This window comes from Olea europaea, unplaced genomic scaffold, assembly GCF_002742605.1.
Source record: "Olea europaea var. sylvestris unplaced genomic scaffold, O_europaea_v1 scaffold138, whole genome shotgun sequence".
NCBI classification, from domain to species: domain Eukaryota; kingdom Viridiplantae; phylum Streptophyta; class Magnoliopsida; order Lamiales; family Oleaceae; genus Olea; species Olea europaea.
In genome coordinates this window covers 647754-709447 of record NW_019231313.1, presented here as the reverse complement: position 1 = coordinate 709447, position 61694 = coordinate 647754, and the positions used below count along the sequence as shown (strand labels likewise).

The following is a 61694-nucleotide window of genomic DNA, read 5'->3' as shown; positions in this document are numbered from 1 at the left end:
AAGTAACCCAAATTCTTATAAATTAGTCTATATTTTTATTTTTATTCAATTTGGTATAAGCAAATCAATCTTGAAATCCGCTTATTTATTTTTTGAATCTTAATCAGATCGAATTACTTGTTGGAGTTTAAAGACTTGGGGCTCCATCTTAGAATATCAACCTTATTGAGAGAAGTAACCAAAATCCTTATAAATTAGTCTATATTTTCATCTTTATCCAATGTAAAATTTTTATCTCTTAACATGTTCCCACAAGATGGTTGTTTGTTTGAGCAAACCAATCTTGAAATTCACGTACTCATTTTTTAAGTCTTAATCAAATCGAATTACTCGTTGGAGTTTAATAAACTTTGATACTATGTAAATATTTGGGGTTCAATCTTAAAATGTTAACCTTATTAAGAGAAATAACCTAAATCTTTATAAATTGGTCTATATTTTTATTTTTATTCGATATGAGATTTTTATCCTTTTAACATTATATTCAATAAAATAGGATTATGTGAGATAAAACTAGGAAGGAACTACTAGGAAATATTGTTATAATAAAGCATTTATACACATGCTAACCTAAAAAATATGCATACCTTACTATCAACATATCTCCTACAACATTCCTGTATGTGTGTATGTTACCTGCAAGTTCAGACATAAATCATTAAACACCAAGATTACTGTATGACCACTTCAACAATCAAGTCAACTATTGAAAATAGTAACCTGAAAAAATTGAGCATGCGAGAGACAGACATAGATTCGAATAGAGTGTTTGTATTTTGCAGCCATAATCCCATGTCACACTTTCATTTGCTTCCAGAGACCCGATTATTATGGTAAAATTTCCTTCACCAATATGTTTCCTTTTGGGACTAAGTTACCTTGTGAGGATTAATTCCCTTGAATTTTCCTTATTCACTGAGGATTTTATGTGGATAAGTTAAATTTTTTGGGGAACATATCTTCTCAAAATATGTCAGCCGGTCTATAACTTGTGAAGTAATTGACATTGGCATTGCGCCTCGCTTGAAGACACTCGTCCGTCGAAAGCATTATTCGATGGACGAATGATGCTTGATTATGAGGACAATTGTGTGAAGACAATATAGGATGACGTGGTATTGTCGAATGGGATGCTCATGTGAAGGGGGCAACTAGCTAACTACCCTCATTCCAACTAGGCAAAGAGAGTAGCAAATGTGGAGTTTTTCCACTATGAAAATTTGGAAACATTAGTGGATGGGATTTGTTGGATATCACAGTTCGTTCCAACGTCTAACTTATAGTGTACGCTCTCATAGAGAAACAAGTATGATAAGGCCTTTTAACATAAGTCTCTTTAATCTAAACATAACAATATTTCTCCAAGTCTTAGAATAATACTTAATATCAGGCTACTGACCAAGGTGAAATTTTGAACAGTCGAAGTAGAAGGGAGAGTTAGAGTCCTCAATCTATGTTTTCATACATTTTAACCATACATTTTTCCAAAAAATCACTTTATTCTAAAAAATTAATGTCAAATAGGCCCTTCAACTGCAATATATTTGAAGTAGGGTAAAGCTGGACTTCATGCATGTTGTGCTGGGCTAGCTTGGCCAAGTCCGCTTGGTGATACAGATTGTATTAGGCCAATAAAGCTTCTCTTATGGGAAAGGGAAATTTAAACATCTAGCCCAGTAGAAAGGGGATTTCCAAAAATACTATTACCACCTCTTTTTCCCCAAATTACTAATATATTCTAACTAATTTCCAGAAAAACTGGGATCCCATAATGACTATTTTATATCAAAATTATATGTATGAAACTTGAAGCAACCGAAATGCTAGATCTGATATATGACATTAGTAGAAATAGAATAGCTCGCAATTGAAAATAATCGATTGACACAAGCATAAAAAAACTTAAAAAGCCATTGTAAGATAAATAAAAAAGGGAGCAACTGTAATAACATAACCTTGATTTCAAGAATCTCATTTTACACAATTTGGAATTCGAAAAATATCAAGAAACTTGTACAATTGTGTTGACTTATTTTTCTTGATCCATCCTGTGATCTTCATTGCTTCAATAAAAGAAGAAAGAAAATAAATTGATGAAGATTTCTTCAAACCCTCACATTCAAGTAATGTTTCAAGCTTCCTACGTGAAGAACATGTTGTCCTAATGCGACCTTTCGATTACCTTGTTCATCCACCATACTCAAATGCTTGCAAACATCTATATTGAATCTAACCAGTCCTTCTGCCATTGGTGTCAAATGGACCTTCTCAAATTCCAATAAGTGTTTTTGAGGCGCATTGTGTACTCGGGGAGGACTAGAAAACAAGAAAACAGTGTGACTTCCAGCCATTTTCCCAACATTTTTAACTCTCAGATGAATATTAAAGGCTATATTTTTGCAGGTATCTTCTACGGCATCAATGGACTTGCACTCTGATGAGCGACAAACATGGCCCTCATCTAAGGGGACTGAGACGAGCTTCGGGGCTTGAACGAGTTTGTGATTGAATTGAGAGTAGCTAAGTCCATCCCCAAATGCAAAAACGGTTGGGCCAGTGTAGAAACGGTATGTTCGACCGGGGTATCCCGTAGCGGGGTCCGGTCTCATGTTCATGTTAGTCATATTAACTTTGTCTACATATGACTGGGGATACCATGTCATTGGTAGCCTTCCACCTGCACCAAATTGGACACAATCAATACAAGAAAGATAACGTTCAATGCTTTTTAATTTACCTTACCAAACATATTTTTCCAAAACTTATGAGAAAAGGAAAGCATACTTGGATTGTAATTTCCAAAGATCACATCAGCAATTGCGGCTCCACCGGCTTCGCCAGGGAAACCGACCCAGAGGATGCTAGTTACTTTAGGATCATCTTTCGCAAATTGTACGTCCATTCCACCTCCAGACATAATAACAAGAATTACAGGCCCCTTGGATACATTTGCAACAGCTGAAACTAAGATAGATTGCTGTCCTGGAAGTGTAATATCGACCCTGTCCTTGCTTTCTGTCTCGATAGATTGGTCTGAACCCATTATTAAAACTACAGCATCAGCTGCAGCTGCTACTTTCTTAGCTTCATCTACTTGAGCGGTACCGCATGATATATCAGCACAGCCCGGTTGATAAACTGTTGCAACCGAGGCCGTTAGACCTTGCAAAGGAGTTGTGTATTTACATGGCACACCTGCAAGATAGTCCATTATAAGTAATCCCTGATGAAGATCAGGTCGAGCTATGCTCTGAATATGCTCAGCCAAATCTTAGCATGTCCATTTCAACAACATTAGTACTACTTTTTCTTTCCAATTATGTTGCAAAAAATAAAAATAAAAGAGTTCATGCAGGATCACATTATTTGCTATAAATCGTGCTACATTTAAAAAATAAAAAGATACCTTCATAATTGCCAATCATGGTTTTGGTTACATTAGCATTGGGCCCTATTACTGCCAAGGATTTGATGGCAGTGGGAGAGAGAGGCAGTGATCCTTTAGTATTTTTGAGTAAAACAATCCCTTGTTGTGCAACTTCACGGGCAAACTCCTGATTTTCAGAGGTGCACACATCTTTCGGCCCAAGATTTCCATATAGTTGTTTACTCGGGTCACCATCAAAGAATCCCAGTCTCATCAGCATGGCAAAATTATTCGAAATTGCTTTGTTGACGTCTGTTTCGTTCAGTAGTCCACCATCTATTGCAGCTTGCGTGTGATCACTCAGGAAAGATCCACAGTTGAGATCCAACCCTGTATAATAAGAGAAGTAATTGGTTACGAATTGTCATCAACTATTTTTCAGATTAAAATAGAACAAAATGGCATATAATTTCTAAAAGAATGGGTCAATCTGCGGTCAAGGGAAAATATAAGATACAATTAGGCTACCCGCAGTTTAACACTGAGGCTAACAATTACAACTCAGTCAAATATTACACACCTGACTTTATAGCCAAAGCAGCAGTCTCCTCTGGTGTTTTTGTGTACTTCTGGGAATTAAACATCTCTTTCAAAGAATCGCAGTCAGAAGAAATGTACCTGCACCAAACAACGAGCAATTATATTGATCAGTGTTATTTTCCCCCCCAAATTGAATGTAATTAAGTTGAACATTGACAGTTAGGTGAAAGTTAAATACCCATTCAACTTCCACTGGCCCCGAATCACACCAGCTAAGAGGTCGGGATCACCACATGTTGGCTTGCCATTAACTTGGTTATACGAACACATCACACTAGCCACATTTCCATCAATAACACAACTCTTGAATGGGGGTTGGTAGGTATCATCCAAATCTTGTTGTGTTACCTAACTCACACATCATGAATCAAACAACTTATTATGATAATCAGAATTCGGGAAATAAGCATGAATCAACTCAAATTTGATCGATTATAGAGTAGTACCACAGCATTGAAAGTGTATCTCTGAATTCCTTTCCAGTTATCCACATCATAGGCCGTATAGTGTTTACAGCAAGCACCAACTTTCAGTTTATCTTTGTCACCGTCGTCTCTCTGTTGCAGGCCTCTTACGTATGCTGCACCGTATTTACTTGAAAGTACAGGGTCTTCTCCTGGAGTTTCCTGTCCCCGTCCCCATCTGGGATCGCGGAAAATGTTGACATTTGGGGACCAAAATGTCAATCCAGCTAATCCAACATTGTACATTGCTCTAGCCTCAGTAGAAACCACCTACAGACATAATTTTGCTGTGAGTCTATGGATTAGGTATGAATTTTCACCAATCCCTCATCCATTTAGACTTCAGATCACTATCAGATTACCTAACAAAATAGCTAAAACAAAATTAAGTGAACCAATTAAATTAAATTCATGTTTACTTAAGTAAAGTTAGCAAGCTGGAATCATATTCAAGATCCTCATAATTCACTGCTGGCTAGCAATGACTCTGATTACCAACTTCTGCTTGCAAGTCATAATCAGATCCACCTTAGTTATTTAAATAACTAAACTAATCTTCTTAGTTAATTAAAAATCATATCAAAGAATTAATTTTGACAATTGACACGCCAATAATTAGGGGCCCTCCACTTTCTAAAGAAACCTGGTCCTTCAAATCAGCAACATGATTGTTTCTAAGACTTTCTGATTTGCATTAATCCTCTTTTTCTTTTTGTCTATAAAATCAGACAACGTGTCCAATAAAACAAATACCTTGCTGGATTTACGAAAGAACGTGATCTATGCTTATGAAAAAGGGTTAAGAAAATAAAGTGATGGTGACACATTGCAGCTAATGCTATTGTCTTTGATGTTAATTTGTCCCATATAGAAGAAAGCGCGTCTTAATGTCTTATTCCCAGTAAATTTCGTCCCACATTTTGGTTCATGGACTATTGTATTTACAGAACATGGGAAAAAAAAAAATAGAGTTGAAAATGCTAATGAGAATTATACATAAATGCAGGAAGCAAAAATTCAACAAATAACCACTGTATTAAATCCAGTGAATTGTACATAAAGGACTTTTTGCATGTGACAAAAGATATTTGATGCTGGACGGAATTAAATCTGTACTTTATCAATAAGCACTGAAAGAAAGAAGAAAAAAATGAAGAACCCCACTGAATATGAAAAAGGTTGAAATAAGATTGTAAAAATCCTAAAAGGGCAAAGAATATCAGGGAAAAGTAGATATGCATTACTTTTCCAATCGATTTAAACAGGGATTCATTGAAAGTTGCACCGGTAAGAAGGACCTGAGGGAAGCTGGTGGCGCTGGGAATCGGGCTCGCAAATTTGGTACCTGGCCCGGTATTTGAGACTCCATGTAAAGCCTCAGACCACCACTCATAATTCGGAATTCCAAGTCTACTCACTCCCTTTGAACCATCAACCAAGAACCCAATTTTTTCTTGCAATGTTAGCCTATTTACCAGATCATCCACGCGGGTTTTCACATCCAAAGAAGCATCGCAGAAACTGAAATTCTTCAGCCCGGGATTGCCAGAGACATCACAAGCAAAAACAGGCTTCTGGGCCAAAACAGGCCGAAAATTCAATGCAAAATTGGTTAACGTGAAGCAAAGAATGTAACAAAAGAGGAAAATAGAATGTTTTCCTGAGGCCATTGAATTGATATGACCTCCCTAAGAGAAGGGAAAAAAAAATGGTTAACAATGTAAATATATAACAAATGCCTGGTGGGTTGAGCAGACTTATAGTGATCAAGAACAAGAGAGTATTAAATTCATGTTGTTTTTTAGCAGCCCGTGATGGATAAACGTAATAGACACTCGGGGTCCATTTTTAAAATGACTTTTACAGCTTACACAAGAGAATCTTCTCTCTCTACTATCCCAAGATGATTTTCTTGAAAAACAGGCTTATGTGAGTCCGTGAAAGATTTTTTCCTGTCTAATTTACGGGTTTCTAAGTAACTTTTTGTTTGGCTATTTTAGACAGACATAGCTGTTTTTTCAGCATTTTCTTGGGTTAAATAATTGCTCCAAGAAATAGAAAAATAGGCTGGTGTTACATACAGTAATCATGTGTCTCTCTCTATAAACGCCATTAGGGCGGCTGTCTTTTCGGCTTCACAGTTCACCTCAGCCAAGCCATAGCAGATATAAAAGATGGTCAAAACACATGGAAAAAATGTTATAAAGAATAAAACTTTTTATGAACTAAAAATCCTATTGGAGTCAATGGCTCAATATCAACCAGGCCTGATAACCGATTTCTTGGATAGATTACGATAGTCAGGCAACTGACTATGAAAAAAGGATGGAGTGCCACAAACACTTCTAAACAAGGACCAATCGAAAGAATATATATTAGCAAAACCAGATTAATCTCTGAGCAAAAAACTCGTCTAAACGTATATCGATTTCAATAATAAAAGAGAAATATCTAAAAAAATTGCATAAAAATTGAAAAAGTAGCAACTACAATAATCTGCCTCTATTTCACTTCAAAATATTCTTTCCTAAAATTAACATACTTCATCAAGATGAGATTTTGACACACATAAATAATTTCCAATTTCTATTGATAATTGATGATTCCCATTTCATACACACCCTCTAAACTTAGTACATGCAAAATGTGTCAGGTTTAAGCACCGACTTGTTAGGTGATTGTTGTGTTTTGACAAACTGATCAACAAGAAACGTTTGACGACTTAATCGGAGAAGTTTGTTCGTCACGTTATTGGAAATAAGATCAAATAAATAATTAATTCACATATTTTGTACCTAACATCTATAGTTGTAAATTTGTTATAGTCCTATTAACAACTACTTGCTTAAATTTTTCGAGTGTTTCGAAATTCAAATTAATTTTACTTAGCCCCGTGTATTACAGTTAGAAGATAGCTCAGCTGGAACTCTGGAAGGAAGCAGGGTCGAAGATGGCTCAGCTGAAATATTGGCAAGAAGGAAACCACGTGGACTTGCTGTGCAGCTGGAAAAATAATCATATGGAATTGATGACAGAGCAATGGCAGAATAATCTAGAAAGAAATTGGTTAGGAAAGTTAGATTTGTTGACAACCTCTCTCTCTCTCTCTCTCTCTCTCTCTCTCTGTGTAAATCTGTTAGGAAAGATTCCTTTTAGTTGTATATATACACATTCCCATTGTATATGAAATGTATGGTTGAATGAATAAAATTCTTAACATTATTTCAACTAAATTGTGTTAAAGTATTTTTCATTCTCCAAAATTAATATGGTATCAGAGCATGAGATAGAGGGATCCAATTCTGAAAATACAGATCCTTCCCCAAATACAAATCAAAATCAAAACCAAAACCAACAGCAAACAGGTGGAAGCAACACGTCAATTTTCCATGATCCAGTCCATCCTAGCAGTCCCTACTTCATTGGCAGTAATGATGGAAGTGCTACTGCACTGGTCAGCCATGTTTTAGACTCTACCAACTACTATTCCTGGGCTAGATCGATGAAAAGAGCCTTGAGGATCAAAAACAAGCTTGGCTTTATCGATGGTACCCTCTGCGAGCCCAAAGATCAGAATGACCCATTAATGGAACATTGGTTAAGATGTAATGATATTGTCATAAGCTGGATGCAAAATGCCATGGCAACAGACATCAAAAGCAGCACCATCTATGCTGAAACTGCTCACCTCCTTTGGCTGGATCTGGAGCAACGATTCTCACAACAAAATGCTCCACGAATTTTCGAAGTTAAAAAGGACATCACCACCTTGATGCAACACCAAGATTCTGTAAGTGTTTACTTCTCCAAACTCAAAATTCTGCTTGATGAATTGATGAATTATGAGAGCATACCTAACTGCACATGTGGGGGATTGAATGTTGTAGTTCAAAATCAGCAAAGAGACTGTGTTATGAAGTTTTTGATGGGGTTGAATGATACTTATAAGGATATTAAGGCTCAAATTCTGCTAATCAAACCTTTTCCTAACTTAAATGAGGTATATTCCTTAGTCCAGCAAGAAGAGAAAAGAAGGGAAATATCTAATCCAACTCCTACAAATGCTGATTCCATGGCACTTCTCAGTAGAAGGAATTTCAGAGAAAGAAATGGCCAGAACCCTTCACCACACAGAAAGGATAAGTATTACTGCACTTACTGCAAAACTGCTGGGCACTCACTTGAACGGTGTTTTAAAGCAAATCCAAATAGGCCTATCTGCAACTACTGTCAAATGCCAGGACATGGAACAGATAAATGCTACAAGCTTCATGGGTTCCCACCAGGACATAGTCTCAGTGATAAGGGAAAATTGGCTGCCAATGTAGCCACTGCAAGTGTAGGCTCGAACAAGGAGGTGGTAAAAGACAGAGGCCAAGTATCTTTAAGTCTTGAGCAATACTCTCAGCTGCTAGCACTCCTCAAACCAACAGACAATTCCCAGAACTTCACTCCAACACCATCCAATGCCCAAATCCTCACTTCAACCCTTTCTGAGGAAAGCAACAATAAAATGTCTGGTATATCTCTATCACTAACTGCTTTTCATCACAACCAAAGAGGTACACCTGATATCCCATGGATACTTGATACTGGAGCAACAGACCACATGGTCTGCTCCATCTCATATTTTACATCTATTCAAGCATGTGCATCTTACTTTGTAAGTTTACCAAATGGAGAAAAAGTCCCAGTCACACACATAGGAACCATCAAATTTTCAGACTCCATCATCCTCTACAATGTCCTTTGCATACCCAGTTTTACTTTTAATTTGATTTCTATAAAGAAGCTTACTCAAACTTTGAATTGCTGCCTTACTTTCTTCTCTGATTTCTGCTGTATTCAGGACCTTTTGACTTGGAAAATGATTGGAATGGGTGAGGTGAAGGATGGACTATACCATATGCTGAGAAAACCGGTCACTTCCTCAACTCTATCAGAAATCCTCAATCAAATCAAGTGTTCTCTCTCTGCCACTACTACAAATAAACATGAGGACATCGATCTATGGCATTACAGACTAGGTCATTCCTCATATTCCAATTTTAGTCCTGATAGTAATGTTCACCTAACACCATCATCTAATCCCTGCGCCATCTGCCCTCTAGCCAAACAGCACAAGTTACCTTTCAATGTAAGCAACAGCAAAACTAGAAAATGTTTTGAGCTAATTCACTGTGATATCTGGGGTCCTTGTAAGGAATTGAGCAGAGATGGTTCTAAATATTTTCTGTCTATTGTAGATGATTTCAGTAAGTGCACATGGATTTATATGTTAAGGCTAAAGTCTGATGCTACTACTGCTCTACAAAATTTTTGTGCCATGATAGAAACCCAATTTGAAGCCAAAATAAAGACAATTCGAACAGATAATGGAGGGGAGTTCAATATGACCCAATTTTATTTAACAAAAGGCATAATACATCAAAGAAGTTGTGTTGAAACACCTGAGCAAAATGCAGTGGTTGAGAGAAAGCACCAACACATTTTAAACATAGCACGAGCCTTAAAATTCCAAAGTGGGCTGCCTCTAAAATACTGGAATGATTTTGTCCTTACAGCAGTTTATCTAATTAACAGGACACCAACTCCCAATTTAAATCATAAAAGTCCCTTTGAGATACTCTTTCAAATTAAGCCCAACTATACCCACCTAAGAGTTTTTGGTTGTCTAGCCTTCGCAACCACTCTCACCAATGGCAGACATAAGTTTGATGCTAGGTCTAGAAGATGTGTATTCATTGGCTACCCTTTTGGTGTGAAAGGTTATAGATTGTTGGACCTAGAATCAGATAAAATTTTCATCTCAAGGAATGTAATATTCCATGAAGATGTTTTTCCTTACAAGAACTTTAACCCCAACAGCAACAGACAACTGTCTAATCTCCCTCACCTCAGCTTCACACAAAACCTCAATATCTCCAATGATCCTGTCATCACCGAGCTCTATAACGATAACCATGTCGATCATACTAATACCAATCAAATAAGATCTTCCCTTCCTGATATTCTAGATACTCCAGCTCACACACAAACTCCTAACTCCAATACAGATGTCAGTCATGATGGAGCACAACACCCTATTGATACTTTGGAACCAGAACATCTTGTCACAACACATTTACCTCGTAAGTCTGGAAGAATTCGAAAGACTCCTGCTTATCTACAGAACTTCATATGTCAGCAGGTCTCCTCACCTCATACATCCCAACAATTGACCAAGCCAAAGGAAATAAATACAGCAGGTACTATCTTTCCCATTAGTGACAGAATTTCCTATGATAAATTATCTACACCTCATCGTGCTTTTGTGACCTTAATTACCAGTCATTCAGAGCCCAGAAATTATCAGGAAGCCATGACCTCACCTGAATGGTGTGCTGCAATGGAAGCTGAGATTGAGGCTTTAGAACTTAATAATACTTGGGTTTTGGTCGATTTACCACCAGGAAAGGAAGCCATAGGATGCAAGTGGGTGTATAAAATCAAATTCAATTCCAATGGGAGCATTGAAAGATTCAAAGCGCGTCTAGTGGCGAAAGGATTCACGCAACAAGAAGGGATTGACTATCATGAAACGTTTTCCCCCGTTGCCAAGGTAGTTACCATCAGAACCTTGTTGGCAGTAGCATCAATCAAGGGATGGAATCTGTGCCAATTTGATGTAAATAACGCATTTTTGCATGGAGATTTGGATGAAGATGTTTACATGGAACTACCTCTTGGATATTCAGATGGCTATGGGAACAAAGTTTGCAAGCTACGGAAGAGCCTATATGGATTGAAACAGGCCTCACGACAATGGTATTCCAAGCTTTCAAATTTCATTATTGGACAGGGGTTCGTTCAGTCCAAAGCAGACTATAGCTTATTCACTAAAATCACTGGCAATTCCATCACAATCATTCTAATTTATGTGGATGATATAATTATGGCAGGAAGTTGCATCAACACCATTAACAATCTCAAAGTTTGTCTCAACAATAAGTTCAGAATTAAGGATCTTGGGAATTTGAAATTCTTTCTAGGTATTGAAGTGGCAAGAACCAAACAAGGGATATATATATGTCAAAGAAAATATGCTCTAGACATCTTGGCAGACTCAGGTTCTTTTGGTTCAGCTCCTGCAAGAATCCCCCTTGACCAGAACTTGAGACTCAGCAGGGATGAGGGAGAATTACTTCCAGATCCTTCACTCTACAGAAGGTTAATAGGGAGATTACTCTATTTAACAATTACCAGGCCTGACCTTGCATATTCGATCCAATTGTTGAGCCAATACATGGACAGTCCAAGAACTCCACATTTAAATGCTGCTCATAAAGTCCTCAGGTATATCAAGAGAGCACCTGGACAAGGATTGTTTTATCCCGCAAGTTCAAAGCTGCAATTGGAAGGATACTGTGATTCGGACTGGGGAGCTTGTCCGGACACCAGAAGATCTACAACGGGTTATTGTGTATTCATTGGGACAGCATTAATATCGTGGAAGTCAAAGAAACAACATGTCATATCTCGATCTTCAGCAGAAGCGGAATATAGGGCAATGGCAAATCTTTGCTGTGAATTTGCCTGGCTCAGATACTTGCTCAAGGATTTACAAGTTGATCATCCTCAGGCAGCAGTCTTAAATTGTGACAACAAGGCTGCAATCCACATTGCAACAAACCCGGTGTTCCATGAAAGAACCAAACACATAGAACTAGATTGCCATCTTATTCGAGACAAGGTACAAGATGGCAGCATTGTTACCCAACACGTTACTAGCGCACTACAAATTGCAGACATCTTGACTAAAGCTTTGAGTTCTCAAAGTTTTTACTTTTGCATGTCCAAGATGGGAATAATGGATATATACTCTCCATCTTGCGGGAGGCTATTAAAGTTAGAAGATAGCTCAGCTGGAACTTTGGAAGGAAGCAGGGTCGAAGATGGCTCAGCTGAAATATTGGCAAGAAGGAAACCACGTGGACTTGCTGTGCAGCTGGAAAAATAATCATATGGAATTGATGACAGAGCAATGGCAGAATAATCTAGAAAGAAATTGGTTAGGAAAGTTAGATTTGTTGACAACCTCTCTCTCTCTCTCTCTGTGTGTAAATCTGTTAGGAAAGATTCCTTTTAGTTGTATATATACACATTCCCATTGTATATGAAATGTATGGTTGAATGAATAAAATTCTTAACATTATTTCAACTAAATTGTGTTAAAGTATTTTTCATTCTCCAAAATTAATACCGTGTTGGTTTAGATAAAAATTAATTTTTAGTAGAATTTGATAAAAATTAATGGAATATGTGATTGAAAAATTGTGATTCCTATGAAATATCTAGTTTAAATTCATTATTAACTTTAATTTATATTTTAATTCATATTTGTTGTTGAACCAAACATGGACTTAGTATGTTGGCAATTGTGATGAAGCCCAACGTATATTTGACACTAAGGGCGTGTTTGATACAAACCAATTCCATGGATTTTCCATCCAAATATGTTGTTTGATAGGTAAAATTTTTCATGGAATTCGTTTTCCACTCTACGCCATGTGACCCAAATTCTTGGTTTTTAAGGAAATTGTTTTCCAACTTCTTCTTCTTCATTTTTTAAAATAAAAAAATTTTGGCAATGGAAACAAATTTTATCTATAATTGTAACAAATTCTATCACTTTAATTGACAATTTTCATGAAAAATAAAACCAAACAAACATAAAAAAAAAAAAAAATCAAGAATTTCATCATTTTTCAAGTGAAAAATTATATTAATCAAATACATTTAATCGACAATTTTTAGTAAAACAAGTTCTAAAAAATTCAATTCCTTAAATTCCGTTTTCATTCCACCCAAATTTCATTCTTACAATCAAACAAACCCTAAGTAATAAGTAACATATTGTGGGATATAACCGAACTTGTAGTTATTGATTAAAGGAAAACATAAGTTGGAGTCGAGTTGAGCCGAGCCGGAATTGAGTTGAAAACTCTGGAATATAAAATTATATCTCTTATAATCTCTCTCTTATCATACGAGTGCTGCGTGTCAGTGAGCATGGAATCTATTGCGCTTGTTTTCGTGAAGGATTCGGGAGGCCCGTGATTGGTCGGTGACCTAAATATGGGCGATTTTTGAATGATTGAGCCTTAACCAAATCGGCTGACTGGCTGGCTGGCTTCCACTTTCACCACCAAGTTGATATACCAACTGTCATTTTTTGGCCTTGGGAGAGGATTGTGGGTCCTACTGCATTGGAATGGGCAGGTGCGTCATACTCATATGCTTTGGCCATTTCGAATGATTTTCATACCATTTTCGTCCAAGAATGCGATAACTATTGATGGATGATGACCCCCGTCTCACATCTATTCTTCTGAATGCTCGAACAAAGAAAAATGCAGCGGTGCGGACCACGAGCACAAGTGGCCTCGGACATGGTCCCTAGGATTTGAGGTCGACCCGGATAGTTAGTTAACCTCTCTTTGCAATCGAGATGAAATGGATACATCATTAAGAGGGGCTCATCGTTTCAAACTTGGCACTATAGTATATGATTTTTCACAAGACAAAATAAATATTAAATGAAATTTGAATACGTTTTAAGGTCAAGAAAGTTCATATGCAGAGGAATGTGATAAGCCAAGTCCCGAGTTAATTCGGACCCATATGTTCGAAACCTCTTTATGTGCAGTTGAGCCGAACAAGTATGCACGAAATTATTTAAGGGATTTTGAACTCGAAAAAAAATGGTCGGAATTGCTATGAACACATATTTTATGGGACACATTGTCGGTCCATACACACTCCATCATTTAGGATACTTTAATTTTATCTTGCTAGTGCATGTATCTTATCAAAAGTGGGGATTTAACAGAATTTTTTAATACCCTTTTGGATTATCCAAAATTTAATTTAATAATTATCTTTATAGTTGATTATATTTCTTTATCGAGATAGCATGGACGGTAAGATGTCAATATAATTGATTGATGGTTCATGCTTATAGTAATAAATTTTTTGGATCGATCTAAATATTAAGAATTTGAAAGTGAATCGACTTGATCTTGTGTTATGACGGTAGAAAACATTGGAATTATCATTACAAATTTAATAATGAGTTAAACTAGAAATGAAAAGAATATTTTACCCAATATCTTAATTATTATTTAATTCAATTGGACAATCTTAAACGTCTTTTTGTATGCATTTACCCACTAACATGGAATTATTTGCAACCATATATAATGATTATTAGGAAGTACTTAAACAAACGTTGGGTCCCATAAGATTATAGTAATGTAATCATAAATTAAATCCCATATTATGATAGTTTAGCATTTTAGAACCTTTCCAATATAATAACGATGAATGTGACCACGTTTTACCATGGTCACCTAACTTCTTTTCACTAATTTTAAAAATGGGTAAGATGGTAACTTTGCATTACATATAATAAAATAAATTTTAAAAATAAAAAATATTTTAAAAAAACTTATTTAAAGAAAAACGATTTTAAAATTAAAAAAATCTCTATTTTGTCTTTTAATTTATTTTATATATAAAATGTAAGGTTTTTATTTTTCCCCTTTTAAAATTAGTTAAAATGATAAAAAGAAGTTGATTGGCCATGTTGAAATATTATATGCAATTGGGTGATCATGATGAAATAAAATTAAATTAAGTGGCCAAGATAATACTAAATATAAAGTTGAGTGATCATATTAAAAATAAAATCAAACTGGGTACCATGACGCTAATATAACCCAAAAAATATCTGTAGAGAGAGAGAGGAACAGGGAGGCAAATATACACCCAAATATCATTGTCCTTTTTTCTGCCTCCAACTAAATTCCAACAACAATTAATTATAGATTAATCCAAAATATTAGTTATTATACAAAAACAATTTTGGAAGGTGATAAGGAAGGAGCGTGAAATTAGTAATTGGATTTAAAAGTTTTAGAGGAACGTGATTTGAGATGGCAAAATTGTATGTTCAGGCGGTGCCGCCGACGGATCTGAATCGGAACACGGAGTGGTTCACGTACCCCGGTGTGTGGACCACCTACATCCTAATATTGTTCTTCTCGTGGTTGATTGTGCTCTCTGTTTTCGGTTGTTCCCCTGGCATGGCGTGGACAATTGTTCATCTCTCCCATTTCCTCGTACGTTCTAAATTATGTACATATATAAATTTCGATTTAGTGATTATGTTTATCTGTGATGTTAAAGGAGCGGGGATTTTGTTTTTATTTCTTTGTTGTTAGGGTTTGGTTTAATTAATTTTGTGCGTGCTGGAAGGTTTTTTTTGTGTTACTGAGTAACGATAAATAGGTTCTATGATCAGATTTTAGTATTTTTGACGTTATATGTGGGTATCTTCTAAGGAGAATGATTTACCAACTGAGAATTAAGTTAAAAAATTAACCTGTTATATTATAATTTGGTATTTGTAGAATCTATAATTTGATTGAACATTTATATTACACTTTTCTATCGATATTAACTGCAAAATATTGTTTTTGATGTTTAGTGGGGATAAGGTCCCAGGATGAGAATGATTTACCAGCTTGGAATTACTTAGAAAACCATTGAGGCAATCATCGTTGTTCTTGTGGAATTATAATTTGCTAAAGTATCTATATATCATTTGTATTACGTTTTCAATGGTACTTCAAAATATTGTTTTTCATGTTTAATTAGGGGGGTGGGGGTTAGGTATGTATCGTCCAAGGAGAATGGTATACCAGCCAATGATTAAGAAGCAAAATAAATTATTTAAGCAATAATTTTGGTTCTTGTGGAATCTATGATTTGATTAAACATTTAGATAAAAAAAAAATGTTTGCGGTGTTGAATATGTACAATTATGTGCGCAATCATTCTGGCCTATATTTTTTGTTAAATTAAGATATAGCTTATATTTGAGTTAATAATGGAATCTTTCTGTTGTCATGGATGCTAGTGGAATTATGCAACAACACAGAACCACAGGTTTCACTCAATTGAGTCTCCATGAGCGCATACAAACAACCTTATCAGCATGACCTCATCATATAATGATGTGAACACTGCTTATGTGTCCCAAGTAGTTCCTTTATTGATTTCATTATAGACAAACTTTTACGGACAGTTTACTTTATCTAGGTCTTTGTAACTGCTAGGATAGAGCTTGTATTTTGTATGAAAATGTGGTGAATTTTCTCATCTGTGGTCTAGGTTACTTATCACTTCTTTCACTGGAAGAAGGGAACACCATTTTCAGAAGATCAGGGTATCTACAATAGGTTGACTTGGTGGGAGCAAATAGAAAATGGCAAGCAGCTGACTCGTAATAGGAAGTTTTTGACAGTCGTACCTGTGGTGCTGTAAGTTTTCTCTCAATCTTGATTGTATGTTTGTTCTTCATTAGTTATCAAAGTGATTTTTGTCTTATTTAGAGGTATTAATTTTAAAACATGGTAGTAAATTATATTGAACTTCGCACATTGTTAAAGAGTGTTGCAGCAGGCCTTATCTTGTAAGGTGTCAAATCCTCCATGATTTTGGATTTAGTGCTCCATTGACCTCGAAGATTGCATTAGCCCATAGAGAAATATTTAGACAACAAGCAATATGCCCATGCTTTAATGTTTCTTACGCTTTAATATATAAGCCTCTGTCCATTCAAAATAGTTGGCCTTATAAGTGAATTTTTCAGTAGGTATTGCAATTGTTAGTGTATGTGAACTTCCACGAGGTAAAGCAGAAAAAATACATAATTGGATAAGCTTCTTCTAAGCTCAACTCGAAAGGCACTGCAAGCACAATAGAAGAATACATAACGTGCATTGAATAAGCCACAAGGTTTCCTTTTTCCATTCAACTACGTGAATGTGATTTTCCCATAATAAAGCAAAAGACTGTTCTGGCTCCTAATTCACCACTCTGTTAATGCTATATGAAATTCAAGGTAGCTTGCTTGCTTAGTGCTTTCGGTAAGGAGTATAGAACAATCCTTTTCCCTTTCAATATCATTTTATAATAATATAAATAAAATTCACGACTGGTGACACCCTGTGTATTGTAAGCAAGATATGTTCATTGTCACTATGGTAAATTGTAATAATTAATCAATAACATTGCACTCATAATTGAGTCAATCTAAGATTGTTATTTCGGATTTTAGTTATATAGAAGAGTTAAGCTGTGAAATGAAAGTGTTTCAATTGTTTGTCTTGTGCCACTGCAAAATGAAAAAGGACATATTGACTAAGATTGCAGCACCACCACCATTGGTGGTGCAGCAGTCAACAACCATATCATCATAAGCTTCTCCAATTAGGAGATAATGGAAACTGACTATTTGTAGCCTTCATATAATCCATGAAAAAAGGTTCAAATGTACTTGTCTGGTTGTGCACTGTTGTCAAGTTTGGTCTTGAAGTAGAAGCCATTTGATAAATTGCAGAACACATGGTGAAAAAAGGGCAAATGTATGTTGCGGTTGATTAGAAAAGATTTAGCTCTGAGGTTTTGTGAGCTATTTGTTGAATTATGGAGATAGGAACTGTTATACCTGGGTGAAACCGAGTTTAAAATTCCTTGCTTCTATCCCCACTGAGATTTAAGACATCATTCTCCATTTTCTAAGCTCAACGAAACGTACTGAACACTCAAATCTTTTCTGTAATCTGTTGCAATCAAACTACCTTCCTGGATGCCATTCCTTGCCTACCTTATGGGCTTTAGATATAGTTTGATCGGCAAAAAGATGTTTATTTAGCTTCACCATTTTTTTCCTTTCGCTGGGAACTTTGGTTGAAGAGCTGTTCATTATTTGGCAATTTGATAATTCAATGTATACTGATATTACACACTTGGGGTTATATATGTGCTGTTTAAATGGTTTTAAATTTTATTTTAGCTTGATGTTCCTTTTGTTTAGAGTATTTTTCTTTCAAATATTGTATTGCAGCATTGTCTTTGTAGTTTTGGAGATGATAATGATTTAGAATGGTCAATGCCTGGAACTTCTTGATCTATATAGATTATATGTAATATCTGACTCCGACTATTTCTCATGATAATTATGCTAGATAATAGATATTACTAGACATGCTGTGGTTGGGTTGACAATTGCAAGTTTGGCCTTTGCAATCTAGAAATTCTTTTATAAAATTACATTTGTTGCCTTTGATTTTATATTCACCAGGCGTCATAGTTCCGTAGGTTGAAGTCTGAAAGGATATCAACTTATTTGAAGCTTTGATACTATGTACTTTTATTTTATGATTACCTTAGACACATTGATCACGACTATACCACTGGAATTTACTAGTTTGAAGATATATTTTAAGACCAACAACAATCCATTGAAAATTCTCCTATTATTATACCTTTTTTGTTTCATCGTGGTAGAATCCCTTCTCTGATTAATTAAAGAGGAATATACTTTTCTTTTGTGCTTCCTATCATCCTCTCACGACAAGTAATTTTTGGGTCGAAGATATCTTCTTTTGACTGGAACAAGTTTGTGCTTATCCTCGTTTCCTCTGCAGGTACTTAATAGCCTCTCACACAACGGATTATCAACATCCTATGCTCTTCTTCAACACGCTAGCTGTTTTCATTCTGGTAGTTGCCAAGTTCCCACATATGCACAAGGTTCGCATCTTTGGCATTAATGCCGATCAATGAGCTGAGATCCATTCAGTCCAGGCTTACCACTGTTATTGGCATTAATATTTGCAGCATTTTGGTGTGTTTGCAATACTGCTACGTTGGAACAGGGAACCGAACTATACATCACTCTGTACAAGTTGAACTTATAAATTCGAATGTTTTTTCTTACTTTGTGAAAGTTGCAGAAAGAAAGTAATCCCTTTTTGTTCTGATGGAGTTGATGCTATAAATGTCATTTTCTATATGAAAACAGTTTTTGCCTTGTCAAGAAAAATAGAATCACATATCCCTTATTTCATGTAAATCATTTAATAAACCAATAATATATATATATTTAATATAAAATATTATTATTGAGAGAAGATACTTTAGAGTCAATTGAAATTAATGAAATAATCCAACTCATCTGATGAATCACCTAAGTCGAATAGTAGCCTCATTGTGAAAGATTATGGAAAATTAATTGAGGTAAAGGCGATGACAAAAATGAAATTAACAGGAAGGTAAACGGTCGTGATGGGTGGTCAATGGTTGACTTAGTCAAAGTCTTTGTTGACTAGGGCGCCTTCCCACCCCTCCAAATCAAGCCCCACACGGCGAAACCCTAAACATCTTCATCAAGACTTTAGAATTATGTGCGTATAATTCAACGGAAAGATGAGGTTGGTGAGAATCGAATGAATAGAGATTAATACCCTCGAATATATTAAAATATAATAAATTTGAATGGCCTAAAATTAATTCAAAGGTAAATCGAAAAATCTAAAATATTAGTGAGGATATTATAGTTCATAGGATATATGTTTTCTCCAACTTGTAAACTTTTATACACGTTGTTGTTATCATGATTATGACTTAAATAAGAAATACTTTTTAAATAAAGCATTTATAGCAATTCTTCCTTGAAAATGCTGATGCAATTAGTGGTGTAAACACAAGATAACTAATTCATTACTTTTATGATTACTCCAAAATTTGAAAATAATACTAGTTGATTCAATAAAAAATTGAAAACTGATTGAAGTCAAAATTTCAATGATTCTAAGGTATATCGATGATTGAGTTTTGATCAACTGATTTGGACTTCATCGAATACTACATTGTTTTTTATTTTAATTTTTTTTTCAGGTCAATTGATATAATATTGGTACGACCAAGTTAATAATTTTATGTATACTATTCCATCAATAAATGGTAAAATAATTAGGCAAAATAATCTTGAATTTCAATTGCCTCTAATTCGTTATGATAGAATTTTATTTTATATTATTTTTGGGGTATGTAGCCTCATATGCACGCCAAGTACCTTTTAATTCGAACTTTTCGTGCCTCACATTTGCAAAAGTCTATACATTTTTTATTTTCTTACCATTTTCACCTCTCTTTTTCCCCCAACATTAGACATGGATTGAAGGACAAGTAAATATATAATAAGTCGTTAATACTGCGTAATATCCTGAGACATATTTTTTTTGGTACACGAAATCAGCCAAATTAACATAAGATTTTAAACTATTTTTCTCCGATAATATATAATGCATATTAGCATTAGATGGTTAAAATTTTAATCATTATAGGATTAACATTTACCACTCTTTTATGCTTTGTTTACGAAAAGAATTTTTTTATTTCGGGAATTTGGGTAACAAAATTAGATAAAGAAAATCATTAATTTCATTTTATTTATTTTTTATTGTACATAAGATTTAGCTCATGTTTGGTACCACTAATTTTTTTTAATTAAAATTTAAATCAAAGTTAATAATTAATTTTAATCACATATATTATAGGATCCATAACTTTTCAATTACACATCCCATCGACTTTTATTAAAATTTGATAAAATTAAATTTCAATTTCTACCAAGAGGGCTTAAAATAAAAAAATGGAAGCCCATTGTATATTTGGGTAAATAACACAAAACATTTCCACATTTCAACGTCATTGTGAAAAACGTCCTTACTTTTCATTTTTTGACATTTTTATCTTTATTTCCACATTTCATTGCACAGAAGGTCATTTTCATCTATTTTTGATGATTTTACCCCCTACTCAAATAAACAAAAAAATAAATAAATAAATTAAGAACTAATTGCAATCATAGTCTCAAATTTTCAAAAAATTACAAATCAATCATAATATTATTATCTTGACCTCCAGCTTTCTGTCCACACCCAAAAACAAACATACTTTCAAATTTTGAATCTTTAATATTTTTAGTGAAATTTTCACACGTAGTTGCATATTCAAAACCCTAAATCTATAAAACTTGACTTCCAATTTATAGCTTTTTTTAATTATTAAAAAAAAAAAAAAAAACCTTCCTTTTGGTAGTGCAATCCTCAAACACCGATCTGTAGATCTTGTTCAAAACCCCCCAAAAAATTAGATTAAAAAAAAATAGAATTCTGAACCAATCATACTTGGTGAAAAACATGCCAAGGAAGAAGAAATAGAGAGAGAAAATTGGGACCCCATTTTGCAAACACTTTTCCATAGCTTCTATTCTTTATAATTTACTTCCTTTCGCTGCCAATATAAAAACCAAATTTCAGTTATATAAAAGTGTATTTGTATACAATCGTGTAAAGTAGAAAAGATATAGATGTGAAATGGGGCGATGATGGAGCTAGACTATGAATTTTTCTTCACTTTTCCCCCTTTCTTGTGGTAGGGTGGGTCAAACTTGTCGATGACTAAAAAGACTTATAAATTGGAAGTCAAGTTTTACAAATTTAGGGTTTTGAATATATATTTATATGTGAAAGTCTCACTTAAAATGTTAAAGTCTGGGTGTGGATAAAAAAAGGAGGTTAAGATAAGAATATAACGACTGATCTGTAATTTTTTGAAAATTTGGGATTATGATTACAATTAGTTCTTTATTTTTTTTATTTCATTAGATTTTATTTGAATAAGATGGTAAAATCATCAAAAACGGTGAAAAAGGACTTTCTGTGCAATAAAATGTGAGAATAGAGGTGAAATACTAAAAAATGAAAGATAAGAACTTTTTTTCACAATGGGATTAAAAGGTACGAATGTTTCGTCACCTCAATTCATGGTCGTAACCGTTAGTTGAACGGATGCACCAAATTGAAGGGTCAAAACTGTCATATAAATCTAACAAATGAAACCAAAGTGAAAAGGAGACAATTTACAGAGAATCCATACAATCTTTCCACCTTATGACCTTACCTTTTCTTCGAAGTCTCGTCACATAATTGTAAGCATCTTACTATTCAATTTGTTCCTAGAATATTTTTTGTTCATTCACAGTTTTACATTTCGTAATCTATTTATTGACTAATTCTAGTTTCAAGACTTTTTTTTAGCAATTTCATTCACAATCATAAAGTGATTGATGTAATTGAAAAACAAAAAGTCATATGAAAATGCATTTTTCTGGGGTCCCATCTCATATATTTGACAGTCCAGGTGAGGAATTTGTTAATATTTGCTGAGTTATCTCTTGCAGTTCGATAAATCTGTTTGATAATAGTGATTATTTTAGTAAGTTTATTTTCTGATTTCAAGACCGTGTTATTGGGTTGATGAACGTGTTATTTGATCATTTGTGTTGACGATTGCAAGATCTATGCTTTTGGATTTTAATCTATTGTGTGTTATATATATATTTTTTCATTTTCTGGTTTGAAATGTAAAAGGTTAAGTTATATGGGGTCTTGGGTTTATTTTTACCATATATTTGTTTGGGGGTTTGATAATTTAAGGATTATGCTCTGTTTTGATTAAAAAACTATAAAGTTATTATTAATTTTTTTAATCATAAATGGTATTTAAGACTAAAAATTTAAGGTTAGATTATATTTTTGATGTATGTGCCTGTTTTACATGTAGGTTTAAGTTTGTTGTATACTTAAAAATTCAACAAAGATGAGTGGTTACGATGAAACAGGGGATGATCAATTCTTTGGCAGCCGTGATGAGATCACTTCTGTGTCCGATTTGGGTTCTGATTGCTCCGAGTATTGTTCGAATTCTGGGCTTGCTAATTATGCTTTAGGATATGAGGTTTGGACCGAGAAACCTGAAAGTGTTGATGAACGACGCAGTAAGTTTTTGAGATGGATAGGTTTGAATTTAGATTGGCACACTACGGAAAGAGATGAAGAGGATGGTTTTTGTAGTGATGAAGTTAAATCTGGGTATGACAGATTAACAGATAATGGAGAAACTGTGCTAGCAAATTTGGAATCTGAACAACAGCTTTCCTTGAGTTGTTCGTCGCATTCTTTGCAATCGAATGAATCGTTGGAATTCATAGAAGGCGGTGCAATGGAGAATTTTGTGTGGAAAATAAGGAATCTGGATGATGGAACTGAATTTGTCGTGGATGGAATGGATAGGGATGGTATGCTCACTAGACTACAGAAAGTGGGTTCAGATAAAATGGTTTCACTCGAAGAGTTCCCAAGAACACTTGGCTCATCGTCCTTGGTTCAACAGTTTTTGGGTAAAGAATCGAAGGGAATTAACATGGTTGGCACAAAGAAGAAAGTAAACAGTGGTTGGATCGGGAAATTGAGTGGCTTGACTCGTAATGCAGATTGGACAAAGGGAGTTCATTTCAGGCCTAATGAGACCAGTTCAAAGACGGGGGCTAGAACCGGAAGAGTTCAAGTTAACGTATGTAAGAAACGTTCAAAGGAATTGTCCTTGCTTTGTACAGGGCAAGAATTTTCTGCACACGAGGGCTCAATCTTGACAATGAAGTTCAGTCCTGATGGGCAATACCTGGCTAGTGCAGGGGAAGATGGAGTTGTACGTGTGTGGAAGGTGCTCGAGGATGACTCTCCGAGCAAATTTGATCTTCAAGATACAGATCCATCTTGTTTATACTTCTCACTGAATCAATTTTCCAAGTTAGCTCCTCTTGATGTTGATAATGATAAGACTACCCCAATGAAAAGTATGAGAAAATCATCAGACTCGGCTTGCGCCATTCTTCCCCCTAAGGTTTTTCAGTTATTGGAGAAGCCTTTGCACGAGTTCCATGGGCATAGCGGTGAAGTATTGGCTCTATCATGGTCCAAGAATGGGGTTAGTATCGTTCACACTCTTGGTTCCGAGTATAGTAGGTTATCCTAAATTTGCCATAATCCTTAGATTTCATAGGAAAAAAAAATGTCTTGTGGAGTTAATTGTACTCGTATTTTTCTCTTTTGCAGCATTTGCTATCATCTTCAGTTGATAGAACAGCTCGCTTATGGAAATTGGGGAATGATCAATGCCAAGGAATTTATTCACATAATAACTATGGTAAGCCTCTGAAGGCTTGATTGCATTACTTAGAGCGTGTTTGGCTAAGCTTTAAAACTAAAAATAAAACTTGTATTGTCAAACATGCTTAGATATGTTATTTTTTCTTGCTTCTAAGGAAAAGAAGTTACTTTTTTAATTATAAGTAACTTTTTAAGCTTCTCAAAACACGCTTTAAATATACATTCTGATTTTCGCAATCTTTCATAGATTTATCTCACATGTTAATTCTTTTATTACTCCCTACAGTGACTTGCATCGAATTCAATCCTGTGGATGATAATTATTTTGTAAGTGGCTCCATAGATGGGAAAATACGGATCTGGGAAGTTCAAGGTTGTCGAGTCATTGATTGGACTGATATTAGAGATATAGTGACTGCTGTGTGTTATCGTCCGGATGGAAAGGTTTAGTCCACATTTTATATGTATAATCTTTTAAGGTTTATTTAGCCTTTTGCATAATTCTTAAAATGTCTAATTTCTTATGCTACAGAGAGGTGCTGTAGGCACAATGGATGGCACTTGTCGTTTTTATAACATTGTTGGTATGTGTTATTTGTCTCAATGGCATATTTCTTTTCCATATCAATATTAACGGAGTTAGGACTATTCGAATGCTCTGTGTCGGTACTTATAAGTTGAACCTGATAAGCAAGCATGAAACTAAAGTTTAATATGTCATGACTGAAAATAGTCGTTCATTGGATGCATGTTTTGTGATCTCGGGGTGTATTCATCTATTGTTTTGGTTCCATAATTCCTCTTAAATTTGTTCACATTAAAGAATATTCAATGTTTGGTTGTTATATATTTGCGAAACTTTATATAATTCGAGTACATAGCGTGGGCTAATATGTGCAATGTTGACTATGTGACAATTATGTAAATGATTTTTCATTTCCTGTCTTCTACTTTTGCCATACCCATTATTGGATTGGATAATATCATGTGAAAGATCCCAAATTGTCTAATCCTGTCGGATTGACCCAAATAGAGTTGACATTGATGCGGCATAACCTCTTTGGTGTAGATAATTGTTTGGAATTGGATGCTCAAGTATGCTTAAATGGGAAGAAGAAGTTGGCTGGAAAGAGGATAACTGGACTCCAGGTAACCATTCTGAACTCGATCGTAGTTTGTCATTTTTGTTTATATTTTGATGTCTTCGTGCATTTATAAATTGTGTTGTTTTTCAGTTTTGCCCTAATGATGTGAACAAAGTAATGGTCACTTCTGCCAATTCACAAGTTCAAATACTTTGCGGGACTGATGTCATCTGCAAATTTAAAGGTGTCGATTGATTTCTTTGCTTGCATGTTGGTTGGTAGATGATTTGCTTTCTCCCTCCCTTTACTAGATTATTAAGATCGTGATATGCTAAGCTTTAAAAGTTTATATATAAATTGACCAATATGGAAAATTAAATAATTAATGACACTGAGGTGAGAGTTACTTTCAAAATAAGTAATTTTTTTGCTATCCCTAGGCAATCGAAGTTTGGGAAGCCAAGCAACTGCATCTTTCACATCAGACGGTGAACACATTGTCTCCGCCACCGAGGACTCAAACATCTGTGTCTGGAACTATACTACCGAGGATAAGAAATCATCTCGACCAAAGAATGTACAATCACGTGAGAGTTTTTTCTCACGCAACACATCCCTTGCTATACCTTGGGTTGGCTTGAAAACCAAGCTGGGGGCACTACCAGGAAGTATTTTCGACGAGAAATTGCTCCAAAAACTGCCTGCATCTTTCCCTGACCTTTTCACAATGAGCCGTGGGTTCTTCTTGGATTCTAAGGGATCTGCAACCTGGCCAGAGGAGAAACTGCCCGATTCAAGTTCTGTGCCAGTTTCCCCTTCCGTATGTAAATCAGAATTCAAGTTTTTGAAGAGTGCTTGGCAGAATGCGTTGCATTCTCCTCATTTGTGGGGTCTCGTGATCGTTACTGCAGGCTGGGATGGATGTATCAGAACCTTTCTCAATCACGGGTTACCTATTCGATTTTGAAACCCAGTCCATTTTTGCAAAATTAACGCAGGGATCGTCTTTGATCGACATTGAAAGTTTGAGAAAACTGGGTTTGCTGATTTGGACCCTTTATCACAAGATGTATTATTTGGAAGTGAATTTTTGTATACCATCTAGCCAAATGTTAATCAACTGGCTTAAATATTTTTTCTAATTGATTTGTTGTCATATAATTCTTTGATTTGTTAGCAGACATTTGCATGGTCTACACGTGAAAATTGTGTGAGCGATCATTCCTGTGATTATGGCCCCATTTGATCTATGTACAAGGTTATAAGTTGTATAATATTGGATTGTCAAAAGCTTCCACATGTTGAGCTTATTTTGGTTTTACAGTATAGTATCTGAACTGTATAAATGTTGCCTTTGGTGTTCTTCTCAAAAAGTTTCTTCACGTGTTCCCTACGCAGAGTTAGTTCATGGATCAATCTTCACGGTAAAGTCGTCGTGAGGATTGGAGTGTAAGTAGCCCTATCATGGGGTGTGGGGGTGGAGACCCAGACCAAAATTTCATTAAAGATAGTTTGGAAATTTAGTACTTGTCATTTCGGTTTTACCTTGACTTTTCTTATAAATATGAAAATTTTCAATTTTTTTAGTTAGTGAACTGCTACTACATTGAAAGAGGACGTAGTCTCATTTTGAATTTTGTTTTTTTTTTTTTTTTGTTTTTTTGTTTTTTTTTGAAGTACATTCAATAGAAAGTTGATTGATAAACTATTATAACGATAAAGATGAGACATCATGTAATCATCTAGTAAATGCATCTGTTAATACCATAAATATTTAAATGGTCCACATGAAGGGTGACTTGGCCTCCATGTCATCCTAAAATACTTTCAAAAAATGTTATGGAATTCAATCTCAACCTTAGCTAGTAATGATCTATTGGCCAATTTATTCCGAAACCACAAAACATACGAGAATTCATTATATCAGAAAGTCTTCTAATTTTTCAATATACTACCGTCAATTGTCATTTTTAAGGTAATGTTAACATGCCGAACGTTAAGGATTGACAAGATACGTGTGCGTTGAATGTAAACAAATAAAGCCAAATTGTCTCATATCTAAAATTTGTAAATGGAGATCAATCAACAATTGCTTAATCATGAAAGAATATGAAAGAAAACTTGCTGGAAGCTTAATAGATACCCTTCACCAACTTATTCCCAGCATCTCCAAATGATCAAGGGTAGAACGTTGAAAAGAAATAGAAAAGAAAATTACTCATCCTAAAAAATCCAACTGGTAATCGAGACTGGCTGACACGACCCGTCCCGAATGACCTTAATGGATCCAACACGTATCGTGCGTCGATGGTAGATATCAGCTGAGTACTTGACCCACCACCAAGGCAACCATGACTTGTCTGACTGTGAGGAAATTTTAAAGAATTTTGACAGTCTCCTCTAAAATATGGACTAAAACCACCTGATTCATAATCAAGTTCCTCAACTCAATACATATAATATAAAAGAAGTACCCCAATGCCTCAAAATCCAAATTAGTCAAAATAAAATACAGACAATTTGAAATTTTCTTGCTTTACTATCAACAATCCTCAAATGTACTAAATATACCATATAGTGATCTCATAACGCCTTTTCTAACATAAACTACACGTAACCTAAGAAACAGGTACTACCTAATCTGATAAAGTAGACCATACAACTAATGACGTGTGGCTCAATTCAATAGATCGACAGGCTCTAATATTGTTCAACTCAGCTGCTATCTGATAACGAAAAAGGGTAACAAAATATGGGATTATAACTCAGTGAGTGGATAGATTGAAAATAAGTATACTTTTCCATTTATGCATACTTCCTGAAAATTCTAGCTCTATTAAATGTTTGGGAAATGCTTAAATCTAGCAACACTTTTAAACTAAGCATGATTGCATTATAAAATTCTTATTTCTTATTCTAGACAAGTAATTGCAAAGTATAATGAATATAAATAATCTAGCATTCACGAAAATCTATGGAATATTGTTGTTGCTCAATATTATAAGCCAGAAGCTTTATTCTTAGAACTGAATAAACTGAACCCTATAATCTGAAATCCATAAACTAAACTGTCAACGGGGAAATGTAAGCTGAAAGCTAATAATCTATATACTTAAATTCACATTAAAATATACCACATGTAAACATCTACTAATGATCTGAAAGCTATAAAATCATATGCACATGAACCGTCTGATCAATACTATGTACACGGCCGTAGCCCCTCAGTGTACAAGATGGAAACAACATAATCATCCTTATACATGGCTGTAGTCCCTCAGTGCATAATAGTTACCTTTATCCATGGCCGTAGCCCCTCGGTGGATAAGAGTTACCCTTACACACGGCTGTAGCCCCTCAATGTATATTGGATACCTTTATCCACGGCCGTAGCCCCTCAGTGGATAAGAGTTAAATACATGACTCTAGTACACGGCCGTAAACCCTCAGTGCACTGGAGTAAAATAATCACATCAATTATTTTCTGATAATTTCAAAACAATCATGCTCATTTACTAATTCTCAAAAATAAGGCATCTCATGTAATTAATATGCTTCTATAAAATAGAAAAGAAAATATTCTTTTTTGGAAACGTAGATTCTCCACTCACAGATCTATGGATAACAATCCGGTCAAATTGACCAGCCTTGTAAAACTTTCACGTCATCACCTGAAATACGATGTAAAATAACTAATTTAAAAACTCCCATACTAACATTTAATTATGAAATATTAGAACTTGACTTTTCGGCACTTGAATATATTCTTTAGTTTCCTTCACAATTGAAACAAATTCTACCTTCTAGCATATCACTAATCTTTAAATTATCATAATTACCTACATCCCAAACATAAAAACAATTCTTTATTCTAATCTAGTGAAACTTGAATTCCCACTTGCACCAATCTAATTTACATCCTATTCCATAGATCCATTCTTTCAAGTTAATATATCATCACCATAATCATGTTCACAATTAATCCTTACTCAAGTATCCAATTTAAAATCTAGAGTTTGCCAAAAAAAATTGGTATTCTTACCTTAATGAAATTGGAGATTAAAGAATCAACAAACTTGAGCTCCAATTTGTACTCTTAGCCTCTTAAATCTGAAATTTATACCACAAGTTAAAACCCTAAAAATTTAACATAAAATCATTCCTTTACCTCTTGAAGAAAATATAGAGAAAGGAGAATGGAAACAAGCTTGAACTACCTATTTTCCTTCCTTTTTCTCCTCCTCTTTTTCCTTTTTCTTCTTCTTTTTCTTCCTTTCTCTTTTCTTTTCTTTCTTCTTTCACTCCTCTGCCGTTTCCAGCTTCTCTGCCCGGTTTGGTATGAGAAATATATATAAAGTAATGGCAATTGGGTTTAAATGGTCAAAATTGTGGGGTTTTGCAAGGTAAGTCCCTCATCTTCCATATAATATAACATTTAGCCATACTAAATATCATATAATAAAGTATTAAATCCTTAACTTCCAAATTTTGAAAAATAAATCCAAACTTAAAATTTTTATCCATCTTAAACCCTCAAAACATTTTTTTATCATAAAATAACCCCAATAAAATACTTTCTTACATTTTAGTCCTTATTTGACTTTGACTTTGACAATTCAACCATTGATTTTTGGCCTAAAAGAATTCGGTTGTAACACTGTCCCTCAAGTAAATGCAACATAGCTTACAGTGTTTTCCATTATGTTTTTGACCCTCTAAAGCAAAAGTTAAACCACCTCTCTAACCTGTAAAATCAAATCCTGAAATTATAGCTTAAAATAAGAAGCTGAAAATAATAAGAAAAACCAAAGAAAAGAGAAACAACAACAATAACATTTGATGATAATAAGAACAGTAATAATAATGTAGTGCTAATAAGAAGAAAAAATGGAGAAAACAAGAATAATATGAGAAAGAAACTATTTAAAAATTAGCTAGGCTTCAATCCACTACCCATTTATTGTAAAGTCTCGCTCCATGCATGCAACGATTCATTCCAAACTTTGTTGCACGGGTGCTAATACTTTATATCTGATTCATTTATGATATAGGTATATGTATTATCTGTGGGTTCTGTTCACGAAATTATTTCTTTCGATTTAAACCACTGCAAGTGTACGGTTCGTTAACAAGTAATAGAGTGAATCAATTGAGTCCGAATATCGTCCCACAGAGATTGATTAGTTCAATTTTACTTATCCCGACCTTAACCGAAACCAAAATGTCGAAAATGATTTTTGTAATGTGATTAAACCTACTCTAGATTATGGATGCAAATGTTTGTGAATTAAATGAACTAAAATGCAATGTGATGTGTTGAATGCAAGTTTGATGTATCTAATGAATGACAAATGTACTAGGATCGCGAATCCTAGTGAAATAATCCATTTTAACCTTAGTTTTACAATTTGACAACACGGTTGAATGTTGAAGAATCAATGTTCCTAAATCTATCCAACACTCTCTCTCGAGGTGTATTGAACCTATTCTTATACACCACCTGCCTATATTTCTATGACAAATGCATATATAAGAATGCATGTGGTTTTGTGAACACTTAAAGACTCACGCAAGGCATAGCGGTATATCTCTATCCCCTATCGGACCCTACAATGATTTATACCCCGTCGAACCTATTCCACTTATCTCGAATGCAAGAACAAGCCACCAAACTCACACAAATTACGTGCACAATAATTGTGGAGAAAATAAGTGCATATAAATCATTCAAATTCCAAACGCGTGTTTTAATGTCAAAAATATAAAACTAGAGATTAAAAATTTATATAACAAAGTTCATCGTTTTCCTAGCACAAAAATGTCTAGCCTACCATAACGACGGAATTAAATATATAAAAGTGGAATGACATCACCAATAATTGACGAAACGTGATTAATCTTTTAATATATAGATCTGTCGTCTTTTTCCTCTTTTCTGCGTGATGTCGTCTGCCTCTGTATGCACGTTCCTTAATTCCAACCGTCCAATGTCTCCCCAAGCAGCCTGCTTCCTGTGGGAATTATATATGTATAAAAATCAGATTTGAGCCCACCAATTAATTCCCCACCTATTGGCCGACAATAACAATTCAACCACGCAATTTATCGGCTTTATGTGGGTGAGGATATATATAATTTAACTTTTGTAGCCCATTAATTCACCCCACAAGCTTCTCAATTGTTTTGGTGGAAGAATTCCTTTTCTTAAAATCCCAGCAGCCGGCCAACTTTATATATTCTACCACTCAAATTTTCCGACTTCACCAATCTGTCGTTTTCTATGTATGTGTCTATGAACTTAGTCTTGTCTTCCTCTCAATTTGTCGCTGACTTGAATAATCCCAGAAGGGATTCTAATTTTCCTCAACTGCTGCACACTTTTATTTACATTTACCGAGTCCAATTCCAGCCGGCTTTCTGTTCCTTTTAATTCCCCCAAAGCTGTCGATTTTCTGTGGTCTTTATTCTATTATGCCCCGGCTTCCTCCTTCTCTCAGTTGCATGTGTGTGTGTATATATATATATATATATATGATGCAACCTAGCAGCCCTTGTATTGTAGTCTTGTAAACACAATAGGAGTCCAAGTCATCTTCAAATAGGATCCAAACTTAGGCCCAAGTTCCCATTAGCCAATAATGTTTTGGTCCAATTAGACGTCCAAAAAAAAAGCCTAACTAGTTCAATGTCCAATGCATAATTTATCTTCCGAGTCCTCAATTCTTTTATGTAATGCATTTTGGTCCTTCAATTTCTTTCTAATTTTTCTAGGCCTCATCCTTTTCCATTTCTTTTTCTTCCAAAACCTTGTGCCTTCAATCAATTGGTACTTAGCGCATTCATCTCTTCGCTTCTGCTTTCGGGTAATCTTTTGATTAATTGCACTTTGGTTCCTAAACTTTCACTTTGCGTCATTTTAGTCCTTTTTCACGTCTTTTCTCATGAATTTCACCATATTCATCATTGTTCCCTACAATTCACAAATTTAATGATATTAAGTCATAATTCAATCATTTTGCTCGTTATTAAGTTATGTTTGTGACCTAAATGAGTGTGCAAAAACACACTTATCAGGTTCCATAAGAATGTTTCGAAGGAACTTGGGGATAAAGGTTTAAATCAGCAAATCTTCGTTCTAAACCAAGTATCTCTGAAAGAACATCAGACATCTCCTTAACTGGAACAAGCATTACTTTACTAGGATATATATTACGCGTACCCTTGACAGCCTGAAGTAAAATCAAAGAAGAGAATTCATTACATGTTGTCAATCGCTCAATAACGTTAATCTTCTACAAATTACATTAGCATTCTAAGAATAAGTCGAGGGCAAATGACAGGACAGTCACATGCACAACTCTCATGCCCACTAAAATCATTTGATTGGAAAGAATAAGAGACTTTCGGAAAAGCAGAAGAAACAAAGATTTCATATCGCTTTCATATAAGCAAAACAAGATGATGAAAAATGGGAATGGACTTCTTAATCACGAGAAAATCTAGCATTAAATTTCAGCATTTGAGTTAGAGGAAACCAACAAAAAACAGAGAGATTCTCACTCCCTTCTTTATGTACATAAAGCAGTCCAAAAATTTCCCAGAAAAAACAGCAAAAGGAACTCTCTAATTACAATCCAAAACTCAAGCATCAAAATTAAATTAAATTTAAAAAAATAAAAATTAGAACGCTAGAAAACCAGGTTAGAAGGTAAAAAAGAAAAAGAAAAAGAAAAAGAAAAAAACATGGTGTTACTGCAAAACATATTGGAAGTTGACAAGGCAGTTGACAAAGCAGCTGAATTGGAAAGACATGAAGGAGCTGGTTGAAGAATCAGCAGTACATGCAGCAATTGAAAGATCCTTACACAATTGGCAGCCAACTTGGAATAACAGAATGAAAATTCTCTAGAAGAAGGAAGAGAAATTTTGTAAATTAGTTACCTTTCTGTTGTGAGAACGTGTATGTAAATTATTTATTCTAGAATAGCCTATTGTGTATATATATACTTTGCTTTTCCGTACAGTTTCAGCAAGTAGAAAAATCAATACAATTCTTTGCTTTATTTCTGCCTCCATCATTCAGCTAATTTCCTTCATTACCAATTCATTTCTAAAATGGTATCAGAGCCAGCCTTAGAAGATTCAAGTGCTGGAGATGCAAATACAGATCAAAACCAAAACCAAAACCAAAACCAAAACCAAAACCAAAGCCAAAATCCAAATGCTAATCAATCTGGCAACCCATCAAATGCTGTAAACCTTGATCCCACTCAGCCTAATAGCCCATATTTCATTGGAAGCAATGACAGTTCTGGAGCCTTGCTTGTAACCCTCACCTTGGATACTAACAATTATCATTCCTGGGCGCGATCAATGAAAAGAGCGTTGCGAATCAAAAATAAATTGGGATTTATTGATGGAAGCTTATGTGAACCAGCAAACCCAAACTACCCACTCATGGAACACTAGTTGCGTTGTAATGACGTAGTGATTACATGGATAAAGAACACAATGCCAGTTGACATCAAATGTAGTACCACATATGCTGAAACGACGCATCAACTATAGATTGAGCTGGAGCAACCTTTTGCTCTGCAAAATGTACCTCACATCTATGAAATCAAACAAGCCTGCTACTGCAAAACCAAGATCCTGTAAGTGTCTATTTTTCAAAATTCAAAACACTTCTTGATGAGCTCATGAGCTATGAAGTTGTACCTAACTGTAATTGTGGAGGCTTGAAGATAGTCATTCAAAATCAACAAAGGGACTGGGTAATGAAATTTTTGATGGGCTTGAGTGATTCATTTAAGGAAATTAAGGCACAAATTCTGTTGATCAAACCTTTTCCCAGTTTGAATGAAGTTTACTCAATAATATAGTAGGAAGTGAAAAGAAGGGAGATATCAACTGAGGGATACTTACATGAATCTATGGCTCTTCTTGCAAAGGAAAATTTCAAAGAAAAGGAAAGGCAAAGCACTCATGTGTAGAAGAGAGACAGATACTACTGCACATTTTGTAAAATTGCAAGACACTCACTTGATAGATGCTTCAAGGCAAACCCAGACAGGCCAATTTGTATCCACTATCAGATTCCTGGCCATCAGGTAGACAAATGCTACAAACTTCATGGCTATCCTCTTGGCCACAAATTCAGTGGAAAGGAAAAGGCATCAGCAAATCAAGCTGTGGCATCTTTATCTCCTGCACACGAGGTTGGAAACGGAAAATCCCAGGTGTTCTTAAGTCAAGACCAAATTTCACAGCGCGTGACTCTTCTTAAACCTGCTATTAAGCCTCAAAACCAAAATCACTCAATCAACAATGCTCAAACTATCATTACCTCCACCTCAACTGATGAAAATATACGCCAGCTATCTGGTATGTCCCTATGTACGTTTGTTACCAAACCAATATGTCCTAACATGTTAAATGTTCCTTGGATACTTGACACGGGAGCAACGGATCATATGATCTGCTCCACTTCATTTTACTCATCAATTCATGCTGAGGTTGCATATTCCATAGCTCTAACAAATGGCAACGTGGTCCCTGTTACCCACATAGGGACTGCAAAGGACACAGATGCTTTAATGCTTCAAGATGTTCTATGTGTACCTAGTTTTTCATTCAATCTCTACCAAAAAGCTAACACAGATGCTCAAATGTTGTCTAGTTTTCTTTTCTCATTGCTGCTACATCCAGGACCTTCAGTTTGGAAGACGATTGGTATGGGTGAAGTAAAAGAAGGGCTGTATCACATGATGGTCAAAGATGTTCCCTCTTTAGCACTATGAGATTACCTAAACAAATTGCATACTCATACCCAAATTCCTTTTTCTGCTTTAGCTATCTCAAATATTCAAGACTTTGATGTTTGGCATTACAAATTAGGACACACTTCTTATTCTATTATTAGTGTTGATGGTGATGTTCAATTCTCCAAATCATCTAATAATGAATTTTGTTCTATATGCCCTTGATCTAAATTGCACAAATGACCTTTTCACACAAGCAATCACAAAATTGACATATGTTTTGAATTATTACATTGTGACATCAGAGGTCCCTGCAATGAAATTGGTTCCGATGGTTCCAAGTATTTCTGAACCATTGTGGATGACTTTAGTAGATGTACTTGGACCTATACCTTGAGACTGAAATCAGATGCTTCTAATGCCCTTCAAACCTTTTGTGCTATGGCTAAAACACAGTTTGAAACCAAGGTTAAAATAATTAGAACGGATAATGGTGGAGAATTCAATATGAGAGAATTTTATCTTTAAAAAGGCATTGTACATCAAAAAACCTATGTTGAGACACCCCAACAAAATGCTGTTGTTGAAAGGAAACATCAACACATTCTTAATACGGCCAGGGTCTTGAAGTTTCAAAGTGGAATTCCATTAAAGTATTAGAACCATTGCATCCTAACTACGGTGTATCTCATCAATAGAACTCCTTCATCCACATTGAAAGATAAAAGTCCTTACCAGATTTTATTCCACAAAAAGCCATCTTATAATCACCTTAAAGTTTTTAGTTTTCTAGCTTATGCTACTACCATTGTCAATGGAAGACATAAATTCGATCCTAGAGCCAAAAATGTGTGTTCATAGGCTACCATTTTGGAGTCAAAGGATATACCTTGTTAGATCTTGAGACTGAGAAAACCTTCACATCTAGGAATGTAGTCTTTTATGAAAACATTTTTCCCTTTAAGGATGATTCTGTTAGATTAAATTATAACAACATCAGTTCCATTCAAGACCCCATAACTCACAATGAAACAACCGATACCATTCCTAGCACCTATCATGATAATATAATGCCAGAAATAAGCTCTCAAATCATTCAACCTAAGGAAGAACTTCCACAAAGTTCTGATCATGATGAGCCTCATCTTGCACTGACACTAATGCTTCTAACCCCTCACCAGGCACAACTTCTACTACTTATTTGCCCTGCAGGTTAACCAGAATCAGAAAAGCTCCAGCACATCTTCAGGACTTCATATGCCACCAGGTTACTTCACTTCACCCATCTCAAACGTTGGCCAAGCTAAAGGTACGGGATTTTTCCAATTGCCACTATCCTCTCAATGCTAGTATTTCTTATAAAAGGTTGTCAGATTTGTACAAAGTCTTTGTTACCTTTGTCACTTCTCATACAGAACCTAGGAACTACCAAGAAGCCAAAAATTCTCCTCAGTGGTGTGCAGCCATGAAATCTGAAATTGAAGCTCTTGAACTTAATGACACTTGGGTTTTGGTTGACCTACCTCCTAGCAAGGAAGCAATAGGCTGCAGATGGGTGTACAAGATCAAATTTCATGTTGATGGTAGTATAGAAAGGTTCAAAGCAAGACTCGTTGCTAAAGGATGTACACAACAAGAAGGACTCGATTACCATGAGACCTTTTCACCTGTTGCCAAACTTGTCACGGTCAGAACTCTACTAGCAATAGCAGCCATAAAGGGAGGGGACATTTTTCAGTTTGATGTCGAAAATGCCTTCCTGCATGGTGAATTGGAAGAGGGGGTGTATATGGAGATCCCCCCTGGTTATTCGCAGGATGACAAGAAGAATAAAGTTTGTAAACTCAAAAAAAGTTTGCATGGTTTGAAACAAGCATCACGTCAATGCCAGTGGCGGATCCAGCACCTGACGGGCACCTGCGGCCATGCGTGCTGGATCCGTCGAAATGTTCAGTTGCTGCTAGGAGCAGGTGTTGGCAGGCACAGCAGTTGCAAAGAACCAGAGACGGAACTGGAAGGGGAGAAGACGAGTTCCAAATTTTATTTTACTTTTTCTTTGGGCTGATGACAGAATAGGCCTTATTTTGTTTAAAAGATTAGGCCCAATGAAGAAATCAATGAATCAATCCAAGTGTCTAACCCAAATCAACAACATATGGAAATTGTCCAAACTCCAAATCCAATAATCCAATTGAAGTCATATTTTGAAATCGGCAAAGACACACATTGCAAAGCTCAAACCCTTCCATTTCCATTTGAAGCAGTAGTAGCAGTTGCGCCTGTGATTTGCAAAGTGTGAATTCATGGACCATGTCACCGTGTGCGAAGTGCGAAATCAGAAAGTGTGACTCCGAGTCTCCGAGGCCCGAGCAAGCAACCTGCAGTTTAGTGGTGAGTTAAATTGTTTTTGTTATCTGTTGTATCGTTGATTTTTTGATTCGTGCAACTGCAAACCCATCCATTTCCATGTTTTTGTTGTCTGTTTTATGTGGAGTGTGAAATCAGAATCTCCTTTTGTTTTGGAGATTTTTGTTGATTTAGGGATTTTGTTTTTGTTGGACTAGTTGGTTTAAGTTTTATTTACAATTTAATTACTGAAAAAATTTGGGGTTCAAGGATTTGGATATTTTGTGGTTGCTTGAGTTAAATTCTTTCTTTAATATATTCCTTTGCTCTGTTTTGGTGTTCAAATTTGCAGTATGGCATCTTGCTCTCCCAAGAACATAATCATATCCAAATGTGTTTAAGAGCTTGAATTGTTGAATTGTTGTCTGTTGAGAGTTGAGTTGAGACTCTTGAGTGTTGTTTGATGCAATGATGTTTACTGGATAAGGGAAATTAGGACTTATTACTGAGAGTCTGAGAATTATAATTTTTAATCAATTCTAATTGGTTTTTCAAGGATTGCCATTTTGTGGTCACGATAAATTGAACGAGTCTCTTAATAGAGGAAATCTAATCGAGTTACTAAACTAGTATACAACTCATACATTTACATATATTTGAATAATTTTTAATATTATTTAATCAAATTTTAATGACAACAATATTATTACAATTGTTGATTGTCGACGGTTAATGGTCAAGCTCCACCCTAACTGAACTTAGATGTTGGATTCATCCCTGATCAATGGTACGCCAAACTTTCAAAAATTTTCATTGAACAAGGATATGTTCAATCGAAGGTAAATTATAGCCTATTTACTAAAGGTGATGGTGCCTCTTTTACTGCTGTCTTAGTGTATGTTGATGACATAGTTGTGGCTGGAAATTGCATCGACGTGATTAACCACCTTAAAACTTCACTTCATGACAAGTTTAGGATTAAGGATCTTGGTAGGTTGAATAACTCCTTGGCATAGAGGTGGCCAGGTCTGCAAAAGGTATCAGTATATGTCAAAGGAAGTATGCTTTGGATATCTTGGATGACTCGGGGACAATTGGTTCAGCTCCTGCCAGAATACCATTACATCAAAATGTAAAATTAGCCAAAGATAAAGGGGAATTGCTCCCTGAACCAGCAATTTACAGAAGATTGGTTGGCAGATTGTTGTACCTAACAATAACTAGGCCTGATATTTCTTACTCAGTGCAATTGTTAAGTCAATTTATGGAAAGCCCCCGAATCCCACATTTGAATGCAGCACAAAGTCCTAAGATATATCAAACGGGCTCCAGGGTAGGGGATATTCTATCCAGCAGATTCAGCATTATAATTACACGGATATAGTGATTCAGATTGGGGAGCTTGTACTATTACTCGACAATCAATAACAGGTTACTGCGTGTTAATTGGAAAATCAATGGTGTCTTGGAAATTAAAGAAGTAACAAGTGGTCTCAAGATCATCTTCGAAACCTAAATATAGAGCTATGGCTGATTTGTGTTGCGAACTAACATGGTTCAGATACTTATTTTGAAGACTTGAAGATAGCTCATCCTCAAGCTGCATATTTGTACTGTGACAATAAATCAGCCGTTCATATAGCCACCAACCCAATTTTTCATGAGAGGACCAAACACATAGAGCTCGATTGTCATTTGATTCGCGACAAAATTCAAGATGGATACATTGTTACTAAGCATGTTCCTAGCAAGTCACAGATTGTAGACATTTTTTTACCAAAGCCAAAGCCTTAGGCTCGCAAGGTTTTTACTCATGCATGCTCAAGATGGGACTAATAGACATATACTCTCCATCTTGCAGTGGGCTATTGGAAGTTGACAAAGCAGCTGAATTGGAAAGACATGAAGGAGCTGGTTAAAGAATCAGCAATACAAGCAACAATTGAAAGATGCTCACACAATTGACAGCCAACTTGGAATAACAGAATGAGAATTCTCTAGAAGAAGGAAAAGGAATTTTGTAAATTAGTTACCTTTCTGTTGTGAGAACGTGTATGTAAATTATTTCTTTTAGAATAGCCTATTGTGTGTATATATACTTTGCTTTTCTGTACAGTCTCAACAAGCAGAAAAATCAATACAATTCTTTGCTTTATTTCTGCCTCCATCATTCAGCTAATTTCCTTCATTATCAATTCATTTCTAAAAAAAAATGATTATCATCTCTCAAGTTCAATCTGTGCAGTCCTTTGCTATGAGTTTGTTGTCTCTGTAGCCACTGCTGCCGCTATATTTCTTCTGTTGCAAAGAAAATAAGCCAAAAATCAAAATCCAGAGAGCAAGACCCTGTGCATTGAGAAACAAAAGCGTCAAATGCTTTCTTCTATTATTATTATTTTGATATGTCAATATATTACTAAATGCAAGTGGGCTATAATTTTTGCTGAAGAATTATCTTAGTTTCTATTACTACGAAATCATTGGAATGTCCTTTCAAATTATTGGGCTGTGATGCCATATTTTTGGTGGTCCGGCACACTTTGGGCTATGATGATAAATGGTTAAAAATTACAGATACTGCTTGAATCCTTGCCCAATAACGTATTGTGTTGGACTACTTATGACCCGGCCCAAACTTGTAATACACACATGTCGCTCCGGCCCCTTAAATCTCCTAAACCTAATATTTACAGTGATGACCTTACCTATATATTCTTGGTGTGAGACTTTTGCCCAAACTTTTGGTCTTTCATTTTCTCGTCTCTTGGTGTGTTTCTTTGAGAAGCTTCTGGGTCTCTTTGAGAGAGAGACTGTGTGTCTCTACCTTTCATTTTCTTCATGAAACTTGTTCTTTAGCCATTAAATTCCTAGTTTTCTGGTAGATTTGTGAGTGAGGAGTTTTGGTGATTCTTCGATTTCAACTGTAAAGGGTTTTTTTTGTTAAGTTTGGAGATTTTGGAACCACTGTAGTGACTGCCTCTGTATTTTTACTTTAGGACTCTGTTTTGTGAGTTTATACACTTCGTACAGACGGGTACAAGGTTAATCTTAGCCCAATCGATGAGAATTTGACGCCTTTGTGTGTAGTTTGGGTTTTGTAATCTTGGTGTCGATATTGGGTCTTTATGTAACAAGACTCTTGTCTAAAACCTTTTTTTATCGGGAAAAATAAAAATAAAAATAGAAAATAGGCCTCAGGTTCAAATCCTAATGACCTATCATATGATTAGGTTAAGTCTAACACGTGACCAGTAGTAACTGAATGGATTTAATTTTACATCAACAACAATCCTAGCGTAAATATAACGAAAATACGTAAATGAAGGGAAAAAACAGCAATAACTTACCACTCAATGAGCATATCAAATGAAAGCTTAAAAAGTGTAATCAGAGAGTACAGAACCCAATAGGTAAGCAACTGTTGATCACCAATGGGCAATTTTCGTCTCAATTGCCCTAATTTATGCATATCGACCCAAAAAATTAAAAAACCACCACCATAAATTGATAATTATTCTCAAATAATAAGTTCAAAATCAAATATTTACTAATCTCTATGTGCAGGAAGTATGAAAAAAATTAACTTCTAGAGATTTTGCACTGGTTGATGCTTTCTCGGGCAGAATCAGATCTGCTGTAGCCTAGTGCTACAGAAGCTGACCTTGGAGTTGAGCTTTCTGCTAACAGAGACAAGGTTGTTAAATCGGCTGCTGCAAATTCGTTTGAGGGAAAGGGAGAGGTCTATGGCTACGTTTATAAAACATTTACTAATGAATAATGCAATTGATTTTTTGTCTAGACAAAGGACAAACGTTTCTTCAATAGAAAAAAGTCCGTCAACAATTGTGGCCACCAAGAACAGTAGAAACCATATCACCGGCATTGTAGAACCAGTTCAAATGTGAAAACAAAGGTGCATAAATGAATAGATGTTGTGCGGAATACAAGATTACTAAGGCATTTTCCGGACTTAGTTCATCCAAAGATTGACACCAATATGAAAACAATCCAAACTTTCTTTAACCACTCCTTCACTTGTGGTTGCTAAAAGTTCACCCACTTGAAAAACCACAAAGGAAGGTAAAATCACAAAGAGAAAATTGCTACAAAGGCAGTAGAGTGAATGGATAGCAATAGGCAAAGAACACAAAGAGAAACCGCCCGTTTTCACACCAAAAAGAGAGGCAGGAGAAATGGCCCATAAACAGTACTACTTTAAATTAGGCTGCTTCAAATGGTCCAAACAATTTTTTGGGTCGGGTCATTTCACTGAGATGTTGATCTAACGATTAGTCATTTGATCGATATTGACTGAAAAAATATACCGAGTTACATTACAACCCAGGAGGCAGGAGATCGTTTGACAATTTGCCCAACAAATCTCTATCTCGGTATCACAAGACTTGTAAAGAAAACATTATCATTTGTTAGTAATACGTCTAATAGAGGGAACCGATAAAATTGAAAATTAGTTAACTCCACCAATGTTTAAAAGGTTCTTGCAACTTCTAAACTTCACCAACAACATTAATTTAGTGCCTACGTCGAAAAGATTATGCAGTGTATGTATCTTTTCAAGTCTTACTACTTCTTATGACACAATATCTCAAATAAAGCGTAGTCTAATATCAATGTGTTTGGCGCATTCATGAAAGACATGATTTTTGCATAGATGTAAAGTCCAAAATTTTTTCATAGAACAGAATTAATTATTTTATATGCGATATTTTTAATATTTTGGAAAGATAGGGACTAAATTGATATATCTGTTAATTCACTTTTATTTGGGTCGAATATTTATATTTCGATAGAGCAAAAATAAGTATATCATATTAGGTTCGTTAGATAGCTCGTATTTAATCATGTATATTAGACTCGAGAAAAGTAAATCGAATAAGTGAGACCCAAGATATTACAGTTTATAGAAATTGTTATTGTTTGGTTTTGATTTGAATAAAATATTGTATTCAATTAGGAGTGTGTCCACGCGTGGATAAAATGGAAAAATGTGGTTTTGATTTATTAGTTTTGCTCTTGAAATTTGATAGAATTTGGTTGCCATATGTAGGTTGGGTAGGATTGTTGAAAGGGTCATGCTAGATGGACAGGACCATGTCTGTCGGGGGTGCCTAATGTTTGGATAAGGTCTATGTTCAAGTATCTTTATCCTTGTTAAAAAGATTATCAATTAATTTTTATTTTATTAAATATTTTGGTGTAAAATTTCCTAGCAAGCCATGTGTCCTATAAAGTTTTTATTTGGGATATTTCATTTTAGATTATAGAGACGTGTTGCTTGAAACATTGCATTTTTCTACACGAAGTCCCATACTCTTATCCCCACTTTTCATAGAGTATTAGTATATAATATAACTCATGGAAGGCAATAATTTCTCTACACAGTATGCATATGCAAAAATATGGCAGAGGCGGAAAGAATTAAGTGAATATGATTTTTTTTTAGTTTCGTCTTCCAAAAATTAAGTAATCTAATAAGGCAGGATAACAAGGTGCAGATGTTTATATCCCATTTGAATTATTCTTTTTTTTTGCTGTTGATTTATTATACTTATGAAAGTTAAAGATATGATATCATATATATGATATGATCATCTGGTACTAAAGATATGATATGTATTGAGCTCTTATCGGTCCCTAAAAATATGATTGCGGTATGATATTTTTATGCGTGATTTAACTATTTTATTCGGAATTGCACCATATTTTTTGTGTCCTATTGAGTATTCCCATATACTCACTATTTTCCTCTACTCGTCACAGGTTAGAATGAGACGTCGGTTGGCGAGCGATGAGGTGCAGTCGTGGTGCCAAGATTTATAGAACTCAGTAATAATAATCCGGTGAAATTTGACTGTGGATTTTATTTCAACATTTATTTTAGTTTCATAATTATTATGGAAATTGTTATTTGGAGTTAAGAAGATGTTTATTTGGTTATGTTTCTTATAGGTTTTATTTATCATTGGTAGAACAAAAAATTTAATATTGGGATGTTGATATGTTTATTTAAATTATGGAATGAACTTTTAGTAACGATTTAAATCTTAGTAACAATTTAAATCTTAAAATTTAAGTCGTTACAATTTGGTATTAGAGATCATGTTTAAATTTTCTACAGACTCACTTGGATTTTAAAGTTAAAAAAATTGTCGTGAATAGTATTACTATTCATGGTGAACAATGAAGGGAAAAAAATTTAAAAGAAAAAAAAAGGTTTATTTAAATGGTTTATATGTGTGTGTGTGCGCGCGTATATATATATATATTTATATATTTCCTTAGAATAGAATGTTTTATGTTTAACCACAATGATCATTAAATTATTTAGTTACTAGCTTTTTTAATTTGTGAAATTTCATAATAGTCCATGCACTAGTACATTATTTTTCTCATAGTTGAAATTACGATGTAGTTCCTATATAAATTTTTTAAAAATATATATATAATAATAAATAAAAATAAAAAATTTATATATAAATCCATATGTGGTAGGAATATTCTTTTTAACTCAATTGTTTATGTCACTTCGTTATAAAAATAAAAATAAAAAATCAAGTAGTTATGGTCATATGTTAATGCAGTAGAGACATGTACACACATTTAGTATATTAAATAAAGTGCTAATTGTGATTAACGTAGAGAGTGCAATTTGATGCATTACTGCTAAATCTAATATGTGTGGCATTGATGATCGGTGAAAGAATCTCGTTAAAATCAACACCCTCCTTCTGCGTATATTCCTTGGCCACTAAAATAGTTTTAAATCTTAAGGGTTCAGATTTATTAGCACCCTCCTTAACCTTAAAAATGAAAGCCCAAGAATGACTAACCGGGGGGGGGGGGGGGGGGTGAAGTTATTAAAACTTTTTCGAAAATTAATTCTAGATATATCTATTGCACAAATATGAAATTGAAAAATGAAGATAATGTAAAGCTAATAAGTAAAAGGGATAGAGATTGCAAACGATTTAATAAGAGGTTTGATCCAACTCAACCGATCTACGTTCTCTATTACCAAGCTCTCCGTCACGAATAAGGCATTTTTCATTATATTGATTGACTTATAGTGCAATCCAACCCTTACAACGCTTCCGATGGCTCATAAGCAAGAAGCACTGATCCTTTTACAATCCTTGAACTTTTCGAGACTTAACACGACCCACAATTCAATCAAAAGTAAGCTTTACAAAAATGAATTTTCTCCCACAATAAAGATGTATTCAAAGTTGAGTACAATGGAGAAAAGTAGGCTAACACTTTAATGAATGACAATAAGTAAAGCTCAAGTGTTAGGTTTGAAAATTTTTGATCAATGATATTCAAAAGTAAACTCAATCAAAAGTTTTTCAAAAGTGAATGAATTGATAAAGATAAATAAGAAGTAGAGAGTTAAAACTTGAAGTATCTCAATTTAATGCTCTTGGAAGTGATAATTATTAATGCAAAAGGTTGGGGTATTTATAGAGTCCAAAACGTTAAAAAAATCTGAATTTGCGGATGACTCGTCCGGTTGATCACCTCTTGTCCGGAAGACCAATATAGCCATTTGTATAGTAAAAATCAGAAGTTTCAGAATGGTCAAATTTTGGACCGTTGGAGAGGTTCAGTCGACCGCCTCCCATGGCCAGTCGACCGCCCCGACAGTGCGATCTTTTCATGTTTTGACTTCATTTGTTTCGATTTGAAAGTTTTGAAGTGTATAGACTTTTGGAGAATATTTTTAACTAAATTTTCATAATAAAAATGTCTTTAAAGTCCATATGTCATTTTCATGTTTGATTAAAAAATAGTTTGCATTCGAATTATTTTAGTGCACAAAAATTATTTTTAATGCATGGCAAGATTTTGAGCTTAACTATTCTTTGCCAAATATCAAAGCATTAGTATCTTTACATTTTGCCTAAGAAATCAAGTCTTTACTTCGAAGTTTGCCTCGTCTTGATCTTTCTTTGATGTCGTCTCTAACGCTCTTGATCTTTCTTGGTATTTATCTGTTAAACTTTTTGTCTCGAATGATTAGACTTGAATACATGGCTTCTATTTCGATCTTCATTCGAAGCCCGATAATACATGATTGATTTGAACATTGAACTATCATTGTTAAAAAAAATTTGTTAGAAATAATCTTATTTGTTATGATCAAAACATTGAGGATTAAGTCGATCATATGTCAACAATTTCCTCCTTTTTTATTATGACAAACAAGATGATTTGCAAGATAAATTTAACAATTTATATCAAGGAATATGCATTAAAAAATTTATCATGTAATCTATTCTCCTTATCCTTTACAAATATGACCATATATTAAAGGCATATATTTAATGTTCAATCATGCATAATCATCTCACCATATTTCCCCTTTTGACATAAGCAAAAAATATAGCATTTAAGAGCAATATAGAATCATACAACATTCCCCCTTAATTTAACACAGAAAGCATCAAAATAGTTTAGACGTCAACATAAGCAAATTTAAAGACAATAGTGGTTAATAGTTTAGACCCACATAAGGAGTACAATACAAATGCATAAAATTATATTTAAGACTCCGGAGGAGGTGGTGGCAGGAAAAGTGCATCAAACCGAGCATAAAAGGCATTTTGCTGAGCTTGCATGGCTTCCTACTGAGCAGTGTAATAAGTATAGAAAGCATCTTGCTGAGCCTGCATCACCATTTGTTGAGCTTGTATTGTGTCCTGCTGAACTTGCAATTGGTGAAGCATCCCACCAAGCCCGTTGATAGATGAGGTAAGAGAGTCAAGCCATCCATTAAGAAGATTGTAGTGATCCTCGGTAAAAGTAAAACGATTGAAAGGTGGAGGAGCATTTGATCCCGAAATGTCATGTGGTGGACTGGAAACGAGTGGTGTGTCGTCGGCCTGATCATCTTGCTCCTCGTCATTTTAGCATGCCAAATGGTAAGGCCTTTATGCGATTGGCGGAATGGACTATTTTCATGTGACCAATAACAATAGTTGGAAAGTCTATTTTTCTTCCAACTAAGAATGAGTCAAGAAGGAATAAATTGACGTGAGTTACTTCATCGAGATGACCTTTCCTAGGTAGAATAATATGGGCGATGATGTTGTGTAAAACCTTACAAGGTAAAGTTAATTGATTTGAACTAAGTTTTGTAGGGTGTACAAAATTCTTTCCGGTCACTCTACGACATGCAACAATAGGATTATAACCTTTAAAGGTTGGATGAGCCATATGACAAAACACTTGATTTGAACAATCTTCTAATTCAAGAAGAGAACGTAGAAGGGCATGGGTAATGATAATTCGTTTACCTTTGAGAAAACAAGAAATACTACTCGGACGAGGAATATAAACCATGTTTTTGTAAAATTCTTGCATAAGCTTAGGATAAGCATTTTCTTCCATGGATGCAATGGAAGTCCAACCCATGCTTTCAAAGAACACTGCTATATGAAATGCAGGTGCTTGAAGTGTAAAATCGTCAAAATCTACAGTCTTACCTATAAGAATGAGAGATTTATCAAAGTGATTTTCTGGCACTTTGAGTTCGTCCTTTGATGAAGGAATTGGTAGCCTCTCCCTCCTTAGCTTCTTTCTTGGTATTTTCACTCTAGGCATGATGATTTAAATGTGGAAAAACTTTATAACCCGGTTAACCGTGTAAAAAGAGAGAAAGATGAGTTGGAGTTGGAAAGAAATGGGGATTTTAAGAGTTTGAAGAAGAAAAAGTGATAGGTTTTGCAAATGTTGTGGAAATTTCAAGAAAAAGTTGTAGATTTAGGTAGATTTGAGGTAGATCTAAGAGGAAGAAGAAGAAAAGTGAGAAGAAATGGAAGAGAAATGAAGAAGAAATGTTTTAAAACCTGAAAAACCCGTCGGTCCGTTCGACTGGACGTCTTTTTTTTTTTTTTTTTTTTTTTTTTTTACTCAAAAACTCTGGTTCTCTGGTAGACCTGCCAATTTTATTTTATTTATTATTTTTTTTAATGGAATGCAAAAGCATTAGTGATAAAAATTTAAACTTACATTACTTCACTTTCTTTAATAATTCCTAAACCTCTTCTAATCTGAAAGAATCGGTCATGTGCCAGAGGCTTGGTAAAAATATCGGCTAATTGGTCATCGATTTTGATAATTTCTAATTCAATATCTCCCTTTTGTACATGATCACGAAGAAAGTGGAGATGAATTTCAATATGTTTAGTTCGTGAATGCAAGACGGGATTTTTAAATAAGTTAATAGCACTAGTGTTATCACAATAGATAGGCACATAATCATAAGATAGGTGATAGTCACAAAGGGTTTGTTTCATCCAAAGTGTTTGTACACAACAACTTGCAATCGAAATGTATTCCGCCTCGGTGATGGATAAAGCAACAAAATTTTGTTTCTTGCTTGACTATGACACAAGTGCAAAGCCTAGAAAGTCGCAATTTCCGCTAGTGCTTTTGCGATCAACATTACATCCGGCCCAATCGGTTTCCGAATAACTAATTAGATCAATGTGAGTACCCTTTGGATACCAAAGTCCTAGGGTTTTAGTTCTACTAAGATAACGAAAAATTCTTTTTACGGCACGTAGATGTGATTTCTTAGGATTAGATTGAAATCTAGCACATAAGCATATACTAAACATAATATCGGGTCTACTAGCAGCTAAATAATGAAGGGATCCGATCATACCTCGATATTTTGTGATATCAACCGGAGTGCCATGCTCATCTTTGTCAAACTTTAAAGTGGTGCTCATCGGTGTGTTCATGGACTTAATGTCATGCATATAAAATGTTTTGAGCATTTCTAAGATGTACTTATTTTGGTTTATAAAAACTCCGTCTTTTGTTTGTTTAATTTGAAAGCCAAGGGAAAATTTTAGTTCTCCCATCATGCTCATTTCAAATTCTTTACTCATGCAATTTGAAAATTCTTCACAAAGACTAATATTTGTAGTGCCATAAATAATGTCGTCAACATAAATTTGAACGATAAGCATATCCTCCTTAAGAGTTTTTATGAAAAGTGTAGTATCCGCTTTTCCAATAGAAAAATCATTTGAAAGTAGAAATTTCCTTAAACATTCATACCAAGCTCTTGGAGCTTGTTTTAAGCCGTACAGAGCTTTTCTAAATTTAAAAATATGATCCGAATACTTATGATTTTTAAAATTGGGAGGTTGCTCAACAAAAACTTCTTCTTGAATAAATCCATTTAATAATGCACTTTTCACGTCCATTTGATAAAGTATAAAACCTTTAAAGCATGCAAATGAAGCATAAGAATGGATTCTAGTCTTACTACGGGTGCAAATATTTCTTCAAAATCGATATCTTCTTCTTGATTGTAACCTTGGGCCACTAATCTAGCCTTGTTACGCACAATTATTCCATTTTCATCTCTTTTGTTTCTAAAGACCCATTTGGTACCAATAACGATTTGATGATTTGGTCTAGCGACTAAGTCCCAAACATAATTTTTTTCAAATTGATTTAATTCTTCTTGCATCGCTACAATCCAAAACTCATCAAACTCTGCTTCTTTAAAAATTTTAGGTTCGATTTGAGAAATAAATGCACAACTACCAAAACTATTTTTATAAGAAGTTCCAGTAGTAGGTATATCATCATCACTACCTTTCTCTCGATCAAAAGAGTTAGCCTCGTCAAAAGTAACATGCATAGATTCTTCAACGACTAAAGTTCGTTTGTTAAACACTCTATAAGCTTTACTAGTTAATAAATATCCTAGGAAAATTTCAACATCGGATTTGGAGTCGAATTTTCCCAAATTGTCTTTTGTATTTAAAATAAAACATTTACATCGAAAAACTTTGAAATAATTAATATTTGGAATTCTATTTTTCCAAAGTTCCTAAGGTGTTTTAGTTTATTTTTTGCTCACTAAAATTCTATTGATGACGTAGCAAGCGGTATTAACGGCATCGGCCCAAAAGTACTTAGGCAAATTATTTTCATTTAACATGGTCCAAGCCATTTCTTGCAATGTGCAATTCTTCTGTTCTACAAACCATTTTATTGAAGTGTTCTAGGAGCCGAAAAGTTATGTTTATATCCATGTTCTTTACAAAAATCATCAAAACCAACATTATCAAATTCTCCACCATGGTCACTTCTAATTGTTGTAATAGAATAGCCTTTTTCATTTTCAACTTTTTTACAAAAATGTTTAAAAACTTTCAAGGCTTCTTCTTTTAAGTTTAAAAATATGACCCGAGTGAATTTTGAAAAATCGTCGACTATAACAAAGGCGTAATGTTTACCACCTAAGCTAGCCGTCCTAGAAGATCCAAAAAGATCCATATGGAGAAGTTGTTAAGGTTTTATAGTTGAAGAATAGAGTTTAGATTTGAAAGAATTTTTTTACTTGTTTTCCAAATTGACAAGCATCACAAATTTTATCTTTTTCAAATTTTATATTTGGCAAATCTTTTACAAAACAATTTTTAGAAATTCTTGAAAGAAGATCCATGCTTGCATGCCCAAGTCTTCTATGCCATAGTCATGATTCTTCTCTCAAGCTAAGTAAACAATTTTCATCATCTTCAAATTTAATGTTTATAATATAAACATCTTTACTTCGGTTTCCTATGAAAATCACCTATTTAGATATAGCATCCTTAATAAGGCATTTTGAAGAATCGAATTTTATATTATAACCTTTATCGCATAATTGACTAATACTTAGTAAATTATGTTTGAGGATATCAACAAGTAGAACATTTTCAATTGAAGGGGTTGAGTGATTACCAATATTTCCAATACCAATTATTTTACCTTTGGCGTTATCCCCGAAGGTTACATGTCCTCCATTCTTTTCTTTGAAATTTGATAGCAATGATCAATCTCTGGTCATATGCTTTAGCCAACCGCTATCTAAGAACTATCTTTTAGTTTTCTTCAGTTCATACAAGAAAAATTTAAGTTTTGATTTTTGGTATCCATACAAACTTGGGTCCTTGATAGTTAGTTTTAGTGGATTCTCGAATCCACTTATGCTTGTTTTCGAAAAATAGCTTCTTTGTAGCTACACAATTAAAGGCTACATGTCCACTCTTATTACAAAAACTACATGTAGTGTTAGAAGCTTTAACAAACATATTTTTGAGGAATTTTTGTTTTAAAGAGGGTTTATATCCTATTCCCCTTTTATCAAAAACGCATTTTGACTACCGAGCATTAAATAAAAAAATTTCTTTCCGTCGGTGAATTTATGAATGATTCTTGTTAAGTCATCCACTTTTTCTTTCAAAGCAATGTTCTCTTTTACTACAAAATCATGATCAACATTTTCTTGTTACTTTTTCAAAATTTTATTTATTTCTTCTTTCAACAAAAAATTTTTCTTTTTAAGGATAGCATGACTTAGGGCAAGTTTTTCAAATTTCTCAAGCATTTCATCATAAGAATTTGAAAGCTCATCATAAGAATTTTTTCCTCTAAATGTACCTCGTCTTCGATTGCCATGAAACACATATTTGCCACTTTGTTTTGACTATCATTTTCACTTTATTCTTCATCGTCGCTAGCATCCTATGTTGTTTGGAGTGCCTTTTTCTTGAAATTTTTCTTTTTATTTGGACATTCGGTTCTCTTGTGGTAGGGCTTATCACAATTATAGCAAATAATCTTTTTGCCTCTTTCTTCTCCTTTTTCTTTTTTCTTTTGAAATTTTCGATTATTGCGAAAGCCTCCCCATTTCTTGACAAGAAGAACCAAGTCATCGAGCTCTTCATCGCTCATGTCTTCTTTTGATGTTCCTTCTTCAATTGCTGGTTTTAGTGCAATTTGTCGTTTGTGAGGCTCCTTTGATTCCTCTTTGCTTTTTCTTGTTTTCTCCTTAATTTCGGCATTATTTAGCTCATAGGTCATTAATGTGTCAGAGAGCTCCTCCAAAGGATATGCATTTATATCCTTGGTATTTTCGATCAACATTCTTATCGGGCTCCACTCCTCCGACAAGGACCTAAGCATTTTACTTACAAGTTCACCGTTAGTAAATTTACGATCATAACCTTTAAGAACATTTACAATATCGGTAAAACGTGTAATCATATTAACAATGGGCTCATCTTATTTCATAAAGAAATTTTCAAATTATTTAACCAACAAATTTAGTTTTGTTTCTTTAACCTTGCTTGTGTCAACATGAGTGACTTCAAGAGCATGTCAAATATAATATGCCGATTCACATGTGCTTATTCTATTAAACTCATTTCTATCAAGTGCACAACAAAACAAATTTTTAGCCTTGGCATTTAAGGACAATTTTCTCTTATCTTCATCATATTCTTCCCTAGTTTTAAAAATAGTTTGATCCGGTCTACCATCTATTTTAATAGTTTTGGTAGGAACATATGGACCAAATTCGATAACTTCCCAAATATTATAATCAATAGATTGCACATATATCATCATTCTAGCTTCCCAATAATTGTAGTGTGTGCCATCAAAAAAGGGGGTCGATTAGTGGAGTGTCCCTCTAGAGTTTGAAACACTTGGTTAGCCATTACTTAAGATTGTAAAATCTTTTAAAAGTGAGTACCTCGCTCTGATACCAATTGAAAGCCCAAGAATGACTAACCAAGAAGGGGGGTGAATTGGTTATTAAAACTTTTTCGAAAATTAATTCTAGATATATCTATTGCGCAAATATGAAATTGAATAATGAAGATAATGTAAAGTTAATAAGTAAAAGGGATAGAGATTACAAACGATTTAATATGAGGTTCGATCCAACTCAACCGATCTACGTCCTCCGTTACCAAGCTCTCCATCACGAGTAAGGTCTTTTTCACTATATTGATTGACTTATGGTGCAATCCAACTCTTATAACGCTTCCGGTGACTTACAAGTAAGGAGCACCGATCCTTTAACAACCGTTGACCTTTTCGGACACGACCCACAATTCTATCAAAAGTAAGCTTTACAAAAAGGAATCTTCTCCCACAATAAAGATATATCTAAAGTTGAGTACAATGGAGAAAAATAGGCTAACACTTTAATGAATGGCAATAAGTAAAGCTCAAGTGTTAGGTTTGAAACACTTTGATCAATGATTTTCAAAAGTAAACTCAATCAAAAGTTTTCCAAAAGTGAATGAATTGATAAAGATAAATAAGAAGTAGAGAGGTAAAGCTTGAAGTATCTCAATTTAATGCTCTTGGAAGTGATAATTATTAATGCAAGAGGTTGGGGTATTTATAAAGTCCAAAACATTAAAAAAATTTGAATTTTCGAATGACTCGTCCGGTCGACCCGTTTGTACAGTAAAAATCAGAAGTTTTAGAATGGTCAAAGTCCAGTCGACCACCTCTCTGGGCGGTTGACCACCCCGACAGTGCGGTTTTTTCACGTTTTGACTTCATTTGTTCCGATTTGAAAGTTTTGAAGTATATGGATTTCTGGAGAATATTTTTAACTAAATTTTCATAATAAAAATGTCTTTAAAGTCCATATATCATTTTCATGTTTGATTAAAAAAAAAGTTTGAATTCAAATTATTTTAGTGCACAAAAAATATTTTTAATGCATGGCAAGATTTTGAGCTTAACTATTCTTTGCCAAATATCAAAGAATTAGTACCTTTACATTTTGCTTAAGAAATCTAGTCTTTACTTCGAAGTTTGCCTCGCCTTGATCTTTCTTTGATGTCGTCTCTCACGCTCTTGATCTTGATCTTTCTTGCCATTTATCTCTTAAACTTTTTGTCTCGAATAATTTGAATTGAATACATAGCTTCTATTTTGATCTTCATTTGAAGTCCGATAATACATGATTGATTTGAACATTGAACTATCATTACTAAAAAGAACTTGTTAGAAATAATCTTATTTGTTATGATCAAAACATTGAGGATTAAGTCGATCATATGTCAACAAAAAACCCATTTACAATCAACTGTAGATTTATTTTTAGGTCTTGGTACTAACTCTCAAGTTTGATTCTTTTTAAGAAGCGCATCTACTCTTTCATTGCATTAAACCACTTTTCTGATTGTTTACTTCTCATTGCCTCCTCAAATGTTTTTGGCTCTCTATCAACTAAATCCTCATAGTTAGTGTGAGCAAAAGATAAATCAAATTCATATCCAAATTTTCTAGGCTTTCTCTTTTGTCCCCTCTCTCTATTCCTAAATAAGTTATAATTTGCTTAGGGATTTTCTATTTCATGATGTTCTTCTATAACTACTTCCTCTCTATTCCCCACTTCAGGTTGTTGAACCTGAGTCTCCATCTCATCAGGGATAGTAGGTCTAGATGTGCTAAATTTTCCTAACCCACCTTCAACTAACCTCTTCACCTTTTTTCTTCACTCACAAGTTCAGATTCAGTCTTAAGGCAAGTCATTTCAACCTCATTAAACGTGACATCTCTATTTTCAATGATCTTAACCACCATTTGGCTTTTATCCTACAACCTGTAACCCTTAACACAATCTGGGTAACATAGAAAAACGATTTTCTAGCTCTAGGTTCAAGCTTTTCTTTGCTCAAATAGAAAAAAGCAACACAACCAAAAATTTTAAGCACAGAATAATCACTTAGTTTACCATATCATTTTTCATGAGGAGTATCACTATTCAATGCAGCAGATGAAGTCAAATTAATCAAACAATAGGCAGTGCAAGAAACATTCTTATGCCTAGTTATTCCATCTTCTTTGAACATATTGTCAAATTCCATGTTGTAAAACTCTAAACCATTATCAGTTCTCAAAAATCCGAATCTTTTGCCAGTTTGATTTTAAACTTGTTTTTTTCAATTATTAAAACTGTGAAAAATATCGAACTTGTCTTTTAAAAGATAAATCCACAACTTCCTCATGTAATCATCGATAATAGACAAGAAATACCTATTTTTGCTCGAGATTGGATAATTATCAGGACCCTACAAATCTGAATGCACATATTCAAGTTTGTCTTTAATTTTATAAATACTCATGGATCATTAGCCTTTTTGTTTTCATAAGGGTAGGGTAAGGTGACGTGGGGTGGGGATGGGTGGTTGGGGTAGAGTTCTTTTAAAATTAGTCAAAATTGTGATCAATATCAATCTTTGGTCAATACTACATATTTTTGAAAGGTTTGGAACTTTCGCTAATATAAATTGAAAGTTAGGGTAAAATTTATAAAAAATGAACATGTTAGAGACCATTATTGTAATTTTTCCTATCAATGATTGGTGTACGAACCTTGTACAATTGCTTGAAAATTAGATTTGTATGATATAGGAATTTATTATTTCCTCGCAAAATTGAAACTATTGAAGAGTTATAATTACAATTTAATCATTTTCTTAAGCAAATAAATAATTTTATAATATATCCACTATTTGGCATACATTATTTCAAATTTTTTTATTCTACACACTCATTTTCATCTACATATTCACTTAATTAAATATTTTGCAAGTTATTAAAAATTTTCTCTACTTTTTAACCATACATTTTTCAAAAACTCACTAATCAAAACTTTACTTTTGCCAAATAATGGCAATCAAACATTGGCTTAGTTGAATATAAAGTTATTATCGATACAAACGGTTGAAGAGATTTAGAAAGATGTATATATAGCCCCTATTTGATTAAGATAAAAATCGAAATTTTTTTGTAGATTTTAATAAATGTTAATAGAATATGTGATTGAAAAGTTGTAGGTCCAATAAAATGTATGGTGAAATTTAAATGCTGATTTTGACTTAAATTTTAATTTACCTTAAAGTTGAGCTGAACGGGGACAATTTATTTATTATTTTCATTTTTATGATGGAATTTGTCATAAAGGACCAGGATGCTTCCACGAAATAATAGATTAAGGACAAGACAAATCGTACGTTTTTTCTTCCTCAAATACCCATACACTCCTTATGTTGTTATCTTTAAAATGACGTTGAGCATTAGCAACGTGATGAGTTTGTGTTATGTTACTTCTATCCTCAAAACACACACACTCCTCTCTGGCAGCGTGTGTGAGTAAATTTCAAAGTCAAGTGAAGTGAAGAAAAATGGGAAGATCTCCTTGTTGTTCAAAAGTAGGATTGCAGAAAGGTCCATGGTCCTCCGAAGAAGACACTTTGCTAAGAAATTATATTCAACAGCATGGTGAAGGCCAGTGGAGATCCGTACCCAACAAAGCTGGTAATTTTTTTTTCCCCTCTAAATCTTCTTACAAATGCTGGGGAGATGGAGTGTTGCGAATTTGTTTTAAAAAGCGAGTTCTTCTTAACATTTTTGCTGATGTTTCTGTGAAAAAAGGGCTGCTAAGATGTGGGAAGAGCTGCAGATTGAGATGGATGAACTATCTCCGACCTGGAATCAAGAGAGGAAACATCACTACCGACGAGGAAGATCTTATCATCAGACTTCATTCCCTGTTGGGCAATCGCTGGACACTGATCGCCGGAAGATTGCCAGGTCGAACCGACAATGAGGTCAAGAATCACTGGAACACCCATATGTTGAAGAAACTCAAGAATTCAGGTATTCAACCAAAAATACCCAAGCATTCGACGAAACTCCCCGGCCAAGAGACCCAAAATGCAGTTGAACCAGAAACGGACAAGCGTTCAACGAAATGCCCCGAAGCAGAGACCCAAAATGCAGTTGAACCAGAAGCAGACAAGCGTTCGAAAAAAAGCCTACAGAAGCAAACCAAATCTACAGTGCCAGAAACTGGCATTTCCAGAAGACGAACGAAGAAGGAAAGGAACGGTACACAAGGTAGCGAGACCAGGACGCTCCATATTCCGAAACCCATAAGGCTTTCTTCGGTATGTTCGAGGAGTAACAGCTTAGACAGTTTGTTGAGTGCTGCATCGTCTGGTGATGTTTCAGTCGACACAGAAAAGTTTAAACTTTGGCCTTTGGTTGAGCCTGATCATGCAAATCATGGGGGGTTTGATAAAGTTTTTGATGAATATAAAGATTTTTTCAGCACCTATGAATTTCCCCTCCATTATTCGGATTCTTCGAGTTCCGTAAAAATGCTGGAGAAGGTGTACGATGAATATCTTCAGCTGCTGTAGGAAAAATACAGCATGATTGGCTATATGATCAGAAAATAGTATGGTACTTTATGAATATTCCCCTGGTTTTGATTAATGTTTCGATGTAATTATTTGTTATTCATGCGTTTGCTAGTTTTCATATATGTACGTTTGTCTTAAATTATTATACATTTGAGTACACAACATAAATCTCCTTTTCTTTTATATGGAAGCTTTTTTGTAAATTTGACAAAATTTTTGCGCAAGTAATGTATAATATATTAAAATAAAAACGCAGAGTGAAAAAAAATAATTCTCAAATTTTGAAAACATGTTTCACAAAGCCTACAAAAAAAAAAAAAAAACTTTTAAAAGTAACCTTTTGCTTTCAAATATGTTAGAATATTTTTTTTATTTTAAAAAAAATTAATTTTTAGTAATATTTTTTACTATCAAAATAATTTACTTTTTGTTGTTTCAAGTCTTTCACACTAACAATCGGTATCCATCCTCAAACTTACCTTTTATTATATATTATTTTATATCTTTAGTCTCGTTTGATTCTCAATTTTTTGCCACAAAAATAAAAAATTTGATCGTTATCCATCACATCAAACTATTATATTTGATTTTCTATCTCTTGTATGGATCCCATAACAACAGTATTTTTCATTCTCATTCTTATAAAAATGGGTACCAAACAAGACCTTAGTAACAATTAGGAACATATCCACACAATTATTACAAAATTCACTATTTCCAAGGTTATTTTTCAACCATATTGATATCTTATCAAAGTCCTTTTGTTGTTGGTGATAATAATAAATAATTTATGTTAGTGGAAATGAAGATTTGATAGAAAATGGAGAATGCATCGAGTTAATACTAGGTCTTATAAATTTTTATTAATTAATTATCTAATTAACGTGAGATTTGATTTAAATTATTAGTTGTAGAGAATAAATAATCAAGTATGAATTATACTCAGTACTCTACCTTGAATTAAAATTTTTATTAAGATTCTTTGAGCGTTCTCAATCACGTGTCCTAAATCTCAATACTATGCGTGAATCAGCGAGTCTTTAGCGTATAATTTTTTGTTATTTACAAGTGAATCAACAAGAACTAGAAAATTGTATGAACTCCATATTTTCACTCCTCACATGCTTCCCTACAACACATCGTTATATATGTTAATATAAACAACGAATGACATGTCTAGCGATGTATGTCTCTATTTGGTTTAGATAAAAATTAGATTTTTAATAGATTTTATAAAAATTGATAAAAATGTGTGGTTGAAAAGTTGTGAATATCATTAATGAGATGAATAGTATTTTTTGAAAAATGAATGGTTGAAAAGTTTTTGATTTACGTGTAATATTATTTTATTGAAGATTGTGTGGTTAAAAGTAGGATAGAGAAAAATGTAATTTAATGTAATGAGAAATAATGGGGCTCAAACGGGGGCTAAAATGTATGGTTAAAGTTAATTATTGACCTTGACTTATATTTTAATCAATTTTTTAGTTGAACCATAAGGTGTTTATAACACTTGCTAAATTATACAGATTGCTGAAGATAATACTTCCCATGTAATTTGATCATGAAAGATGAGTTTCTGGTTGTGGGTGTGTGGGCACAATTTGGAGGGCTCTCTTTCATTAATTTGTTTTTGGAGAGTTCCGGAGATGCTGCATGCTGATTGCTGGCAGTCTGGCTCCTCGTCGGTCAAGTTCTTGTCACTGTTTGGGGGACCGTTGGTCTCTCTGTAAAATATTTAACAATCGTGCTACAGAGCTCGAGACCTGGGCTCCAATTTAGGGCCGAGGTGGAGACACCTTGGCCGTTGATCTTCTACACTTGGGGGGGGGGGGGGGGGGGGGCCGTTGGTCTCTCTGTAAAATATTTAACAATCGTGCTACAGAGCTCGAGACCTGGGCTCCAATTTAAAAATCCGGGGCAGAGGTCTTGGCCGTTGATCTTCTACACTTGGGGGGGCCGTCACCCAGGTTTTTCAGCATTTTCCAATATCTAATGGTTGCTCTACGTGTACCTCATAACTTAAAGATATATTTACTAACAAATAATGAAACGAGATATGATTGAGTCAAAAATTCACCAACCAACAGAAAAAATAAATCTCTCGCTGGAACTCTCGCTTTCCAAATTATTAATACTTCCAATATGCATGAAATATGAGTTTTTGGCCCTGGGTGTGTCAAATCATGGTCAAATTGAGGTCGAATCAAGGAAAAAATATTTTAAGTGAATCGGCAAGTTGTAGTACGGACTTAAAAAATCTCTATTTTTTTTCCTCTTTAATTATTTATTTTTTAAATATGATTGAAATTAGTAAACACAAAAATATAAAATAACAAAAAGATTTGAGGTGGGTTCGAAGAATTCGAGAAGTGAACAATGTTCCTCATTCTCATCCCCGCTCCATTTATCATTTGAGAGGGGGCAGGACGGGGCGAGAGGGCGTGGAAGTGTAATTTTACCATCGCATATCTTGAACAAAATTTTTTATGCAAAATTGGGATTAAAGTTAAAATAATGTTATTTATAGTAAAAACTATCGACAATCTCCCTATGTATCAAATAAAAAACTGTTGTACGTATATCACGTAGGACGACTACCGATGATAGTCTTCAATATGAATATCATTACTCTTAAAGTTAATCGAAAGGTGTCCCAACGCCAAAAATGTGAAGTTGTGATTGCCATTTGTCAATAAGGCTAAAGCTCAGGGGTCCCATTAAAATTACCATATATTAATGAAAGTGAAATCTTGTCGTACTTTTCTGCGACAATCTTCTGTTTAAAATTTTAAATCACCTCCTTCTTTTTTTTGATTTTATAGACTAGTGATGGCAACGACCCCACGCCACTCCGCCTCACGTCACCCAACCCCATCCCGCCTCGTCCCACTTAGACCGGGTGGGGCAGGGGAGAGCTTGCCCCGTTTTGTCGTCCGTTTATTTTTTTATTTTTTATTATACTATTATTATTTTATTATTTTTTCTCCTCACGAGGATTTTTGTCATCCCTAATAGAGACCATATAAATTGTGCCCCCACAATAATTAATACCAGTCTAATAAAATAAATGAGTTGTTAACAATTTGCTTACTTTTTTTTTTTTTTTTTTTTTTTTTTTTTTTAACTTAGTCTAGAATTATTGCCTCGTTTCAGCCCAATTTTTGTCATAAAATGTATTTTTGAATAGTATATTGATGTGAAAGGTGTGATTTAAAAATGAGGACAAAATTTGAATTTACGTGTTATATTATTCTATTAAAAAATGTCTGGTTGAAATAATGTCAAAACACCGTTTAAGGATGCATATTTTGAGAACGAATGGAGTTCAAACAAGGGTTATATTGGTGAATTGTTACTAATTTATTTTCGTGTTGATTTAGAAGTGAGTAGGTAATGTGAAGTAAGTTGTGCTCAGTTTTTATATTTAGCCAAGTTTGGTGTAGCTAAATATCTTATTTTTAGTATATTTCGGTAAAATATGTGATTGAAAAGTTAATAAAAGTCATAAATTTCATTATATGTATAATAAAATTTAAGTGTTGATTTTGACTTAAATTTTTATCAATTTTTTAGACTATACTAAACAGACGTTAACAAAAAAAGTATTTTCAATAGAAAGATGAAAAGAAGAGAAATAGCAAGAACCCAATTGCCGATTCTTGTAAAACCATTGAACTTTATAGTTGTAGAAGGCAGCACTGTGAAAAAAATTTGAAAGCTACATTGCAACTACCCATGTAGATTGAGGACCATCGAAGCACCATTTGCCAATTAATGGGGCGTGCAAAATCGTAACAATTGGCGCCCTTGATCTTTATATCTCGGAGGCATATCTCACGCAACCATCGAAGCACCATTTAGCAATGAGGTGTGTAAATTCGTAACACTTGGCAAAAATACAATCTAAGGTCTTGACCACCAAAAAATCTATAAGTCTTGGACTAAGCCTCCAATGCGAGCAAAAATGAAAGTGCAAATTCCGCAATCAACATAAACTTTAGCGCAGTAAACTCACTTATGCTCACAACGAATTGCTTGAAAAATTCATAAAAGCACTTACTCCAACAAAATATTGAAAATTGAACTTAATCATGACTTTCAATACAATGATAAGGAGAATGTCAACTCATATAAAGGATTGAAAATTCTTATAAACTGGTCATTTGCAAGGATTGAAAAACTAAGATTCATTCTCTAAACAAGTCGCCTCGGATCAAGATAAATTAAGAACTAAACCTCTTGGAAATTCAAACATTCTTCGATTGAAGGGCATTTTCAGTCAAAATAATTTTGAAAAGTCCATCTTTCTCATTTCTACCACACACACATATATCCAAAATCTCCCTTTAATTCGACTCCTATATGTATCCAAAATCTCCCCAAAAGGGACAAACTCTGTCAAAATTTCGACAAGAATGACACCGCTAATTTTAAAAAATAATTTCGATTTTTTGAGGTCAACAAATTGTTCTATTGAAATTGTGGCAAACATAAATTGTCCATTGCAGAACTTATTCCAATTCTAAGATTTTGAATATACACCAATTCAAGCCAAGTTTACAATTTGATTTTTTTTATTTATTATTTATTATTTACTATTTTTGTTTTTTGGGGGGTGGGGAGTGGGGTGGGGGTTTCAAGCAATTGATGGAAAAATAAAAAAAGTTATCTTGATTTTCCTTTCGCGCGAACTGCACGTGAACCATCACGCGGAAAGTTCATCCATTTAAAATAGTAAATCCATTCATCGAGAAGATAATTGATATCCCTATCAAAAGTTGTAACCACCCAAATTTTAGAATTTAAATTGCTACCAAAAGTTTCTTTAAATTTTGGAAAGTTGATAATGCAATTATTTATTTGCAGTTCACTCAATGTTACATAGAAATTTTAAAATCTTTCATTTAACTTAACTAGCACATCAGTAATAGAATATACAACAAAATAATTTACTATGTAATACTTCTTTTATTTATTTATAGATATACATTGAGTAATTAAAATGTAAATAGTATAGGTGACCACATTATCCTCAAATTAATGCAGAATACATATATGTTTCACCAAAATCAATTCCTTGAAATTTAAAAGGAAAAGCAACTTGCTAAAGGA

At 34.3% G+C, this 61694-nt stretch overlaps 4 protein-coding genes and 2 long non-coding RNA genes across 12 annotated transcripts; 4 read left to right on the top strand and 2 right to left on the bottom strand.

The window, feature by feature from the left end:
• Positions 1 to 1919: 1919 nt before the first annotated feature.
• Positions 1920 to 6242, bottom strand: LOC111375496 (beta-xylosidase/alpha-L-arabinofuranosidase 2-like). Of its 2 annotated transcripts, none has more exons than XM_022998336.1 (7): positions 5730 to 6242; positions 4414 to 4701; positions 4146 to 4315; positions 3948 to 4045; positions 3407 to 3757; positions 2785 to 3195; positions 1920 to 2677 (listed from the first exon to the last, which is right to left on the bottom strand). In XM_022998336.1, exons 1-7 carry the CDS (start codon positions 6099 to 6101, stop codon positions 2106 to 2108), a joined length of 2262 nt encoding a protein of 753 aa, XP_022854104.1. In that variant the 5' UTR covers positions 6102 to 6242; the 3' UTR covers positions 1920 to 2105. The 2 variants fall into 2 exon arrangements, with proteins under 2 accessions (XP_022854104.1, XP_022854103.1); XM_022998335.1 differs by having other exon boundaries at positions 5676 to 6237.
• An 8945-nt stretch (positions 6243 to 15187) lies between these two features.
• On the top strand, positions 15188 to 19355 carry LOC111375495 (ORM1-like protein 2). Its single transcript, XM_022998334.1, has 3 exons — positions 15188 to 15593; positions 16648 to 16796; positions 18969 to 19355. The coding sequence occupies exons 1-3, from the start codon at positions 15408 to 15410 to the stop codon at positions 19105 to 19107; spliced, it is 474 nt and encodes a 157-aa protein (XP_022854102.1). The 5' UTR covers positions 15188 to 15407; the 3' UTR covers positions 19108 to 19355.
• A 2842-nt stretch (positions 19356 to 22197) lies between these two features.
• Positions 22198 to 26722, top strand: LOC111375494 (WD repeat-containing protein 44-like). Of its 4 annotated transcripts, none has more exons than XM_022998330.1 (8): positions 22198 to 22318; positions 22954 to 24156; positions 24285 to 24375; positions 24625 to 24782; positions 24871 to 24922; positions 25408 to 25487; positions 25574 to 25667; positions 25864 to 26722. In XM_022998330.1, the coding sequence occupies exons 2-8, from the start codon at positions 22990 to 22992 to the stop codon at positions 26388 to 26390; spliced, it is 2169 nt and encodes a 722-aa protein (XP_022854098.1). In that variant the 5' UTR covers positions 22198 to 22318; positions 22954 to 22989; the 3' UTR covers positions 26391 to 26722. The 4 variants fall into 4 exon arrangements, with proteins under 4 accessions (XP_022854098.1, XP_022854101.1, XP_022854099.1 ...); XM_022998333.1 differs by having other exon boundaries at positions 22233 to 22318; positions 23012 to 24156; XM_022998331.1 differs by lacking the exon at positions 22198 to 22318 and adding an exon at positions 22369 to 22530.
• A 738-nt stretch (positions 26723 to 27460) lies between these two features.
• On the bottom strand, positions 27461 to 29773 carry LOC111375493. Of its 3 annotated transcripts, none has more exons than XR_002699319.1 (5): positions 29641 to 29773; positions 29466 to 29533; positions 29035 to 29094; positions 28719 to 28877; positions 27461 to 27845 (listed from the first exon to the last, which is right to left on the bottom strand). It is a non-coding gene; the product is annotated as an uncharacterized LOC111375493 (long non-coding RNA). The 3 variants fall into 3 exon arrangements; XR_002699320.1 differs by lacking the exon at positions 27461 to 27845 and adding an exon at positions 27881 to 28149; XR_002699318.1 differs by lacking the exon at positions 27461 to 27845 and having other exon boundaries at positions 28365 to 28877.
• Positions 29774 to 37370: 7597 nt separating this feature from the next.
• Positions 37371 to 39695, top strand: LOC111375492. Its single transcript, XR_002699317.1, has 2 exons — positions 37371 to 37575; positions 39392 to 39695. It is a non-coding gene; the product is annotated as an uncharacterized LOC111375492 (long non-coding RNA).
• A 15722-nt stretch (positions 39696 to 55417) lies between these two features.
• LOC111375491 (transcription factor MYB8-like) lies at positions 55418 to 56747 on the top strand. The gene is made up of 2 exons (XM_022998329.1): positions 55418 to 55689; positions 55807 to 56747. The coding sequence occupies exons 1-2, from the start codon at positions 55557 to 55559 to the stop codon at positions 56574 to 56576; spliced, it is 903 nt and encodes a 300-aa protein (XP_022854097.1). The 5' UTR covers positions 55418 to 55556; the 3' UTR covers positions 56577 to 56747.
• Positions 56748 to 61694: the final 4947 nt, after the last annotated feature.

Excerpts from the sequence above, each read along its gene's own strand:
- LOC111375494 (XM_022998330.1), top strand. The coding sequence starts at position 22,990 with ATGAGTGGTTACGATGAAACAGGGGATGATCAATTCTTTGGCAGCCGT. Across the intron at positions 24,923-25,407 it reads TCGTTTTTATAACATTGTTG|ATAATTGTTTGGAATTGGAT; the intron begins GTATGTGTTATT and ends TCTTTGGTGTAG. Across the intron at positions 25,488-25,573 it reads AGAGGATAACTGGACTCCAG|TTTTGCCCTAATGATGTGAA; the intron begins GTAACCATTCTG and ends GTTGTTTTTCAG.
- LOC111375495 (XM_022998334.1), top strand. The coding sequence starts at position 15,408 with ATGGCAAAATTGTATGTTCAGGCGGTGCCGCCGACGGATCTGAATCGG. Across the intron at positions 15,594-16,647 it reads TTCATCTCTCCCATTTCCTC|GTTACTTATCACTTCTTTCA; the intron begins GTACGTTCTAAA and ends TCTGTGGTCTAG. Across the intron at positions 16,797-18,968 it reads ACAGTCGTACCTGTGGTGCT|GTACTTAATAGCCTCTCACA; the intron begins GTAAGTTTTCTC and ends TTTCCTCTGCAG.
- LOC111375496 (XM_022998335.1), bottom strand. The coding sequence starts at position 6,101 with ATGGCCTCAGGAAAACATTCTATTTTCCTCTTTTGTTACATTCTTTGC. Across the intron at positions 4,316-4,413 it reads GATACACTTTCAATGCTGTG|GTAACACAACAAGATTTGGA; the intron begins GTACTACTCTAT and ends TGTGTGAGTTAG. Across the intron at positions 3,196-3,406 it reads CATGATTGGCAATTATGAAG|GTGTGCCATGTAAATACACA; the intron begins GTATCTTTTTAT and ends ACTATCTTGCAG.
- LOC111375491 (XM_022998329.1), top strand. The coding sequence starts at position 55,557 with ATGGGAAGATCTCCTTGTTGTTCAAAAGTAGGATTGCAGAAAGGTCCA. Across the intron at positions 55,690-55,806 it reads ATCCGTACCCAACAAAGCTG|GGCTGCTAAGATGTGGGAAG; the intron begins GTAATTTTTTTT and ends CTGTGAAAAAAG.